This window comes from Meriones unguiculatus, chromosome 6 (genome assembly GCF_030254825.1).
Source record: "Meriones unguiculatus strain TT.TT164.6M chromosome 6, Bangor_MerUng_6.1, whole genome shotgun sequence".
Classification (NCBI taxonomy): domain Eukaryota; kingdom Metazoa; phylum Chordata; class Mammalia; order Rodentia; family Muridae; genus Meriones; species Meriones unguiculatus.
The window spans coordinates 61,909,794-61,981,882 of record NC_083354.1 but is presented as its reverse complement, the minus strand read 5'-3'; the positions used below and the strand labels follow the sequence as shown (position 1 = coordinate 61,981,882).

At 41.0% G+C, this 72,089-nt stretch overlaps 1 pseudogene; it reads right to left on the bottom strand.

The window, feature by feature from the left end:
• Positions 1-12,590: 12,590 nt before the first annotated feature.
• Positions 12,591-65,680, bottom strand: LOC132654513 (baculoviral IAP repeat-containing protein 1a-like; annotated as a pseudogene).
• Between the last annotated feature and the right edge of the window lie 6,409 nt (positions 65,681-72,089).

Below are 72,089 nucleotides of genomic sequence, written 5' to 3'. Positions count from 1 at the left end.
GTTGCATATAGAAGAATATTTATTAACTTTGGAAGGCTGCTATTTTTCCCCTTTATTTTTATTTTATGGGGATGGGTGGTTTTGACTGCATTTATGTCTATGCCCTACTTGCATGTTTGGTGCCTGCTGAGGTCAGAAGAGTGTACTGGATCCCCTGGGTCTGGAGTCATACTGAGAGACCAAAGACTTAAAAATCAGTGGCTGGTATTTTAAAGTTTAAAGCACAAGCCTGAACTAAGGCCAGCTAGGTGGAGACATGTCTAGCCACCTGAGGGAATGAACTAACCTTGCTGCATTCTTGCCCCACCCATTAGTTATACAGTTGCTAGGAAACTGGCCCATATGACCAGGCCAGAACTGTTGTGGTCTTGGTGCCTAAAATGGACCAATCATTTCAAAAGTCAATTTCCCTTACCCAATCATGTAATGCCAAAGCATGTAAGTCCCTGCTTGCAGTTTTGCCCTTTAAAAACATTGTTCCTCTAGACCATGGGGTTGCATTCCTCTCTTGTTTATGGAGGAAGTTCAAATCCCGTGTTCGAACACATTTACAATAATAATAATATAAAAAAACCTCATGTATTTACAGTGGAGTCTATTCCTGGTCTTTTGGGGTCTCAAGAATAGGGCAAAACAATAGATGGTTGAGAACTATTTGGGTGCTACCTTGGTCCTCTACGAAAACAAGTGTTCTTGACACCTGAGCCATCTCTCTAGCCCAGGAATGGTAATTTTTTTAAAATCTGCATTCTTATCACCAAACTCTCTCCTTTCCACCCGGGAACCCACCACTCCCATGCATTCTTGCATGATGATTAATTTCACATTCTTTTCTGGCCATGCCCAACTGCCTTGTTTATCTGCTAGGCCAAAATGCCGTCTGCCGTTTTGAGGCTACCCTCTTTCTCACTCCTATGATCTCTCCTGATTCCCACCTTCTCCTAATCCTAGTCGTCTCACAGATTCCCATCCCAGACTGCCCTATTCCAACTCTACCAGAGATTGGTGACCATAAAGTATGGGACATTTCTACACCAGTAGTTGCTACTCACCAGTCCCCATCCGCCTTTAGAACCTCTCTTCCTTCCCCTCCAAACCCCAGTTTCCCATTGGGGAAACTCACTGCCATGGCCGGCCTTAGGCCTATCATTACCTGCTTGCCTTCTCAGGGACTTCCAATCCCTCCTGAGTCACCTTATAACACTCCCGTTCTCTCAGTGATTAAGCCTTTTGGAGTGTGCCACTTAGTACAGGCCCTCCACCTTATTCACCAGGCAGTTATCCCTACTCAACCCATAGTCACTAACCCTTACACTCTGTTCTCTAACATTCCTCCTACATCCTCTCACTTTACTGCCCTGGATATAAAGAATACCTTCCTTACTGTGCCCCTATACCCTGACTCATATTTTCTCTTTGCCTTCACCTGGGAGGACCCTGATACATGGACTACAAGATAGCTCACATAGACATTTCTTCCTTGGGGCTTTGAGGATAGCCCACATTTTTTTTTTGTACAAGGCCTGGCCTCTCCTCCATAGATCTTCATCCCAGCGCATTCCTTTGTTATGTAGATGATATTTTACTCTGCAGTCCTTCCTTGTCTTTCTCTCAGAGAAACACTGCTACACTATTAAAATATCTTGGTTCCCTAGGTTACCGTGTCTCTCCTTCTAAAGATAAGTTGTGCTCTCTCTCTCTCTCTCTCTCTCTCTCTCTCTCTCTCTCTCACTTAGGCATCCAACTCAGTTCGGAGTGGAAGACTCTCACATCTGACTGGGTGCGGCTTCTGAAAGATCTACAGCTACCAACTACAGTGGACCAGATTCCTTCATTTTGAAACCTGGTGGGGTTCTTCAGACACTGCATGGCCAATTTTGCTATTATAGCTAAGCCACTGTACCAGGCAGCCAGAAAGACCTCCCAGGGCCCCTCACCTACCCAGCCCTTGTCTTCCCTCACTTCTTTTTACTGTGGCATGTGCTCTTATTGGACCTTGCCCTGGCATTCCCAGACTCCAACCAACTCTACCACCTCTTAACTGATGAGAGAGTGCGAGTGAACACAGGTGTTTTAGTTCAACTGGATGGGCCCTCCATCCAGCAGTACCTTCTTGTCAAAACAGCTAGCTCTTGTTATGTCCAGTTAACAAGATACCCAAAGACCACCAGGAATCAACTCCACTGCAAATACATGAGGGTTTATTTAATACAAGCTCTGGGCCCTGGTCTCAGCAACCTCCCTGGTGAATAGGAGCAGTGGGGGGGCTGTCTAGGGGAACAATGTTTTTAAAGGGAAAAACTACAAGCAGAGAGTTTCATGCCATGGTGTTACATCATTGGGTAAGGAAAATTGACCTTTCAAATGATTGGTTTACTTTAGGAGCCAAGATCAGAAATGGTTCTGGCCTGGCCATCTGGGCTGGTTTCCTAGCAACTGTATCTCTAGTGGTCAGGAAAAGAATGTGGTCAAGTTAGTTCCTCCCAGCAGGTGGCTGGACATGTCTCTACCTGGCTGACCTTTGTTCAGGCTTGTGCTTTAAACTTTAAACCAATACCCAAAATTCTTTTGTCTCTCAATCCCATGGTATGTGGATGGCAGCTGTGTCTGAGAGCCCTGATATCGGCAATGGAACTCACCCAGGAAACTCTCCATCACCATGTTTCAGCCTATCACGGTATACTCCTCCCATTGCCTCTCAGACCCTTTGAGTCATTCCTCTCTCTCCCTTCTTAGGCCCTCACAGATTCAAGCCTTCTGCCTGCTCTTTCTAGAAAACCCCCACATTACCCTAATCTCCAGTCCTGCCCTAAACCCTGAAACCTTCTGACCCATTCCCCACCACCAGGCATGTGGACTCAACTACTCTGGGGTTTCAGTACCATCATTTTCCAGCAAGAAATATGAACTCAGTGCTCACATACCCAAACAGGTCAGTATGTTTGGTTGGCATCTCCAGTTGCCCTCCCCTCCCCCACATAATCTGCTAAACCCCAATTCCTCTGTCCAACCCTGCCCCTTTTGAGAAAAGCCTCCACATTCCTGGCATTCCTGAGGACTGCCCCAATTACCTCACCTGGAGCCACCAGTCCCCCAAGTCCAGCAGGTGCAGAAACATCATCTTCCTTTGGGCCTACATTCCTTAAAAACCCCACCCGCCATAGTCAGGGTGTAGCTTCATTTGGCTGCACTCACCCAGGAGCTTCAGTTCCCAAATAAACCTGCTCTTTCTATACTTTTAATCAGGCTTGGATTTGCTTATTTTGTTGGTGGAGATAACCCATGAGATGTTGTAAAATTCCTAATTCGGTTCAAATAATTTTAAACACCCCCTGCAGAATAGCAAAAGCTGCAGAAGAAGTTCGGTGAGCCTTCATGTGTCATAAGCACATAAACTGCATTAGGAAGAACATGCTTGGGATAGAAAAAAACATTCACTCTAGGTCAGGTCCAGAGATGAGATCAGGTCTTGGTATGCACCATGATAAAAATAGCCATGAACAAAGTATGTATGGTTTTATTATGAGTATAAAATTAAGAACAGATAATTTTTCTATACAAGACTTTAAGAATGACACATGACAAATCACCTGTTTCTTGGTAAAAACCTTGTTAACCTACAACATAAAGGAACTATTGCTTTGAATTTATAATGAACTTGTGGAGCTAAGAGAAAGATGAAAAATGTTTTGTCAGACATTAGTCTTAATAAAAGAACCTGTAAACAGTAATTCTGCCGTAACTCCTTAAATCCTCTTAACCTATGGCATAAAAAGCTTTTGCTCTGAGCTAACAACCAACTTGTAGTGTGAAGGAGAGCTAAAAAATGTTTAGTTAGATATGAGTCTTAATGGAACAACATGTAATCAATAATCCTGCTCTAACTCTTTCTTGAGTAATGACTTTCTGTTTTTCTGACAACTGCTTTCATGGGCATGAAGTAATTTTTATTCTGACATAGAGAATTTTGCTTTAGAGGGTATAAGAGGAACCAAGAAATAATAAACAGTGGTTGGAACCTGCTTGGTGGAGCTCTCTCTTTAGAGTGTGCTCCACCCACCCAGCATGTGCATGTAGATGTGTATGTATGTAAAGTTGTGAAAGTTGAAGCTTTGCTCCATCCACCATCGACCAAAAAAGTAAAGTTGTTGGAGCCTGCTTTGCTTCATCTACCAAGTGTTTGTGTGAATGCGTGATTCCTTCCTTCCCCTTTTTTCTTTCTCACCAGTCCCAGATAATTAAGTTTTGTATCCTCAGAGAAAAGTCTGTTGAATGACTAAGCACTGACTCTACACAAACCTTCCCAGTCTCCCTGGCTTGTCAAAGCTAGTCTTTCACAAGATATTAGACCCCAGAGAGCTTCTCTACCTCAGCTAGTTCCCAAGGAAGTGAGACAGAGAACTGTTGGATTTATAAAAGCTTTAAAGCACAGTAATGGAGTAGATATCAACTCTGTAAGGTATTTTTCTATTTCCCAGTTGCGTGCCCCAAGTTACTTGCCATAATTGTTCCTGCCTGGGATGCTTTTTTTCTATCATGCCAGCCCTCATGGACACATGCTTATGGTCCATACTGCCCCATGGCGACTTCCTTCTTTCCAGATTCCTCTCCTGCCTCAAGGTCCCATCTGACCCTCAGCCCTGGAACCTGAGCTATGACTACTTCTCTTCTGCTCAGTTACAGGCTTCTAGCTATTTTTATTAAACAACCAACTTTAAATTGGGGAGCAAGGTTTACACAACATCAAATAGTGTATGTAAGTATGTGTTTGTCTGGTTAGAAATCAGACAATCTTGGGGGCGAGTATTTAGCATTTGAATTCTACTTAGAACTTATATCTTTTTGAAAACATTTTCTAAATTCTAAACAACTTTATTGTTGAATATTAATATTTATTATAGATTTGCCTTTTAGTAAAGCAGCAGTTATTTCTAAACCTGCTGTATACCCTAATCACCACACAGAGACTAGGATATATTTAATTAACCTAGAGCACAGTGCTGGGTAATAGTTACTCCATACTAAACCTCCAAGCCTGCATACTTTCCTACCATTCAGATTTCACCCATTTTACTTGCTTTTTAGTCATATCTTAGGTCCAGTTTATCTCCCCTCATGGTTCAAAGTCCTGTCCTGCCAATCTCTCTCCTCTCCTCCCACTCCCTTCCTTCTCTTCCCTCTGGACCCGGATGTCCCACCCTATTCTCTCCACTGCACAGCATTGGCTGGTTGTTTTATTGACAATACAGAGAACAAATGGTGACATGTTTACAAAAACTTGAGACAGGTGATACTTAGAATAAACATCACAAACACTGTCAGGATTGGAACCAGATAGTGGGGTAGAGAAACCAGCATTTGAATGAACAATGAATAAATTTTATACATTCCACAAGAATATTATACCAACACAACTTAATTATGAGACTAAGCTATTTAGTCTTCAACCCCATCAGAGATCTGAGTTTGATTATTTCCTGGCATCTACTCCTCTTGGGTGTGTTTGCTTTATTTATTTGTTTGTTTATATTCTAGAGCATTTAGGAATGCTTTTAAATTGTTGGTATGAGAACTCTCCAATTTCTTTTATGAAGGTGCTTAGTGTTATAAATTATGCCCTTAGCACTGATTTCATTGTGTCCTATATGTTTGCATATAGTGTACCTTCATTTTCTTTGAAGTCTAAAAAGTCTTTAATTTCTTTTTTTTTCTCTCCTGACCCAGTGGTCATTGAGTAGAGAGTTGTTCAATTCCCATGAGTTTGTAGGTTTCCTTGTGTTTTTGTTGTTGTTGAAATCCAGCTTTAATTCATGGTGTTTGATAAGATAAAAGGTGTTATTTTATTTTTCTTGTCTGATGAGGCTTGCTTTGTGACAGAGTATATGGTCAGTTTTAGAGATTGTTCTATGGGGTGCTGAGAAGAATGTATATTCTTTTGTGTTTGTAGATACCTGTTAGGTCCATTTGGTTCATGATGTCTCTTCGTTTCATTATTTCTCTGTTTAGTTTCTGGCTCAAAGATCTGTCCATTGGTGAGAGTAGGGTGTTGAAGTCTCCCACTAGTAATGTGTGGTTTAAGCTTTAGTAATGTTTCTTTTACAAATGTGGGTGCTCTTTAGTTTGGGGTATAGATGTTCAGAACTGAGACATTATCTTGGTAAATTTTTCCTTTGACAAGTATGAAGTTTTTGTCTCTGTCTCTTTTGATTAATTTTTGTTGAAAGTCTATTTTATTAGATACTAGAATGACTACTCCAGATTGCTTCTTGGGCTCATTTTCTTGAAAAACCTTTTTTGCAGCCCTTTACTCTAAGATAATATTTGTCTGTTGCTGAGTTGTATTTCTTCTATGCAGCAGAATAATGGATCTTGTTTTTGCATCTATTCTGTTAGCCTTCATCTTTTTATTGGGGAATTGAGTCCACTGATGTTGAGAGATATTACTGATCAATGATTGTTAATCCCTCTTATATTTCATGTCTGTGGTGGGATTTTGTGCGTGTGGGGTGTGTGTGTGGGGGGGTGTTTGTTCTGCTGTGATGTTATTTATTTCCTGTGTTTTCCTGTGTGTAGTTAGCCTCCTTGGGTTAAAAATTTCTTTCTACTATCTTCTGTAAGGCTTGATTTGTGAATAGATATTGTTTACATTTGATTTTGTTGTGGGCCATCTATGATGATTTTGCTGGATATAGTAGTAGGGCTGACATTTGTGGTCTTTTAGTGTCTGTAAGAAATCTACCCAAGCCCTTCTTGCTTTTACAGTTTCTGTTGAGAAGTCAGGTGTAATTCTGATAGGAAACTGTGGTTTTCCCTTAAAGCCTTCAGAAGGGCTTTGTTAACAGTGAGAATGAGAATCTGTAAAAGACATAATCACCATGAAAATGATGTAATGGTTTGAGTAAGAATGGCCTTCATAGGCTTATATTTTTGAATACTTGATCCCCATTTGTCAGAACTGTTTGGGAAGGATCAGAAGGCATGGTCTTGCTGGAGGAGATTCATCATGTGAGGGAATGCTTTGAGGCCTCAAAAACCCACAGTATTCACATTTAGTTCTTTCTGCCTGGTGCTTGGGGCTGAAGATATCTAGAAACCTGAGCTCTCTAACGAGAGCTTGTGATCCAGCAGCATGCCTTCCTGCCTGTTTCCATGATTCCTGCTATGACAGCCATGGACTCTAACCCTTTGGAGACATACATTCCAAGTTAAAGCCTTTCTCTTACGAGTTGCCTTGGTCATGGTGTTTGTATCAGAAATTGAAAAGTGACTAAGACTGGAAGGAGAAGGAGCCTCTGCAGAGAGTCTTCATTTGCAGACCAAATCCATGAGCAGTCTTCCTGAGGAGTCTCTGGCCAAATCCCAGCACAAAGAAACGATCTGAGTTTTATAACCTTTCAGGGTGTCAGGAAGCTTCACACCACATGATTTTGTTCAGCACAGGGTATGTGACAAGGAGCATGAAGAGCTACTTTTCATCTTTTCATAAATTGAAAACGGCCAAATCATAACATGGATTGCTTCTTAAATCTGTCCCATAGACCACTGCAACAGGGTGTGGCCTGACAAGGAGTATGATGTGTGTGCATGTGTGTGTTTATATGCTGTGTTTTCTCTGTGTTAGCAAGCCACTAATTACAATGGGGGCTTAACCTCAATGGCCTTTTCCTAATCACCTTCCAAAATATCAGGTAAAACCTGGTTGTGGAAGCAGCTGCTTGACAAAACATCTCTAAATTACCAGTCTACAATTTGCATTGCTTCTTCCAATATGTCTGCCTGCCTTGTTTCTTACTGTGACTCCATCTTTTTCCATTAATTCAACCCTAGTCAATGCAACCAGGAAGATTACCAGGGATGGGGGGCTTGGGGAAAAGGAAATGGCTCAGAAAAACTACTCTGGAGAAAACATTTATCTTGGCTGTAAAGGCAGTGGACCCTGAATTAACTGAACAAGAAATTGAATCCATAGAGGCCTTTTACTCTAATTGTTCCCAGAAAAATGTTCCTCAGCTCATGGATAGCAAATGATATCAGGAATTGGTTGAGTTCCCGCTCAAACCCTAGATTGCTGCAGTCAGAAAGGTGTTAGACCCTAGAGAAACTAAAACTAGTGTCTAGATTTATACTGATGATTAGTTTATGAGGAAGGGGCTAGAAACCCTCTGAATGATCACTTCTATTACAAAAGACATTTATAAAGAGCTCAGAAGGAACTTGCTCACCTACAAACAACAGTTGGGAATTAAGAATAGCCTAGTGTGTCTGGCACCCCTTTGTTCTTATGCTGCTTAGTATAACCACAGGTTCTGCCCAGATGACCTACAACATTGAGGGCTGGATGGGAGAAGCATTGAGCTAGTGATTAAATATGCTTGCTTGCAATGTAATCACTGTAGCATATATGAAGAATACAGCTTGCTGCATTCTGAGTTCTTGGCTGCAATCACTGTACTGTGTATGTTGAGTACAACCTGCTAAACTCTGCTTATTCTCATCTGTAAGTCTTGGGGGAAAGGCCAGTATTCTGGGGAAAGAAAAAAAGGACTCTGATCATGTATAAAAATATATAAGGAAATGATTTAACAATAACAGACTGGGATTGACTCTCTGTTCCAAGGAGAGAAGAAAAAAGAGAGGATAAGTAGACACCAGAGAGACTGCCCCCCAAGAACAGACTCTTGAAATGAGTCATTCATCAGCTTGTACCTGCCCCTGTGTGTGATTTTTCTCTCATACCAATCCAGTCCTCCCTATCTTGAGACCTTCCACTGGCTGAGGCTGGTACCAGAAGGCCCACCTCTAAACACAATACATTAAGTTCCCACTCCTAGACTCTCAGAATGGCATCACATGTCAACACATGAAGCTGTGGGGAATACAAACTATATCTGAACATAGCAAGAGAGATCTTTCTAGGAAAAGGAGAAGACAGCTACGAAGACCTTTGGATAAGAATGTTTATGGAATAGTCAGGGAGCATCAAGGAAACCAGTGTAGTCAGAGTAAGAGAAGAAATTAAGGAGGCAGATATGGGGAGGTCAAGGTCCAGGCCACTGGAGAGTTAGCTGCATTTACTTTAAGCGGGAGTCCAGTGAAGAATGGCGAGGCAGAGGGAGAACATGATTTGACTTCCAGGAGGAGCCTCTGACAGCGCGCCACCAGTTTCAAAACAGGAAGCAGGCTAACCAGGTAGAATCTGTGGGGTGTTTTGTTTGGTTAGTTGGTTGTTGAGACAGGATCTCACTATGTAGCCTTGGCTAGCTTGGAGCTCACTCTTTAGGCTGGCTTCACAGAGAGATGCCTGCTTTGCCTTCTGGGGCCTGTATTAAGGTGTGAGGCACCATGGGTGACTAGATCAAATGGAATTTCCAACATCTATCAGTGGGTTACACACTGACTATGAAAATGAAGATAAGGATAACTCCATGGGTTTCACTAAGCAACTGTAGGAGTGTAGTGTCACCCTCCCTGCCCCTGGAGATCGTTGGCAGTTATTGGTCAGAGGCAATGGACTGTGAGTTCAAAGCCCCTCAATTATGGATGCAAATGATGACTTCTGGGCCCAGCTGCCGGGACCAGCTTCTGGAAGACAGATCAATTTTATTCGGGGTGAACAAGGGCTATATAAAACTTTGGAGAAGGGATTGAGGTACCCAGAGTGGTTATAAATCCCTGAGTGGAGGACTCGGAGTAGAGGATGTGGAAATCCCAAGTTCCTGATCAGACAAGAGGAAGCCAGCTAACAAAGAGTGTTCTCTATTGTGGGCTTTCAGGTTGTGGTGAACTGCAACCTTAGCAGCAGAGGTTTCAGACAGTCAAGTGGGAGTTTGGGGAGATGAAAGCCTTCAGAAAGAGTACTTTAGTGCAGGTGCTGAGACCCATAAACAAACTTTGGGCAGAGTGCAAGGAATCTTGGGAAAGAAGAGGGAGATAGTAAGACCTGGAGAGGACAGGATCTCCACAAGGAGAGCAATAGAACCAAAATATCTGGGCTTAGGGGTCTTTTCTGAAACTGATACTCCAAGGACCATTCATGGAGATAACCTAGAACTCCTGCACAGATGTAGCCCGTGGCAGCTAATAAGGGGATAGTCTCTGACATGAACTCAGTAGCTGGCTCCTTGACCACCTCCCCCAGATTGGGGAGGAGCCTTGCCAGGTCACAGAGGAGGACAATGCACCCAGTTCTGATGAGATCAGATAAGCTAGGGTCAAATGGAAGGGGAGGAGGATCTCCCTTATCCATGGACTTGGAGAGGGGCATAGGAGGAGATGAAGGAGGAAGGGCAGGATTGGGAGGAGAGGAGGGAGGGGACTACAGCTGGGGTACAATGTGAATAAACCTTAATTAATACAAAATATGAAATTTAATTAAAAAAGAGTACTTTGCTGAAGGGGAGTTAGCTTTGGAGATGTGATATTTCAATGCCTTTTGGAGGTATATCTATAGTCTCAGGCTAGAGCTGGAGATGGAGGAGGTGGTGTAGACCTGGAACTCAAAGCCATTGAGCTGGATGAGGTGGTCCAGGAAGTGTACTTAACAGAGACAAAGTCAGGAGAACTCAGCCCCTACTTCCCTCACCACACATGTGGTCAGAGAGGAGAAACAGCAGGAGCTTGAGCTGCAGCTCTCTGAGGAGGAGTGATGCCTCAGGGAAGGTGGAGCAGGTACTTCCTGAGGCTAGTGATGGGCCCCACTGGAGTTACCAGTAATGAAGTGGAATAAGGTACAAAAGGCCAATTAGTAATTACAGATTTATTGATTTCTTTAGTTAAAGCACTGCCAGTCCACCTCATTGTCAAGCATAACTACACCTTGCTACCTGGAAAAGAGTGACCTGTCATTTCTGTCTACTCACTGGATTCTGTTATAACATTTAAACATTTCTGACAAAAAAGTATTACATGTCAAATCAGATAATAAAATATTTAATGTCTGATCCTATAGAGACAGGGTGTCTCTGAGTTTCAGGTAAGCTTGGTCTACAGAGTGAGTCTAAAAACAGCCATGAGTACACAGAGAAACCCTGTCTCAAAAGAAACAGAGAGGGAGAACAGGAAGAGAAATAGAGAGAGAGAGACTGTCTTGGAACCAAACATGGGTCCTTTGTAAAAGTAACAAGTGTTCTTAACAATCTCTTATCAAGTGTTCTTAACATCTCTCAAGGTCCTGAATCTTTATTTTAAACATAAAAATAACAAAGAGAACTGTAAGATAAAGAATAATACAGAAAGGAGTAGAGTGGAAAGTAAGAATACTTTCTTACTCAACTTTACAGATATAATCAAAGATTTAATAAAATCTGTTTGGAAATCTATTTCCTCCAGATTTATTGAGGTATAAATTGATCGATTAAAAGTATATATTTATGTTAAGCCAACATAAGTATCAAGGTAAGATTTTTATATACATGTGGAATACTAAATGAATGTCAAAGCCAAGTTAATATATCCCTGAGTCCTTAATATTTCTACAAATATGATTTTAACAATTTTAGTCCCCAAGAGGCAGAGGCAAGCAGATCTCTGTGAGTTCCAGGTAGGCCTGATCCACACATTCAGTTACAGGCTATCAAAGGCTACCTAGTGAGAACCTGTCTCGAAACAACAAAATGGAAAAACAAAGGAAACCTTAAGGCCATTACAGCACATGCAAACTTTTCAAAAGCCTCTGGAAGAAAAGCAGTTTTCTCTAAGCCCATTTCCCCCCTCACATTGGCAATGAATGAGAGATGACAGCAAGCATGGCCACACCAAGGCTGGCGAACATACAAAAGCCCTGCAAAGACTAAGCATCTCCTGGAAAGTCAGCTGCATCCTGTGGTAAAGTCGACTCATGATTCATCATGTGTGAGACTGATGCAATACTAAACCGTCAGTTTCTTACCTACATCAAATACTCCTTCCATGTTCTGGCTTTTATACACTGATGTTCTTTTCCCCAGCCCCTTCCTGTTGACCTTGGCAATGGAGGGTTCTCTACATGAACTTGACAAAAGCTGTAATCTTTAGACAGGAGGACCATACCAGGACTGCCAAGGCACTGCTCATCATAGCTGCTAAGTTTAGTGAGGAACAAGCAGGCTTCTAGAAAAGTATCAGCAGCCTACACCTTTAATAAATATTATTTCATATGATGGTTAGTTATGCTTTTAATTTTTTTAACTTTTAGTAACTACACTTTATTCACTTTGTATCCCCCCATAAACCTCTCCCTCCTCTCCTCTAATCCCACCTTCCCTCACCCTTCTTCAAACACGCCCCTCCCCAAGTCCACTGATAGGGTAGTTCCCCCTCTCTTCCCTTCTGATCCTAGTCTATTAGGTCTCATCAGGAATGGCTGCATTGTCATCTTGTGTGGCCTGGTAAGGCTGCTTCCTGCTCAGGGGTAGGTGATCAAAGAGCAGGCCAATTAGTTAAGACAAGATCTTGCTATATAACACAGGCTGCTCTGAACTTCTTGATGCTCCCACTTCAGTCTCCTAAATGCTGAAAGGTAAGAGAAGTACCACCTTGCTTAGCTACAGTAAAATGTTTTAGGAAATCAGATATTTAAAACTGTCGGTAGCCTTCAGCTGCATCCTTCACTTCTAAATGACAGGAGAGAATGGCAGTACCCATTTCCAGAAGATAGTCAAGCGTTTGCACTGAGGGTGTCTTTCCTTCATAGCATTCATCACTTTCATGTCGTCTTCATCCAGGAGCCAGCTGAACATCTCGAGCCAGATGAGGCTGGGCAGTCTCATCACACACTGACTCAGAGCCTTGACAGTGGTGGCCTGAACTTGGATGCATTCTGAGAGATGCCTGCAGATGTTCATCTCTTGCAAGTTTGGCAGGTTATCGAGAGCTTGAAAGAAATGTCTGTATCCTTCCTGTATAATCTTGTGATTCACTGAAAGATCTAAGTTCTCAAGTTTCTGGAAGCCTCCACTGGTTGCTACCTTGGCTAGAAAACAAAACATTTAAAAAAGAGAATCACGAGGCTGTCAGTAATCGTGACGAGTTATTGGTACTACTCCCAACCCTGACAATGAAAGTAGGAAATGGTCAACATGATGTTTTAGAGGTCATTCTTTGAAAGCACCAAACAGCAGCTTTGCAGATAGGGAACGACCTCGCCAAACTGCAAAGGGGAAACAGAAATCAGGAGAAAGTGCCTAGACAGGTAAAAAATAAGCAAACAAAAACAATGATCTATCTGAAAGATCTTACAGCTCTACATGTGCTTTGCACTTAGCTTGAAGGTATAAAAGAAAATGAGAGCCATAAGGAAGGTAGACAAATTGGCAGAGAGATCAATAGATTGAATGACTGACTGATTGATGGAATGACTGTTTGACTCTTGTGGTGCTTTGGGCATGACCTCAGGGCTTCACACAATCTAAATGAGCACTGCTGAGTACATCTCCAGTTTCACACCTGGAGATTTAAACACACCCTCTGGAAGTAATTATGGTGTAAATAATGGAATCTATCTCATATGGAATCATGCCCTTAGCTCCTCTTTTAAGGGTTAATCATGTGGGTCAGGTCAGGGACCTGGCTAGGAGACCACCCTTAGGAAGATGAGTTCACCTTAAGATAATATGATTTTTGTCAGAATTTCTGAGCCCTAGTGCAGTATCCATTAGCCAAGTGGGATCTGTCTGGCTTCTGAGGTGCATCTCAGAAAGGTAAACCATTTCTTTTTTGTCTCATGTCTTTCTTTCAGATGCTGGTCAATCTGAAAGATGTTCCTCAACTCATCAACTAAAGTGGTGCAGGATATTTGATCCCATTATGAACCCCATAATTGTGAACTGTAAAACCCTGTTTCTTATCTCGTTTGGTTGAGCTGAGATTAGCAGGCCTGACCCACACCCCCGAAAAGTTACCTTTGGGCATAACAAGCCCTATCACACACTTTTAGTCCAAGAATGTTTTATTGTGAACAGGTGATTATGGTATGGTTTACCCAGCCCTAGCACACACCCTTAAGAGCTTTCTGTACACCAAATTTAATAAAGTTAAACTTAGATCAAGAGTCAGAGCAATAAACAAGCTGATAGTGATTAAAGAATAGGAGGGACTTTGCATTGAGGGGTATTTAAGACAGTGTGGAGACATAGAAAAGAGCTATTACCTCAAGCTCTGGCTTTAGCTTAGGCTTCAGCTCCTCAGCTCCATGGCTTTGGGGCTTTGAACTAGGAAGCCCTCAGCCTTGGGATTTTTGGCCTTTCCTTCCTGAGCTGTCACTTGAGCTAGTAAGCCTTTTGGGTTTTTTCCATCCAGACCTGAGCTGAGAAAGAATGTCAGCTGGGTCCTTTCTCTGCCTCTCTGAGCTAGTAGGTTTTCATCCTGGCATCTGGTTCCTCAGTCTTTATTGGTAAAATTTATTGGTAAATTTTTTTTTTTGTAACAACAATAAAGCCTTGGATTTCATTACCCATGAGAATCATCAGAGTACCCAAACTACAAGGGATTGACAATATCTACTAGGGAAAGAATGTGAACCAGCCTCTGGTGAGGGTAAAAGCTACCACAACACCCTGGAGACTTTTGCTCCTGTTTCTTTGTTTGTGCTCAGTCTCATGTGACACAACCTGGCCTTGAACTTGCTATTTAGACAAGGAACCCTTGAACCTCCTCAAGTGTAGACTTACAAGCATGTACCACATCTAAGCAAAAAACATGGTTTAATCAATATATGTGAGGTATCTCAGAAATTCCATCCCCAGAAATACCCAAACATGTATATTTTACACGAATGCTCTTAGAAGCACTTCTCAGTAACCAGCTACTAGAAACAACTTAAGTGCCCATTGAATAGACACACGGAGGTCACATGTGTTCAAATAATGAACAGACACACAGCAGTGAATACAATGCGCTATGGTCATATGTATTATTCTGAAATAAGGTACAAACACAATTTTTGGTGAAAAAAGACAAAGTATTGCCTATCTTATAGAATTCCCTTATAGAAAAGTCTAGCTGTAAATAAAGCTACGGTGAGAGAGAGCAGTGCAGTGGTCATTTGTGTATGGAAGTGGAGGGCGCTGTTGGAGAATGGATACAACTTGGTCTTTCGGGCACTGGGGAAGCTCTGTGCCCTAACCTGGTTCATTGCCACACTGACTTAGATGGCAAATGTTTCAGTAACATGTACAGGAAAACGGATGCAGCTCTATATTTCAACTTGCTACAACTTGTTTACATATTGCCAGTATCCAGTTGACCAAAAGGGGATAATTTTCAAAAGGGCATGAGAAGCAGCAGCATGATAGTGCAAATGAGGAATGCTTTGGAAGTCTTTCTCAGGTCTAGTCATTTGAAGCAGGTAGCACCAGGGGCACCACTGCTTGCACACAGGGTGAAACCTTTTCTCTGAGGTAAGCTCACCAATTTCCACCAAACTGTCATCATCCAAGGTCTGGTGAAAAGCAAGAACTCGGAGACACTGAAGCTGCAGACACTGCTGGACAATCAGTCTGGCTACTTGGTGAATCCCATCCCCAGTGGGAAGAAGCAGTTCCTCAAGGTTCCTGAGAGAACCCAGAGCCAGTGCTGTGGGAGACACAACAAAGCCATCCTCTGTTGCTGTTCCACCATGAACAGCTGTGACCTAGACATTCTGCACTCTAGGAGGCCCCACCTAACAGAGGCCCTCCTCATTACTGCCCTCTCAAAGAAGAAGACAAAAGGGGTCAGTGCTCCAGGATATTTGATCACACTGTGAATTCCGGGCTTGTGTTGTTTATCAAAATATCCTGTTTCTAGTTGTGGTCGGGCTCAGCCTTAGCACACACCTTTAATCCAAGAATTTGCTTGAACAGGATTAAATAAAGTCAACAAAAGTTCAAGAGGTGGAGCAAGCAACCAGTTGATAGGGAGTGAATGTAGAAAAAAAAATAGAGAGTAAGAGAAAGTCAGAAGGATGGATAAAGAAACACATGGGAGGTAGAAGGGTAAGACATTGAGTTTTGAGGGTTTTTGAGATGGTGTTGGGAAAGAGAGTTTCCCTTTGTTACATAGGTTGAGTAGGAAGGTCAGCTGAATGCTTTCTCTGCTTCTGTCATACAGCAGCCTTTTTAAATTTTTTTACCCAAGCATCTTGCTCCTGAATCGTTATTGGTGCAACTGAGTGATTGAAATTTGTTTCAAAATTTATATATATATATATTGCTTCAACACATGGCACAAACACATGAACAGAGAAATTATGCCAGTGCAGACAAACTGAGAAGCTGTAAGATTTGGTAAGTCACCTGGAAATTCTCCAAGAAGTTAAGATGGGAAATACCATAATACAAGGTGCTAGGACCCTGCATAATCCTGCTTTAAATGGCTTTAAAACAGCAGCAGTAAATGAAAAGATAAACAACTTGACTGAGATTGACATAATTCAGATTATAGTTACACCAGCCTAGCAATTTTTATTTTATCCTTAATAGCCATAGTAGATTTTTGTACCCTCTCAAAGGAAAAAAAGAAAACTTAGAGATATAGGGAAAATAAAAATATCAAAAGTGGACTGATAGGATACAAGCCTTAGAAGAAAAATTAGAGATACTTATAAATAAAAATGAGAACAACACTCAGACAAAGACAGAGACATTTAGATAAGAACTTACTGTGATGAAACTTACTGCATGATGAAACTGAAGAGGGGCAGCTTAAGGTTATTAGAAAACCAACCTTAGATTATACAGTAACTATACAAAAGATGATAGACACCCCCAATGTTCTGAGGAAGTTAAATGGAATCTTATAGGCTTATTGAATTTGAGATTGAAAGAAGTAATCATTTTATTTGGTATGCATTCACCCTATGTATTGGTAACTTAGAACAGAGTTATCCTTTGTCTGGAAAGATTTGGCAACAGCAATATTGGAAGCCAGTTCTTAGTTACAATGGCAAACATGGTAGAAAGAGGAAGCTAGGACTATAGAACAATAATATAAGACTAGAAGTATTAATATTTCCCAGGATCCATTGCTAAGTAAAGGTCAATATGATGAGTTACGTTGCTTAGCAGCTTTAAACATTTGGTACAAAGTTGAAGAATCAGGATTTTACTAAAATCTACAAAGACCAAAATATGCCTATATTGACCCTTTTGCAAAGATTGACTTCAGCTGTGAATAAAATAGTATCAGATGCACAAGTCAGACAAATTTTGATTGAATTTTTGGCTGTTGAAATGCTAATTCAGAGACAGGTGGTGTTGGTACTTGTCTCTAATCCTAGCAGTCAGGAGGCTGAGGCAGGTGGATCTGTGAGTATGAAGCCACCCTGATCTGCAGAGTGAGTTCCAGACAGCCATGGCTATACAGAGAAATCCTTTCTCAAAAAAACCAAAACAGAAAAAATGCTAATTCAGAATGCAAAAGTGTGAGCAGTCCTTTTAAGCAGGATTGTCACCAATAGATGAATGGACCAGAAATATGGCTGATATTGGATCTCATGTTTATAATGCTGCTCTCATATCAGAAGTAATTTCTAACAGTCTTAAGAACAATCAAAATGTGAGATGTTTTAATTGTGGTAAGCCAGGTCATTTTTAAAGGGATCGTAGACAAATCATTCTTAGAAACTATGGGGGTGTTTTTTCCCTAGAAATTATTGAAAAGGAAGGCCTCAGAAACTCTTTTTTTTAAGGTTTTTTTTATATATTTTTTTATTATCATTTAATTAATTTATTTATTTTTTCAATGCAGTTTATTCAGGAACCTTGAACAATCTTCTGACCCTGGGGAAAGCCAGCCCACAGCTTAAATAGCCTCTGGGTAGCCAACCCAGGCATGCCACGTGGGCAATGCAGATAGGTCCACATACATGGAAGCAAGTCAGATCCTCAGCCTTAGCCAAATGTGGAATTGTTCGTGACAGAGAGCACATTGCCTATCTTATAGAATTCCCTTATAGAAAAGTCTAGCTGTAAATAAAGCTATGGTGAGAGAGAGCAGTGCAGTGGTCATTTGTGTATGGAAGTGGAGGGCGCTGTTGGAGAATGGATACAACGTGGGCTTTCGGGCACTGGGGAAGCTCTGTACCCTATCCTGGTTAATTGCCACACTGACTTAGATGGCAAATGTTTCAGTAACATGGACAGGAAAACGGATGCAGCTCTATATTTCAACATTCTACAACTTGTTTAAATATTGCCAGTATCCAGTTGACCAAAAGGGGATACGGCCAGGTATCTGAAGTAACAAGTGTGGAGACAAAGATTTTACCGGGGTGTGGTGCAGTAGCAGAACACTGCTCTGGTGTATGTGAAGTACTGAGTTCAATTCCCAGCACTGGGAAAACAAACCACAGCCTGAACACTTCTCTACCTCCCCACCCTTACCCCTTTACCTTGACCACCTCTAAAGAAAAAAAAAAAAAAAAAGAAAAGGGAGAGCACTGACCTTCCCACTTAGACCAAGATAAATCTAAATTTTCAAAAGGGCATGAGAAGCAGCAGCATGATAGTGCAAATGAGGAATGCTTTGGAAGCCTTTCTCAGGTCTAGACATTTGTAGCAGGTAGCTCCAGGGGCACTACTGCTTGCACACAGGGTGAAACCTTTTCTCTGAGGTAAGCTCACCATTTTCCAGCAAACTGTCATCATCCAAGGTCTAGTGAAAAGCAAGTACTCAGAGACACTGAAGCTGCAGACACTGCTGGACAATCAGTCTGGCTACTTGGTGAATCCCGTCCCCAGTGGGAAGAAGCAGTTCCTCCAGGTTCCTGAGAGAACCCAGAGCCAGTGCTGTGGGAGATACAACAAAGCCATCCTCTGTTGCTGTTCCACCATGAGCAGCTGTGACCTAGACATTCTCCACACATGCCCATGACTCCACACATCCTCCATGTACTTTAACCCATCTCTCTATTGCCTACAACACCTATCGCCCTGCAAACAAATGTTATGCTGTGTTCTTCTGGGAATATTGAAGAGGGAGAAGAGTCTGTATGTGTTTGGTACAGACACAATGTTTAAAAATTCAGCCTGGGGCTTCTGGAATGTGCCCATACTTTAGCACACTAACTCATCTATCCAGTCTAACAGAGGCTGTCCTCATCACTGCCCTCTCAAAGAAGAAGAGAAAAGGGGTCAGTGCTCCAGGATATTTGATCACACTGTGAATCCCGGGCTTGTGTTGTTTATCAAAATATCCTGTTTCTAGTTGTGGTGGGGCTCAGCCTTAGCACACACCTTTAATCCAAGAATTTGCTTGAACAGGATTAAATAAAGTCAACAAAAGTGGTGGTTTTGGTACAAGTCTCTAATCCTAGCAGTCAGGAAGCTAAGGCAGGTGGATCTGTAAGTATTAAGCCAGCCTGATCTGCAGAGTGAGTTCCAGATAGCCATGGCTACACAGAGAAATCCTTTCTCAAAAAAACCAAAACAGAAAAAATGCTAATTCAGAATGCAAAAGTGTGAGCAGTCCTTTTAAGCAGGATTGTCACCAATAGATGAATGGACCAGAAATATGGCTGATATTGGATCTCATGTTTATAATGCTGCTCTCATATCAGAAGTAATTTCTAACAGTCTTAAGAACAATCAAAATGTGAGATGTTTTAATTGTGGTAAGCCAGGTCATTTTTAAAGGGATCGTAGACAAATCATTCTTAGAAACTATGGGGGTGTTTTTTCCCTAGAAATTATTGAAACGGAAGGCCTCTCAGCTTTGTGGAGTATGCAAAAGGTGTGGCAAAGGACGGCACCGGACTAATGAAGATCAACAAGTGACAAGCATTGAGGAGGGGGAATGGGAGAGGTGAGACTGAAGTTCCCACAACAACAGTTGCATTTTAATCCTAGAGTACTGAATGACTGTGCACAGGAGCATCTGAAGTCAAAGTTTTACAGTTCTTTCCAAATGACGTGGTTTCAAAGCATTGTCCAGAAAACTCAATCTCTCTCAGTTTCTTGCAGGAAGCATGCGCAGCCATGAGAGACTCACAATTCAACAGGAAATTACATTTCAGATGGAAGACATGAAGATTTGGAGAGTTCTGAATTAATTTAACTACAAAAGATGAAGGATTTTCAGAAATTAGAGAAGGCCACGAATTTCTTCCAGAATTTGACCCTCAATACATCAGTTCCAGCTACAGTGATTAAACAGGCAGTGACTGGGGGCCCAGTGCCCCTATGACACAGTGGCACAGTATCTAGAAGTCAGACTACATTCATTGGGGTTATGCTCAGTTTCTGTAGCTGACTAGTGGGCAGATGACCCGGGGCAAGTTCTGGACCCCCTCTGGAAACAGAGAACTGAAAAAGAAAATTATTTCTGTTCACTATATTTCACCCCCAGTGTCAGCATCCTGATGTCTCTATGTTTGCACCCTTTACTGACACAATAGGAATTCTGTGCAAAGTAACATAAAAAAAGAGAACAAGTCTGAAACACAACTTTAAAAACATGTAAACCTATTTATTTTGTCTATGTGTATGTGGTGTGTGGAGATCATCCATGTGCCAAGCACATTTTGGGAGGTCAGGGGAAAACTGGGAGAATTTGATGTTTCCTTTCACCATACAGATCTATGGGACTAAAGCCAACAGGACTGACTTAAGCACATTTACCTTCAACTTGGAAAATGTTTTGTTTGCTTGCTTTGGTTTCTTTTCAGACAGGGTCTCATATTGTATCTCCGACTAGCTTGGAAATAACTTCATTTACAGGGAGAGGCTGGCTTTGATGTGATAGTCTCCCTGTCTAAGCCTTCCAAATGCTGGGACTATAGGCAGGAGCCTCCATACTCTAGTGACTTTTTGACATGCAAATCTGCCATGTCAGTTCCTAGCTTACATCTCCTTAGTGTTCAGTGCTTTAAAAATTAAGGATCTGATGGTGATTTTGTCATTTTGCTAAATGGCATGTTGTAGAAAGATGGCTGCACAGCTGTCTGTCAACAAGGGGCTGGGATGAAGAGAAATGGAGAAAAGGTTCTAACTGCTTCTTGGCTATTCAAGCCAACTCAAAAGCCATGTACTCCCTTTGTAAACTTTGTGTACATTGTAAACCCACAAGGCCCCAGGCCTACAAGCAATAAAATTGTCTCAATCCCTGATCTCATCCCAACAATCAGGCCACAGAATCCCTCCACTCCTAGACCTCCCTGGAAAGCTCTGCCCCTCCAACCTCACACCATGCAACCCTACATAAACTCTGTGTTCCACCCAATTCTCTGCTGCTTCTTGCTTGAGAAGAAGCAACCACCTCCCCAAGTCTTCCCTCCCAATAAATCTCTTGTGCAAGGTTTGTTATGTGGTGTGGCTTTGTGGTATTCCTTGGCTCTGGACTGCCAGGATATCTTCTGGAGTGCACCGAAACCCTTTTGGCTGAGCAGAACTTTTGCTGGGGAAACCTCCCCTGCAGAAGCAGAGCTATTACACTTGCACTGGGGAAACTCTCCAGGCAGCTGGAGCAGAACTCCTGTAGGGGAAGCCTTTCCCTTCCGAGCTGCAACATCTACACTGCTCCCAGTCAGATTCCTTCGCCCTCAGTATACAGATCTGCACTTGCCACTCAGACAGCAAAAGAAGAGGACTCCACACACTGCTTTGCAGAGGAAACTTTAGGAGTGTAAAGCTCAGGCTCTGCAGTCAAACCTTCTGTTTGGAGACACATTTCCTTAGCCCTGAGCCATCGCTGACCTCATTTCCCCAGCTGACAATCAGCAATAATCATCAAACCTTCTCTCACACAGGGGCTGTGAAGACTGAGTCAGTGGTTGTGAAGGGCTGAGAACAGTTCCCCACATGTTAAAGATATGGGTAACCAATAAATCTCTGCTCTCTTAAGGAGGAAGAGTGCTGTTCCCATACCTTCCCATGTAGGAACATTTCACACTGTGAAGCCCAGGAAAGGTTTAACTAATGATGATTTAACAGTTCTAACAATTACTAGCCAAGTAGCTTTTCCAGCTGAGACATGAGCTGGAGATCCAAGCACCATCTTTACCTAGTCTGGAGAGGTCAGACTCCGTGGAAGTTTGGATGGATAACTTCTCCATGTGGTGGAGGTTTGGGAACTCTCCAGGAAGGAATGAAAGCACATCTGCTTTGCCATGTAGTCTCACAGACAGTTCTTTCAGGCCCAGGAACTTGTCCAAATTTGCAAAGAGCTGATCTGGAAAGCAGCACATAGTTCCCATCACTCAAGGTCCCCCGTGGAGGTTCTAAGCTGTGCTGTCATCTTTAGCCATTTTAATGCTTTCAGGATGAAATTCTGAGACTTCCTAACATCTGTGTAGGAAGCACAGCCATGAAGATACTGCCATCTGCTACATCTGCTGATTAGATACTACAGGGGAAGCTCTGTGCTGGTCTCTAGACTCACAAAATATATAAAATTTTCCCCAACCAACAAACAGCATGGGAAACAACTGGTTTTGCACATGCAAACGATTATAGTTGAATTCTTACCTCCAACTTACATAAAAATGTAACTCAGATCCTCTCCACCAACCGGATCCTGTGCATCTTCTTCCAAAGTCTGTCCAGGTAATTCTCACACCCTCCTCTCTCATCCATCCCCAAACTGCCTAGATCTAGTTTGGATCCCACATCCAGTACCTGCGTCTAGTCCAGCTACCTCTGCCTGTGTCACTGCCAAACTGTAGAATTCTTTCACAATCCACCCTGCCTTCCTTTCCATCCCCAACCTTCAGCCACATCCTACACAATCTTCTCCAGGGTCTAAGTGGGTGAGTTTTCCTGATGCTCCCCACCTCCTATCCTCCCCAACCCCCACAAGCTTGGACTAAAATGCATATCTTGCATATCAGCTCAGGCTCCGGTGTCCACCTGAGCCATATCCAACTTGTAGGCCCAATCCAACCCTCACAATCATAAAACTGATGGAATGACAAAGAAAATCTAGGATTTGAAAATAAAATTCAATAAAGATAGAAATACTAAGGAGTCAATCTAAATATATATATAATTGAAAAACCCAATAACTGAACTAAAAAACTCAAAGGACAGACTTACAAGTAGAATGAATCAAGCAGATGATTCAGTATGAGGACTTGAAGATAAAGTACATGAAATAAGCAAAGAATATGCGGGGAGGGAACACAGCAAAGAAATATATAGGAGATGTAGGACACCAAGAAAACACCCAACTTTCGAATTTGAGAAATAGACAAGGGAGAAAAAGCCCAGGTCAATGACATAGACCAGCTCTCCAACAACATCATAGAAGAAAACTTGCCCAGATTAAGAAAAGACATACCCATACAGAAGATACAGGAAGCACAGAGAACACCAAATAGAAAAATCCTGAAAAGAAACTCTTCATGGCATATTTTTTTACTTTCAATAATTTAATTACTAACTACACTTTAATGCTGATGTCTTTTTTTAACCTTTCAACTATTGTTGTTTCTTTTCTTTTTTATTTATTATAATTTATTCAATTTGCATCCTAGCTATAGCCCCTCCTTTATCCCCTCCCCATCTGACCATCCCTCCCTTTTCTCCTCCCATGCCCATCTCCCAGCCCACAGATAGGAGAGGTCCTACTCTAGTTCCATCTGACCCTAGCCTAACAGGTCTCATCAGGACTGGCTGCATTGTCTTCCTCTGTGGCCTGGCAAGGTTGCACCCTCTCAGGGGAAGGTGATCAGAGAGCCAGCCACTGAATTCATGACAGTCCCTCTTCTCTTTACTAGATACCCCACTTGGAGACTGAGCTGCCATAGGCTACATCTGTGCAGAGGTTCTAGGTTATCTCCATAAGTGGTCCTTGGTTGGAGTATCAGTCTCAGAAAAGACCCCTGTGTCCAGAATTCATGGTTCTGTTGCTCTCTTTGTGGAGCTCCTGATTCCTCCAAGTCCTTCTCGCCATTCTTTAATAAGATTCCCTTCATTCTGCTTCATGGCATATTTTAATGAAAACATTAAGTATACAAAAAATTTGAAAACATCAGGAGAAGAAACACAAGTCACACATACAGGAACACCCATCAGAATAACAACTGATTTCTCAATGGAAACACTGAATGCCAGAAAAGTCTGTGTCACTGCATATCAAATTCTAAAAAACCACAACAGACAATCTAGATTAATACTGATAGTAAAACTATCTTCCATACTTGATTGGGGGGAAAATTCTATGATATAAATAGCCTACGAAAACTATATCCAAAAAACCAACCTAAAGAAATTAAGGGAGACATTATTTCAGACTGAAGAGAGGGGTGAACTGAGCTAAGAGATGAAGAAAGAATTTTGAAGGTATGATTAATAAAGTACAAAGTACCACTGAGAGCACAAACAACACCAGAAATCAACAACGCATCACTACAAGCAACATATGCTCTTCAATAATACCTTCAAATATTAATGGTCCCAATTCTCCAATCAAATGATTCAGGCTGGCTGAATGAATCAAGAAATAAAATCATGTCAGGCAGTAGTAGCACAACCTTTAATTCCTGCACTGAGGAGTCAGAGGCAGGTGGATCTCTGTGAATGAGGCTAGCCTGTTCTACAGAGCAGGTTCTAAGATAACCAAGGCCAAACAAAGAAGCCCTGTCTCTAAAAACATCATCATCATCTAGAAACATAATAATAATAATAATAATATTATATAATAATAATATTATTATTATATTATTATAATAATATTATTATTATTACGAGCAACATATCTTAGATTTAAAGATAGGCACTTACTAACTCCCCCCTCTCTCTTATGATTCCCTGCACTGTGACCAAGTTTTGGTTATGAGTCTCAGCATCTGCTCTGAAACACTGCTAGGTAGAGTCTTTCAGAGACCCTCTGTGGTAGGCTCCTATCCTGTTTCTTGTTTTCTCCTACATCCAATGTCCATCCCATTTGTCTTTCTAAGTAAGGATTCACCAACTTACCCTGGTTCCTCTTTCTTGTTTATCTTCTATAGGTGTATAGATTTCAGTATGTTTATCCTATCTTATAGGTCTATATAAGTGAGTATATACCATGTGTGTCCTTCTGCTTTTGGGATACCTCACTTAGGATGGTCATTTCTGGTCCCACCATTTGCCTGCAAATTTTATGATTTCCTCATTTTTAATTACTGAGTAGTATTCCATTGTGTAAAAGTACCACAATTTCTGTATCCATTCCTCAACTGTGGGACATCTAGGTTGTTTCCAGGTTCTGGCTATTACAATTAAAGCTGCTATGAACATGGTTGAGCAAATGTCCTTGTTTTGTACTTGAGCATTTTTTGGATATATGCCTAGGAGTGGTATAGCTGGATCTTGAGGAATCACTATTCCTAAATGTCTGAGAGGACAGGAGCTCCACAAGGACCAAATATATCAGGGAACAGGGGTATTTTATGAGACTGTTTCTCCAGCCAAGGATCATGTATAGAAATGACCTAGAACCCCTCCTTAGATATAGCCCATATTAGCTCAGTATCCAAATGTGTACCTCAGTAAGGGGAAGAAGAACTATTTCTGACATGAACTCAATGGCTGGCTCTTTGACATCCCCCTCCCCCAAGGGAGGAGCGACTTGCTAGGCCACAGAAGAGGACATTGCAGCCAGTCCTGAAGAGACCTGATAAGCTAGGGGCAGATGGAAGGGGAGGAGGTCCTCCCCTATCAGTTGACTTGGAAATGGGCAGGGAGGAGATGAGGAAGGGATGGCAGGATTGGGAGGGAATGAGGGATGGGGCTATGGCTGGGATACAAAGCAAATAACCTGTGATTAATATAAAAAATAAAAATTATTGTAAAAAAAGAATAAAGCTTCTATGAATATTAAAAAAATAAATAAAGATAGGCACTTATATAGAGTAATGAATAGACAAAATACTCCAATTAAATGACACTAGGAGTCAAGTAGGCATTGTTATGCTAATATCTGACAAGATAAACTTTAAACAAAAATGATGTAGAAGAAATGAGGAAATATACTTCACTGTAATCAGAAAATAGCTAACCAAAACACATTATTATTATAAACATATATTCACCAAATTCTGGTGCATCCAATTGTATAAAAAGTGTACTACTGGAATTAAAGACACACACTAACAGCAACGCATTGGTATTAGCTGATTTCAATACCATAGTTTCTCCAATAGAATAAAAAATAAGCATAAAAATATCAAATAAAATTGACATCATCTATGAAATGTACTTAACAGATGCCTATAGAATATTTTACCCAAACACCAAAGAATATACAGTCTACTAAGCTACGCACACAAGCTTCTCTAAAATAGATCATATTCTGGGACATAAAACAAATGTGTACAAATTCTGAAAGATTTAAATAACTCAGTGTATCCTGTATGACCATAATATAATAAAACTTAAAATCAACTCCGAACACATCTCTAGGAAATACACAAACTTATGGAGATTAAACACATTACTGAATGATGAATGGGTCAAAGAACAAATCAAACAGAAATGAAAAAGTTTTCCTATAACTAAATAAATACAACACAACACAAAAACCTGGAGACACATTAAAAATAATCCTACATGACAATTTTATAGCTCTAAGTACTACATTAAAAAAAAACATAAAGTAGAGATCAATGACTTAATAGTACAACTCAAACATTTGGAAAAATAAAGAGAAACCAAACCCAGATCCAGTTAATGGCAAGAAATATTAAAACTCAAAGTGGAAATTAATGAACTAAAATAAAACAACACCAGGAATCAACAAGTAAGAATTGTGGCTTTTTTGAGAAGATAAACAAGATTGACAGGCCCTTGGCCCAACTAAACAAGTGAGGTAACCCAAACCTGGAAAGACAACTGTCACCTGAGGTTCCTGGCTCAAAATCTCATATATGAGTATATAATCTGGAGTAATAGCATAAGACAGGGGGGAAAGGCCATTGTGAGGAGAGAAATACCAACAGAGGGGAAATCGCAGGGTTCAAGCAATGTAAAAGAGTAAATAGGAAAAACAGGGGAATTTAAACACAGAGGAGAGGAAGGAGACAAATAGAGAAGGAGGATGGAGGGACTATTAACTATCTACTTAAAAATACCTATGATACATTTAAGTAATATATAAATATGTGCTTATAGACATACATACATATATAAATACCATACAAATATACATAATTTAAATGAAAATTTCCCATCGGCGCCGACAATGCTCCTCCCAAATGCCCTAGGTTATCTAACAAAAATCCTGACACCAGGCATGAGAAGCCCTCTTTTTGTGTTGTCAGTCAGGATTGTCTAAGAAGCTCCCAAAATATTAAAGACTATTTCTGATGGCATTGTTTGCCTTCCAGAGGTGGAAGATATATCTCTATTGCTGAAGAGACCATGCACTTCAGACACAGGACCTTAAGATGTGAGCTGGAACTGACCTGAGAGCCTCCTCCCTGAGGACTAGCTCTTGTTGCACCCGAAGGCAGCATGCAAGCTTCCAAGGGAGGGAAGCAACCAATTCTTCACAGCTATGATATCTATGAACCACAGCAATGACCAGCGTGACACAATACTTCTAACGGTGTAATAGTGGCGTTTATACCTTAATGGTAACCAACCATCTCTAATTGGACATAAGGTCCACTCAACAAGAGGGAAGACATGACTGGTACTGGAAACCTAGCCAAGTTCTCAGGGCTTGCAAAGCTTGGATGCTGAAGAACAACCTCCAAATACCACTGTACTAAACCAGCATAATCCCTAAGTACATTCTCCATATCTGTCCTTGTGCCCACAGACTATTTCTACCCTCATCAAAGAAACTTCTCTTTGCAACAGAGGAAGACTATTACAGAAAACTGAAACTGATCAAAATTAAGAATTGTGATGCCTAGTCCCAACTGACACATCTACAACGTGACTGGTTGGCCTAAGGCTCAGAGATCACTGTGGGAAAAAGAATAGGGAATATTCTAAGAGCCAGAGGAATACCAAGTTTTACTGAGGTTCTTTCTTCTGGAAATGTCAGAGAATCTACACCCATGAAGACTCACTAAGAAAGTTTCCTAAACATGACCTGAACAAGATTCACACCAATGGACATGCTAACATGGACAGGCTGAAGCTCATGAAGCCTCAACCACGAGGAAGAATGTCAGGCAACTAAGGATGCTAAGACAGGGATTAATACTCTTCCCAGAGAAAGAGCACACCAAATGGTTATACAATGACAAATGGTCAGCACTCTGTGTGTGTGCAACATTGTATGGACTGATATGGATGCAAATATATATACATATGTGTGTGTGTGCAACATTGTATGGACTGAGCAGGTTGTATATGTGTGTGTGTGTGTGTGTGTGTATGTATGTGTGTATAAAATGTCTAAAGAAAAAGGTCATAAATTCGATTGAGAGCAAGGGGAGTTCATGGTAGAGGTTGAAGCAAAGAAGAGGAAGGGAGGAAAATATAATTGTTTTACACACACATATATGTGTATACATATATTCCAAAATATATAAATACACCTGAATGGTTTGTCCAATGTTACTTGTGTGTGTGTGTTTCTGCCTTCTGTTCAATAAAAAAGCTATTAGTTAATGCCAAGGTATTTATTCCACTACTGTAAACTTAGGGTAATAGTGACCTGTTGGTTATTTTCTTAGTTCATAGGCATATTTTTTTTCTTTTGTATTCTATGTCATAGTTAAGAATCCATTTTCAAATCTAAGGTCTTAAAGATTACCTGTTATGGTTTCATTCTTGAACTGTCATTGATCTACTTTGAGCTATATTTTTTATCCTATCTCTCTTATCTTTAATTTTTAAAACTTTTTTGAGATTAAAATAAAATTACATTATTTCTCACCTTTCATTTTCTTTTTACACTCCCTTCCATCTATCCCTCCACCTACATTTTTCTCATTTCTCTTATTTTGAGACAGGATCTCAAGTTCCGAGTCTGACTTTAATTTAGTATGTAGCCGAGGCTGCCCATGAATTTCTTCTGCACATATGTGTGTATATATATATTCCAAAATATATAAATACACCTGAATGGTTTGTCCAATGTTACGTGTGTGTGTGTGTGTGTGTGTGTGTTTCTGCCTTCTGTTTAATAAAAATGCTATTAGTTAATGCCAAGGTATTTATTCCACTACTGTAAACTTAGGGTAATAGTGACCTGTTGGTTGTTTTCTTAGTTCAAAGGCATATTTTTTTTCTTTTTTGTTCTATGTCATAGTTAAGGATCCATTTTCAAATCTAAGGTCTTAAAAATTACCTGTTATGGTTTCATTCTTGAACTGTCATTGATCTACTTTGAGCTATATTTTTTATCCTATCTCTCTTATCTTTAATTTTTAAAACTTTTTTGAGATTAAAATAAAATTACATACTCCAACCAAGGACTATTCATAGAGATAACCCAGAAACCCTGCACAGATGTAGCCCAGGGCAGTTCAGAGTGCAATTGGGTTACATAGTAATGTGAAGAGGGACTGCCTCTGACATAATCTGATTGGCCTCTCCTTTGATCACCTCCCCCTGTGGGGGAGCAGCCTTATCAGGCCATAGTAGAGGACAGTGCAGCCACTTTTGATGTGAATGGATGGACTAAGATCAGAAAGGAGAGGAGAACCTCCCCTATCAGTGGACTTGGGGAGTGGCATACATGCAAAGGGAGGAGGGAGGGTGGGATTGGGAGGGGAGGAGGGAGGGACTTATGGGGGGATGCAGAATGAATAAAGTGTAATTGATGAAAAATTTAAAATAAAGGGAAAATTAATAATAATAAAGTGAAGAAAATGGGAAAAAATAAAATTACATTATTTCTCACCTTTCATTTTCTTTTTACACTCCCTTCCATCTATCCCTCCATCTACATTTTTCTCATTTCTCTTATTTTAAGACAGGATCTTAAGTTCCCTGACCTCAAATTTGGTATGTAGCCGAGGCTGCCCATGAATTTCTTCTGCCACCACCTACCATGTATTGAGAATACAAACAAGAACAACCTTGCTCAGTTTGCACAGTGCTGGGAATTCAACCCAAGATATATGGATGTTTATGTTATACAATGCATGTTTATGGCATATCAACATTCTACCAGCTAAACTACATTCTTATCCTGCTTTGTCTACCTGTTGCATGAGAGTCAATCAGCTCTTTTGGAATCTGTGAGTGGATATTTTTCATCACATTAAAATTTATTTTCAAGGATGAGATATATAGAAGCAGAACTATCCAGCACACAGGGAGATTAAATCTAACCTGCGCAAGCAAAGACACTATCTATAAACCAAAACCAAAACCAGGAGGCACATTTTTAAAAACCAGGAAAAAGTTGTATTTAATGTTTACCTAAAAATGCATATATAATATATGTAAGTATAGGTGTACATATCAACATAACTGAAGTGAAGTTATGCCACTGGAGGTGAAAATGCCATGAAAAAATAAAGTTCAAGTGCAAGTTATAAAAATTTCTCTTCGCATTGTGATCAGGAGATCCGCCCCTCCACATAGGCTTTTGCTGTTTCCTTTGGTTGCCTCACAGAATTTGATGACAGCATCCTATTACTCAAGACACCACATACTTCAAGCTCAAGACATGAAAGAATCTAGAACTGTCCTTGGAAGCCTCTTCCCTAAAGACTCTCTCTTTCTCTCTCTCTCTCTCTCTCTCTCTCTCTCTCTCTCTCTCTCTCTCTCTCTCTTTTCTCATTGAACTTGTTTTAATGGGTCTCAAAATTCTGTGACAGATTTTTGGTCAAGTTGTGTCCATTAAAAAGTACTGATTTTGAAAACTAATAACTTAAAACTGCCACATACACACAAAAGTACAGGAAACATTCTTCTTTTCTTCTGAAGGTTTTACGATGTATTGTTATCATTAACCAGTCTTTTACTATTAAACTTAAATGGCCAATTGAGACAAACAGTTCTGAGACCATTCTTTCACCACTGATTAAGACAAAGAAAACAAACAAACAAGATTAACTCTCACAGTACCCTAAGGTGCTATGAAAGCTGTCAAGGGAGAAAAGCAATTCACCGTCTTACCCAGCCACAAAGCCTATGAACCATAACAATGACCAGCATGGATGGTATATCCTATGGTATATTAATGGCTTTTTCTATCTTGGAGGTAACCAACACCTACCCAATAAAATGTAAAGGCTGCTCAGTAATAGGAAATTCATTCCTGCTACCATAAACCTAGCTAACTTCCTGTGGCTGGTAAGGTCATGGACTCTGAAAGACAGCATACTCTTGCCATTTGCTAAACAAGTGTAATTTCTACCTGCATTCTGAATACTTATCCTTATATCCACAGATAAGTGTAGCTGTCGAACTGCATCAAAGAAATAAAATAGCCTCTTCTTTCTTTTTCTTTTTCTTTTCCTTTTATTTGTATGTGTGTGTGTGTGTGTGTGTGCGTGTGTGTGGTTTTTGGAGACAGGGTTTCAATGCATAGCCCTGGCTGTCCTGGAACTCACTCTGTGGACCAGACTGTCTCAGATTCATAGAACTTTCTCTGCCTCTGCCTCCCAAGTGTTGGGATTAAAGGTGTATGCCACCATCACATGTCAAATTAGCTTCTTTTTCACAAAAGATAGAGATTATAACAGAAGTCCACAACTGGACAAAATCTAGAGAACAAGTGACGATGTGGAGCCCACCCCAATTGATATATATAAGACTGCTCTTATACCCAAGGCTCAGGGAACATGGTAGGAGAGGGGACAGGAAATTTGTAAGAGCCAGAGGATCAGAATATCTGCTACAAGATAGTGAGTTCCATACATATGACTAGAAAGCTACACCATAAAATCTCAACAATGTGGTTGCCTAAGCAAGGCCTATACAATGACAACACCAGTTAAAAACAATATGGGTAGTCCCACCCCTAGATGAAGAGCTATGTGTGCTTAGTGGACACTGAGGGGGGGACTCAGCATCTCCACAGACAATGCCCAGCAGGTTATCCAATCCCAAGCAGTCAGCCCTGAACACATACGTATACAAGCAACACTAAGAGACTCAGCAGTTTGTATTCATATATGTGTTTATATATACAGATATGTAGACTAGGTTGACAGGGAACTGGGGAACAATAGTAGGTGTTGGAGGGAAGAGAGCATGGCATAGAAAGTATGTAAATATAGCACTCATGTATGACATTGTCAAAAATATAATCAAATAAATGTCAGTAAAAACAATAAAACAGGCAAACAAAATAAACAGAGAGATAAAAAGAAGGAAGGAAAAAAGAAATAAAAAGGAAAAAGAAAGATTGAAAGCTCATGAGGCCTCAACCCTACACAAAGAACTATAAAAACCTAAGGGATGCTAATGATGGGAAAAACAGTCTTCCCAGGGAAGAGCATGCCAGTTGGTTATGTACTAACAAATGGTCAGCTCTTAAGTCATATATACAAGTAGTAGTATTCAGACTGAGCCGGTATTTAAGTATTGAGAAATGTATACACATAATTAGTATACAAGTATATTAGAAATATATATACACGCATGTATGTATATATGTCAATATCAATATCAACAACTAATTTTAAAAACATGCCATGAATCTGAAAGAGAGCAAGGACGGGTATATGGAAAGGCTTGAATGGAAGATAGGAAAAAAGGACATGATATATTTTATAGTTTCAAAAGTAATTCTTAAAAAGAAAAAGGACAGGGCTGGAGAAATGGCTCAGTGGTTAAGAGTGCTTTCTGCTCTTCCAAAGGACCAGGGTTCAATTCCCAACACCCATATGGCAGTTCACAGCTATTTGTGATGACAATTTCAAGGGATCTGACATCATCACATCAAATGCACATAAAATAAAAATTAAATAAATTATTAAAAAGAATACAAAAGTCTTTAAAAAAGTTAAAAAAAAGAAAAAGGACAATACAGACAGAGCAAAGAATACTTGAGCATATAGCATGCTGCTAAAAAAATTCAAAATTCTGCTACTAACAAAAACAAAATTTAAAAATTAAATATTTGCCATGGTATAAAGACTGAGAAATAACTGAATGAAAGATAGCAAAGTCTAGGAGCTGAAAAGATGGCTTGGAAACTAAGAGCTCCTGTTGTTCTGCAGAGGACCACAGTTAGGTTCCCAACACCCACATTAGGCAGCTGAAACAACCTGTAACCACAGCTCCAAAAAGATCTGACACTCTCTTCTTACCTCTGAGGGCAACTAAACATACAAGCACAGGAAAACAGACAATTAAATAAACATATTTTAAAAGACATCATTGTAAAGTCTATTCTGAAAACTATCAAACAGCGCTTAGCAGAAGACATAAATATTATTTATGCAGAATAAATGTCTTCTGTGGAGAAGCCATTTCTTCCTCTGGGCAGCGAGAGTGCAGAAGGTTCTCCAGCATCATCTGACACACAATGCCCCATTAACCAACAACAAGCTACTCAAGCACCCTTCTGAGGACCTTGAGAGACGAAACTATGGTGGCAATATTTTCCTAGTGTTCTCTGAGTTATTGAAACCCATTCTAGGATTCAGGACCTTATACACTGCCTCAAACAGTGAGAGTATTCAGATCTCTCCTATCGAGGCACATCCATGGCTTGTGTCTGAGAAGTTTCACTCATCTAACACTAAGAATGAGAAACCACAGAGTCAGCCAGACTGCTTGTGAAAGCACAGGGATACCTGGTAACTGGTTTGTCCCTGAGACCTCAAGAGACTGCAGGGCAGGCAGGGTGAGAAGCAGCTCCTGTTCTGCTGTGCTGAGCTCCAGCCTGCACATGGAACACTTGGTGACAGAGGTCTTATTCAGCTCCAGAGCTGGGTGGTTGCTTTCAAGAAAGCCATTGCTGTTGGACAAGCAGAGCTCAATATTCTGTGAAGCTGAGAAGACTTCCATTAGGACCCGGAGCAATGCTTGGTCTGCTGGGCCCATGTCAGCCACTGCAACTTGCAACCTAGGGATCTTGTGTGGCTTGGGTGAGAGTTTCCAATTGCCAGAATTTATTTTGGGTAGATGGCTGCGTTGGTTATTCAGATTATTGATAAAACTGTAAACGGTCTCTTGATTTTTAGCTAAAATTTCTGCCCATTCCTTCATATGTTCAAAGGCAGATGCATAGTCCTCATCTATAGTTGGTGGCTGTAATGTTTCATAACACTTTTCATGACTGAATAACCTACATTACGTGACATTTTATTTCCATTCATGGAGACTTTTATACTCGCCAACAGTAATAGGCTTTCTGGGTGGTCCCTAAAGTACTGGGAATTCAATACATTTAAAGCCAGTGTTCTCCCTCGAAGGAATTGCAAAATCAATGGAGAACATGCAGAAACTGTGTTGCTTTCATAAGCAAAGTTTAGAGCAAGTCTCTTTAGAGCAGACTCTTTGCCTCTTGAAACCACTGGGCTTCCCTCAGAGCCAAGCCTGTGGAGAGAAGGGAGGTAGAGGAAGATGTACCTTCACACCTCTTTGATTGCTTTGCTTGTCTGCTAAGAGTCGATTAGGACTCTTCTCTCCTTCCCATGACCCCCATCCATACCCTAAGACTCTCTCATGTTTTCATAGCATCAGTGTGGGGTACTATGTCTATTCCTCTCATTTGACAGGGACTTGGATATCCTGGCACCCTAATTTCCCTTTAGGATCTCAGGAGACCAGCCTGCTGCATGATGCCTTAACACTGGTTGCTTTGGATCTGGCATGAGGACTGCTGTCTCTAGTCCTGCATCCACTCTCAAGATGCCACAGGAGTGCTCTCTCACCCACAGCTCCCTTCACCTCAGTGCTTTCCTCTAGGCGCTCCTTGGACAAGTATAAACACACTCTCCTGTCCAAAGCCCACGTACAAATACACAGAATCCCATGTGCTTTCAAGTTCTTACCGGCTTGGTGGGATGAACTGGGTCCTCGTGATTGCTTTCACTTGTGATTTCCTTGAAAGGGAAATATTTTATTAAATTAAAATTTGCATGATAGTGAGACATTATGTTATCATTGAGAACCCAATGTCTTCTAGACTTCACTCTGTTTGTGGCATGTATCTTACCAACTGAACAATGTTTCTAGCCCTTGCAATATCATTTTGAAATTCACAAATACTGTACACATATCACTTCAACCCAGAGTTGATTATCTTTTCAGTTTTCACCCTTTTCTCTTCATTTTTTTTTCCGATTTGTTTGCTGTCAGTTTTTTTGTTTTGTTTTGTTTTTAGAGTTGGGGTTTTATTTTATAATCCAGGCTTATCTTGAACTCATAGCCATCTCCTTGCCTCAGCTTCCAGAATGCTATATTGTAAACATGAGCCATGATTCCCAGCTTTGCTTTTGCTTTGTGAGAAGGCAATCATAGCACACCTACCAAACAACTGCAGCGCGCAGCAGTTGAATTCGTAGTTGTGTCTTCTGTTGCAAAAATAGATTTCCTGATTTACTATTTGGCATTTGGTTTGGTTCACAAAGCACATTCATGGGCCACAAATATGTCTCAGTCCTAGAGTGCTTGCCTAGAACAAAAGGGTCTTGGTTTAAATACAAGAAACAACATCAAAAGGCAAATCAGCTGGACATGGGTGCAGACATTTGGAACCATAGCAATTTTAAGGCCAAGGCAGAGATCAGAAGTTCCAGGTCAGGTTTGGCTACACAGAAAATTCAAGATCAGCCTAAGCTGCAAATCTGAAAATCTGTCTCAAGGAAAAGTCCAACTAAGGAAAATGACACATTTGTTTAAGGTTCAAAAGTTCTAGCAGAAAGTCTAGCCTACTGCCATGCAAGAAAAGGGAAGATGGACAGTTTAGTCTATATTTTATCAAGTCAAAGTCTAAAAGGGTCTCAAGCATCTGAATCTTCTGGGAGAAGGGCTCACTGTTCACTGTGAAGCCCCATCTATTGCTATCATGTGGCATCTGCTTCTTAGACTCTCGTGGACTCTATCTAACTATGATACATTTACAGTTGACAATCACAGCTCAACCCAACAATGATGTGTTGCTGAGTCAGAGAAGGGGCAGGGCTCATTACCATGGCTTCCAGAAGTGCATGGTGGCTCTCAAGGGCTGGAATCACTTCTGCAGAGGACTTCAAGTTTTGAAGAAATACACAACTATGCAAAGAAGATAAAAGTCATGAAATGGTTCCATGCAGTTAAGTGTTTGTATTAGCTTTGTGGAGAACATGAAGATTCAGGACCAGGAGTGAAACAGAAAGTGAACATTTTCAGTGACTCTGTCAGTCTTGCATCCTGTATAACCTTCAGTCTGTGGGTTCCATTAACAATGCATGTGGTTTGTAAAGTAATGGTGAGGATATTGGGGGAGTGTGTTGGGGTTAGAACAGAGTTAGTTCCTGTCCATGAAACCAGCTAAAATAATCAGAAAGAATAGAAAATAGTGACACAGCACTGTGGGTGCATTGCTCGCTGGATGCTAACAGGTTCAGAGAGAGACCCTGCTTCATGGGAACAAGAGGTTGACATAAAGGAGAGGAGACTTCCTGTCTCCCTTTGGCCATATGTAGAACACACATTGCACACACAAACAAACATTACCTAAGTGAAAAAGGTAAAAATAAATAAAAATTCACACAGTAAAATATGAGCAAACTCTATAGAGTCATGGAAAAAGAACAACAAAGGACATTAAAAGATACTAAACAAAGTGTATAATTAAGAATTTAGTTAACAATAATTTTTAACTATATCAACTCTTGTCAAACTATCAGAAACAAACCCACAAGATCCAAGTGTTCCAACTACATCAAATTTATGTTAAGTATAAAAACATAGATATCACACAAATAAAATTTTAAGGTAGATATCCAGAGCTGAGAGATGGCACAGTTGGCAAATGCTTGCTGGGCAAACATGGAGACTGGGCTCAGAGCTCCAGCACCTGTGTAATAGTGAGGCAATAGGGACAGTGTAATCTTAGTGCCAGAGAAGGAGAGACAGAAAGACCGTAGGGGCTCACTAACCAGCCAGTAAGTCTCATTGGCCAGCTCCAGGCTTAATGAGAGACCTGTCTCACAAAATAAGTTGGACAGAACTACAGACATATTTCTGAATACACAGAACATGTTGCTTTCAGGATAGAGAGGAGCTGACTCAGAATTTCCTCCCTGCTGTCTCCCTGTCACAGTACTGGAAGAGGTTTTTCAGTCTGCTGAGGGAGGAAGGCCACCTGCATTCTACAACATCACCATTATGTCAGACAAGATGAGGCCAACTTGAAGAGTGGCCTGAATCTTTGCAGATAACCGACTGCTTTTGAATTGGACTTGAGGCTGCTTCACAGATGCTCTAAATCTGGTCAAGCTGGGTGTGGTGGTGCAGGCCTGTAAATCTCAGCACTTGGGTCTCAAAGACAGGTGGATCTCTGGGTTAATGGCCAGACTGATTTACATAGCAAAGACAGAACAGAAAGGGCAACAAAGTGAGACCCTATTTCAAAAAGGCAAAAAGAAAGAAAACAAAAACCTAAATTAAATCTGGTCAAAAGCACATGGCCCAGAAACTCTCTAAAGGTCTTAGCAGGGAAGGGTCTAGGAATGCTATCTGGCTTAATGGACATCCTGTCAAAATTCCTTCTAAATATTTATGTTCCTATGCAACGAATGCTCCTGCTTTGATCCTTGGCTATGTAAGCTTCTCACTGTAGTAAAGAGAATAATTGGTTATTGAGTGTTCAGCCATACATGAGACATCTATGTCAACCTCACACCAAGGCTCTGGGAGCATCTGATGGCACAGCCATATCCATTGGAAACAGCAAAAGTCATGAAGCCTGCACAGCTGTTTGACAGGGCTCTAGCAAAGAAGAGCCAAATGCTGCAATCATTTTCATTCTTTCCCTCTTTTGTAGGTTTTTAGGATCTATGCGTTTTATTTGGAGGGGGATCCTTTCTGCATTATGATTTTTTTCTCTCTTTTTCCAAGAAAATTATGTCTGAGTTATTTCCTTTTATGAAAAATAACATTATCTGGCCACTGTTTTGAAGGTTTCCTTATGCTTTGGAGATCACTGAGCACAGATTAGCATGTAAGCTAGAAATTATTTCATGAAGCCGTTACTACAGGAATCTTTTGTGTATATCTGCCCTTAAGCAAACTCAAACAGTATAATTGGTACAGGGGAAACAAAGACAGCTGACAAGCTCTGACTGGCCAGAAAACCAGGTAACAGATTCAAGGCCTCCCTTTACAATACGCTTAGAACTCTCTGAAAATTTAGTTTAAAGATAGGGGGTCATACAGGGTACACCCCTGGAGGAAGAGAACTGATTAAATAAGACAGATTGAGTGAAATAACTTGTTCCTACTTTATAGTGTAGATGATGACACAAGTAGTAAAAGGAGTTGTGTATTAATATTTGTTCTTCATTAAAAAGAAAGTTCAGGTGTTTTCTGTTTGTCTGGAGTGCCTTAAATCTACAAATACCACCAGCCTAGAAGCAGGATGTTATATAAGAAATGTGTTTGCTTTGGATAAGACAATCTTTAGATTCTGTAACTTGGAGTTATAAGGCTTATAATAAAGATAAATTGGCTCTGTTTATATTTTCTAATCATGACTGAAGCTGTAACACTTCCTAATGAAAAATCAAACAAATCTTCTGTACTTCTTGGACATGTTAGTCTGTCATTAGTCTATCTTTGTTCTCTGAAACCTGTGTAATAAAGAAGCAATCTCATTGCTAGTCAATCAGAACTGCAAAATTCCCCTGAGCACCTCTCCTGACTCACTCCTCTCTCCCTCACCAATTATCTCCTCTGCACACCACTCTCTGTTGCTCTCGTTCATCCATAAGCCCTGATCAAAGTGGCAGAGCTTTCTGAGCCACGGTTTGGAAGACTTTTCTTTTTTAAAAAGTATTTTATTCTTTGGAAATCACAGATGTGTGTACAATGTTTGTGGATTATATCAACCCCCACTGCCTTTCTTCAGTTTCCCCAGACTCCTCCTAAAGTCAGGTCGCCTCCCAGCTTCATATCCTCTTTTAACTGAATTCAATTAGTCCTGCTCATGGGTGACTGGACCTGGGGCCATCCAGCAGAGCTCAGGAAACCTCAAGGCCCAAGGCTGAACAAGTGTCAACAGCTCACTTCCTACAGGTGGGGCTTGGCTTGGCTGGATTTGGGGCAGGCTTGTATGGATAGGCAACCACAGCAACTGTGAGTTCCTGAGGGAAGGACCCTGCTGTGCACAAAACAAGACAAACCCAAGCTGTCCTCTACAGCCTCTGGCTCTTCTGACATCTTGGGCCCCTCTTCTGCAATGGCCCTTGAGTTTGGGAGGAGGAAGTGTTCCCTCAGGAATGAGCACACCCTGTCACACACTGTCTCCACTTTGACCTTGTTGTAAGTCTCTGGAATTCTGTTCTTGTTAAGGTCTGAATTTATGTTCATTCCAGACTGCCATTAGCAACTGAGAGCCCTGGGGTGTCCCAGAGAGACACTTGGAAGAAAGGATATGGTCATCGTTTCCAATTGTAAGTTTACATCTTGCTGTTGTCTATCTAAACAAAAGCTGGGGCTAAAGAGATGGCTCAGTGTTCAAGAGCTCTGGCTGCCCTTCCAGAAAGCCAGAGCTCAATTCCCAGCACCCACATGGCAGCTCACAACTGTCTATAACTCCTGCTCCATGGGATTTGACTTCCTCACACATGCAGACAAAACACCAATGTATAAAATAAAAATGAATAAGGTAAAACAAAACAAAACTTGGATGTGGTGGAACATGGGAACATGCCTGTCATCCAGCACTTTGGAGGGGGAGGCGGCAGGATAAGAGTTTAAGGCCATCCTCCCTAAACACTGAGTTTGAGGCCATCCCGGGTTATCTGGCACTCTGTCTCAAACACCCCTCTACCAGCTGACCAGCCCCCCAACAAACATAGCAGGCAAGCCAATCAATTATGGTAGCACATGGCTGTGCATCATGAGAGTAAGGCAAGAAGATGTGAGTTCAAGGGAAATCTGAGCTATACTGCAAATCAAGATCAGCTACACAGTACATTTTTTTTTTCTGAAACAGGTTTTCTCTGTGTAGCCCTGGATTCCTGGGACTCACTCTGTAGACATAGTAGGGTTCTATCTTAAACTATGTGAGCGCTGGAGCAGTAGTTCAGTGGCAAAGTGCTGTTTCTCACTCATGACATTCTGGATTCAACCTTCTGTCCCCTTCCACACACACACAACAGATATAGAACTAAAATAAAAAGAAACAACAAACAACTGCAGAAGAACAGGCAAAGTTGAAGTTTCATGTAGATGTGTGTGTGCTTTTGTTTGGTAAAAGGACTGTGAACTGAAAATCAGGACTGTGTTTGCCCCTGGATGAGGAGGGCAGCATCCTCAGGACAAGAGAGTGGCAAGGTGGCCTCTGAGGCATTGAGAGACCTTGACTTCTTGACTTTAGCGCTCAGCTCCTAGGCTTTATTGTTATTGTCCTTTCAACCAGATACGTAAGTACAGTAGATACGCATTACATATCCTAGTTTTAATTATAATAAAACAAAGTTTGTTGATAGATTCTAGAACAAGTTTTAAGTACAACCAAAATGTCTCCCAACTTGCCACACAGCGTTTAAGAAGAAGACCCTGACATTCTCAACTATTTTCTACATACTCCTAAAGAAAAAAGGAAAAAAATGAGGCCTGAAAATGTCTCAGTGGGAGAACAGTCACTACTCCTGTGGAGGACTCAGGCTTGCTTCCCAAAACCCATATCAGGCAGTTCACAGCCTCCTGTAACTCAGTTCTAGGATATTTGATGCCCTCGTTCTGACCTCTGTGGGTACCAGGCATGCAAGCAGTGAACATATATACATGCAGACAAAACACCCAAAAATCAAATACTTTAAAAAGTAAGTAAGAGAAAAAGAAAAAAGTGACCACTGATGTCACTCATCTTCTAACTGCAAAATGAAATGGATTATCTATCTTTGTATTTATTTATTTATTTATGGCAAGGATAATTCTTGCTATATATCCCTGGGCTGCCACAAAATATATGATTTTAGAAGGAAGAGAACTAAGAAGAGCTATAGAGAGATAAGAGAATGTAATGGGAGGATGGTGGTGAGCATGACTGTAGTAAACTGTAATATATATAACATATGTAAAACATAATGTATATATATATATGCAATGTTATTGTGTGTATTAATGCACACTAAGAAAACATTTTAAGGAATATTTTAAGTGATTCAGATACTATTAGCATCCTATTTCAAGACCAGATGGTTATTTAAACCATTACATTTAAATGTTGATAATTAAACTTAAATCAATTTAGAGCACTTTTATGTATATGTTGGATGGAAAGAAAACACACTGGTGGAACTGAACACAGACTGCAGAGGCACCAAGAGTTGCAGATTTTCCTGCCTTCCAAGGGAAACCGGATCAAAAGACTCTTATTTCTTAATAACAAGTGCTGGATTTTAAGACAGATCAACTTTAGGGTAATCCATATCAAAGCATTTAATATAAAACCAAACGAGGTTTTTCTTCATTCAGCTTCCTGAGAGCTAGGACTTCATGTGTCAACCACCTTGCCCAGAAATACCCACTTTTCAATCTGCGCATATTGATATTTATCTTTGAAAAATCTAATTACTACACAATAACAAATTTCATTTTGCAAGTGGACCTTTCTATGGTTTTCTTATGTAGAAGAGGAATAAAAATACATTTGAAGACTGAAAGAAAAGGGGTGAGAGTAGCTCTATTGTAAAGTGATTGCCAGGCATGCTCAAACCAGTGCTTCTACCACCAACACTGGAAAAAGAAAACCACTGGGGAAATCTTAGACATTAGAAATAGAAAACTGTAAAGCATTCTAAAAGGAGGTGAAAAGAAAAACTAGTTTGCACTCATAAGAATCAGAAGGACCTAGAAGTGGCAGACATGATGTGGCCTCTGCAGTGGGCTTAGGTGGCTGAGGCAGGAGGATCATGAGATCCAGTCCTACTAGACAGAATTGTTATGACAATTTGTGCTACACAGATCCTGTTTTTAAAAGTGTATACATAGATCCAACAAAAACTATGATCTTACTATAATGAGAAAAAAAGCTAGACAGGGAGAGTGTCAAGGAGGGAAAGGAATGAAGATAGAAGAATGAGCCCTTCACAGTAGGAACCAAAGAGTGAGCAGACACTACCCACAGATAACAAACCTGGATAGTGAGGGAATAACAGAGGAAGTGAGTTCAAAGTCAAGAGAGGAAGTGAGTTCAAAGTCAAGAGAATTCACTTTGTTCACTTTGGGAAAAACTTGGTGTGGTCTGCTAATGGGTCGTCACCTTCTTCCCACTTCTCCATACATCCTCCACAGGAAAAACACCGGACAAGATCCTTTTTGCCTAGGAAAAGGAGATGGGGTCAGCTCAACAGCACATACACCTGTCAACTCACAAATTTGACTCCAGATTTCACTAGTGAAATCCTGCTTGCTCCTCCAGTTGGATTATGTGGCAATACCATGCACATGAGGCAAGAGTTCACACAGGACTCTTGGTCCTTCCGTGGTCTGGTCAGCAACAGTCAGCAACAGTCACTGAAGGTTCCTGTGCACCGTGTGCTTTGATGAAACCTCTCCCAAACCATCATCCTGAAAGATTTGCCATCAGGATCTGGAGTAGGAGCTCCGTGAGAGCAGAGATTTCTGTCTGTTCTGGACAATGATGACTTATGGGACATTCATAGACATAGGCAACCAACAAGCAATTGCTTACTGAGTAAATCAGAAGAATATACTTGTAGCTGGGGCAGGATGGAAGAGCAAACTTAGAAGCCTCTATGCAAGGCAGGTTATGAAGAATCCCTGTCTCTCCACACATTATTGCCAGCTCTACTCCTCTAGAAATAGGAGCACATCATCCGTGACACTCAGGCAAGGCTGGCAAGAGAAGACAATTCGTTAAGACCAGGTGGTGAGTTTAGTGCCAGTGGAATAGGCCTGTCAGATGAAGTGACCTCAGGATCCCCAAGCTCAGAGGCTGAGCACCAAGGGAACTATAGAAAACTGAAGGTCTTATGAAGCCCCAAAGAGATCTATGACAAACAAAAATAGAGAAAAGTGCAATTCCAGGATTAGATATGTGGCAGACACAAAATTCTGAGTCAAATGCTAAAGAGATGCTCAGCATGAAGAGCACTGGCTGCTCTTGCAAAGGAGTCAGGTTTGTTTCCAGCACCACATGCTGGCACACGGCAACTATACCTCCAGTTCCAGGATCCAACACCCTGTCTAGCCTCTGAGGGCACCAGGCAGACATGTGGCACCCATACTTACATTCAGGCAACACTCACACACAAACGTACAAATAAGGGGGAAAAACCTGACTGACCTGTGTAGAAAAGGCCTGCTTTGACAAGAGCTTCAACAGCCACAGGTGACTTGTGGGGCCAGTCCTTAAAAGTGTCCTTCCTCAAGTCTTCATTAGCAAAGACGCTGTCATTGCAGTAAGCTTGGGGAAAAGATGTGGGTGAGAAGATCAGCTTTGATAACAAAGTTCAAGTTAGGTGTGTGTATAGGTGGAATGATGTCATAATCTGTGCTTGTGTCAGAATAATTGAGGGTGGTTAGAAGAGCGGGAAGAAATAAGAGGTACAAGAAAGACCATGTTAGAACTGCTGGAGCAGAGTGGCAAACACTGGAGTATTCCATTCATTCTATTAATTTCTGTGCATGGTCCCTCTGTTAAAGTGTAACTTAAGACTATCCTTTGGTCATCTAGAATCAGGATACAACAAAATCAAGACAGGATTCCAGTTTTCAGGTCAGTGTGAAGATTTGAGAAAGGTCATTTCTCCTGTGGCTTTCTTAAAAGCAGTCATTTTGATGGCATGCTCTTTGAGATCACCACACTCATCCTGGCTCTGGGCCACTGGTCTTCTCCACACTGTGAAGACTTGAAAATTACACTGTCCCCACCTTGGTCTGACAAGTTTCTCAAGATGAAAGCCTGCTGTGTTCACACATAATCCTAGATTCCTCCCTTTTTTTTTTTCCTTTTGCTTTAAGTATTTCTTTGGCATTTAGAATATTACACTTTAATTTAAACAGAAAAATATTTTTAGATTCTAAAACTTTTTATTTTATTGACTTTTGACTTCTGTTAAGCCACAATGTCATAGCAAATAAATTTTACTCTTTTTCAACAATGTATCCTATGTATATATTTTTTAAAATTTTATTAATTACATTTTATTCACTTTGTATTCCCCCCTTGAACCCCACCCTCCTCCCCTCCCAATCCCATCTTCCCTCCCCCTTTTCATGCCCCACTCATGCCCTTCCCCAAGTCTACTGATAGGGGAGGTCTTCCTCTCCTTCCTTCTGATCCTAGTGTATCATATCTCATCAGGAGTGGCTGCATTGTCTTCCTCTGTGGCCTGGAAAGGATGCTCCCCACTCAAGGGTAGGTGATCAAAGAGCACCTACTAAAATCTGCACACCTAAAGAAACTAATCAAGAGAGAGGACTCTGGCTATAATGCTCAATCTCCATCCCGAAAGGCAAAGAGGATGGATATCAGAAAAAGAAGAAAACAGAAAACAAGTTAGGGGCCTGCCACAAAGGGCCTCTGAAAGGCTCTGCCCTGGGGACTATCAAAGCAGATGCTGAGACTTATGGCCAACTGTTGGGCAGAGTGCAAACAATCTTATGAAAGAAGTGGGAAATAGTAAGATCTGGAGAGGACAGGAACTCCACGAGGAGAGCAACAGAACCAAAAAATCTGAGCACAGGGGTCTTCCCTGTGACTCATACTCCAACCAAGTACCATGCATGGAGATAACCTAGAACCCCTGCACAGATGTAGCCCATGGCAGTTCAGTGTCCAAGTGGGTTCCATAGTAATGGGAACAGGGACTGCCTCTGACATGAACTGATTGGCCTGCTCTACTGTTTTTCTTAGTTCTCACAAGTATGTTTCTCTGGTTGGAGCAGGCTGGCACTTGTGTCTTTCTTTGGCTTCCTTCTTTATCTGATCATTTCCTTCACCTATATTAGGAAGCTGTCTCAGGACTTAGAGTTCTGTGTATGTTCATGTATGTGCAGGTATACGTGCAGGTATATTGTTCAGATATCTGTGGAAGTCAGTGGACAACCTTCAGTGTGTCTCCCTTGTTGTGAGGGGCTTTCACTTCCCTGGTGTGGTTGAAGAACCCCAGGATTCCATCTTTCCCTGCTTCCCCAGCAGTGAGATTACAAATGCACAACAGTAACACCTGGCTTTGTCACATGGTTTCTGGAGACAGAATGCAAAGCCTTATGTTTGCAAGGAAAGCACCCTGCATTTACTGCCCATCCCTGACCCTTAGAGTTCCTAAGCAGATAAATACTTTCAGTCATTCTCTTCCTGCTCATGACTTGCTTCTTTAATAAAAAAGAGCATGCTGTGTAACACTGTAGATTCTTCCAGTTTTGCTGTGGTAGAATTCATGATCACACCTTTTTGACAGCCCATTCCCCATGGTGACAATATCACTTATTTTGTAGGCTCTTGCATATGTGGCCAAAGAAACAGCTCTGCGTTCAAAGACCAAGAGAATAAACATTGTCTGCATCTTCTTTTTCCGTTTGTGTTTGTTATTTAGCAAGTTACTGGAATACAGTGTTTCCAGAGAGAAGGATGCCATCTCTCTCTCTCTCTCTCTCTCTCTCTCTCTCTCTCTCTCGGTATATGTGTGTGTGTCTGTGTGTGTGTGTGTATGTGTGTGTACTCACTTGATTATGAATGTGTGTTGAGTGTTTTGCCTACACTAAGCATATATGTATACCACAGGTTGGCTGGGGCCCCAGGTGGACAGAGAGGATGTTACATCCCCTCGAGATGAAGTTAGAAATTGTTGTAAGCGACTACCTTGGAGACACTTTGAACTGAAACTGAGTCCTTGGCAAGAACAACAAATACTCATAACATCTGAGGCGTCCCTTCACCCTCATGCTCACTTGGTGAAGGAGGCACAATGGTTTGCCATGTAGGCTAAGCTAAGCTATCCTTAAACTCATCATATTTCTGCCTCAGCTTTTTTAGTGCTGGGATTACAGGCATGGACCTCTATACTTGGCAGTAACCTCATTCAGCTTATACTGGCCTCTAACCTGTTATCATAGTCCTATCTGGCTATGGATACCTCATTCCACCTTCCAAGAACAGGAAATACAGGGAGAAGCACACTCATGTGACCATAGAATTCTTACTCTATTACGACTGTTTTCACCTGTCCACTACCCCATGTTCCCATGTCTCTGACCTCTGCTGGGACTGAACTCAGAACCTGTCCTACTTGCTGTATGGATGCCCTACAACTGAGCTAGATTCCTAACGTTAAGGTTTTGTTTTCCTTTGGATGTTGGCATGAAACATAAGGACCTTGTTCATTCTAGGCAAGTGAGTAATATCCTTAAGCCTGTCACATCATTTTAATGTGAATATTCCTTAATTTCTTAACAGCACACTATGTCACTTAAGAATGTTTTGGGGGACTGGAAATGTAGCTCAGTTGGTAGCATGCTCTCGTAGCTTTCAGGAAGTCCTCAGTTCCATCACCAGCACCCAAGAAGCTCTGTCTCAGCACTCAGCAGGAGAAACAAAAGTTCAAAATTCATTTGCATTTGAGGCCAGCCTGGAACAGGAGAGATACTCAAAAATGCTTCCAAAACATGTTATCCAAAATGTTAGCTGTTTTAAAGAAGCATCCATGACAGCGCCCACCCTTCCACACTTAGCTGTGTTTACCTATGCTAAGCAGTGAGCCAGTTCATGGCTCCATGTTACAGATGCTTGCTGCTGAGCCCCCCAAAAATTTTAATTAATCCCTGGAACCCTCATGGCAGAAGGAGAGAAGCAACTCCTATGTTGTCTTCTGGCTTCTGACCTTCACATGGACCCACACATACACATATACATTATGGAAATAACTGAGTGTAAATTGGGTTTTATTTTCCTTTGTTTTAGAGACAGATTTTCTTTGTGTAGACTTGTCTGTCCTGGACATGCTTTGTAGACCAGCCAGGTTTCAAACTCAAAGATCCACCAGCCTCTGCCTCCCTGAGTGCTGGGATTACAGGCATGTGCCACAGTGCTTGGCTGGGTGTAAATTTTTAAAAACTTTACTTTTAAGGATTCACTTATTTTTAGTTTTGATGTAGGTGTTCTGTCTGTGTGTTTGGCTGTACCACATGTGTGCAGTAGCCAAGGAGGTCAGAGGACAGTATTGGATCCTCTGGAACTACACTTGCAGAGTTGTCAGCTACTACAGGGTGCTGGGAACATAACCCAAGTCCTTCCCAGGAGCACAAGTACATCAACCTTTCAGCCTTCTCTCCCAGCCATAAAGTAAAAAAAGAAAAAAAAAAAACACCAAACAAACCAAAGTCATTCCATGATGGAGAAATCACTTATAAAACTATTTATTGAAGAAAGTTTATGAGGGCTGAAGAGATGGCTCAGTGGTTAAAAGCATTTTCTACTCTTTTAGGGGACCTGAGTTCAGTTCCCAGCACCGACATCAGAGAGCTCACAAATGCCTGTTACTCCACCTCGAAGGGATCTGATGCCCTTGTCTGGCTTCCAAAAGCACCTGTATATGTGCAGCGTGTGCACACAGAAAGAGACAGACAGAGAGACAAAGAGACAGAGACCGATATATATATATATATATATATATATATATATATATAGAGAGAGAGAGAGAGAGAGAGAGAGAGAGAGAGAGAGATTGAGAGAGAAACACCAAAAGGAAGAATCAAACAAAGACTTTGGAATGTGCCTGAGGTTTTACCTGATACCATAGGTAATTCTCTTCTGACCCAGGAATTCACAAAATATTCTCCCTGAGGAAAAGAAATTCAGGTTACTGCCTGATTGGCTGTCTTACAAGATATACATCTATCTGTGGCCTGCAACTTAAGTTCTTCCCAAACTGAAGTGAATTTTCATTCCAGCAGCAGAATTTGAGCAAAGCAGCCCTTTAATTTTGGTTTGATTTCTATTGATCTTGTAAACTTTTATGCAGTGCCAAACATCAGTGAAATGGAAGCTTCTCAGGGTCACTCTTACCACAGACCCTGCTCAACCACAGAACTGCAGTTACACACAGAGATGTATTTGGACTCATGAAGAACTGAGACACAGGAAGGGAGCTATGCTCTCCAACCATGCAGCTCTCCCTCTGAGAAAACTGCACCCCAACTGTCAGCCCATGCCCTCTGCAGAGGCTACCTCTCAGTCAGTCAGACAATACAGTCTCCTTTGGCTTCAGTTTAAGATGGGTTCCCACTGCTTGCCACTAGGAAGTCCTTACTAATTTAAGGGTGTAAATAACCAGTTTCAGGAGCCACCTTTGAGTGCCCTGCCTCTGCCATGTCAGAAGATTGAGTCAGACATCCAGATGGAGGCAGCAGGAGATAGCTAGAGTAGTGAGTGGCCTCACTCAGAGGGAAGATGAAGGAGGCAGCAGAAGCAACCCAAAGCCAGCCTGGAAACTGTCTAAGTGGTTCCAGCTTCACAAGACAAGAATTTTGTTTCCTCTGTGCAGAGAAGAGGCAGGACAAGACAAGAGAAAGGAAGAAAAACATAGAGTATTTGGGAAAACAAACAAACAAACAAACAAAAATGAACATCACCCTGATGAATCACATATTATTAGGTAACAAACATATGCTATTAGAAATGGCCCTTGTAAATTACCATTACATGAACAAATCCCTCGTAGCTTTAAATATACTGGGCATTTTCCTGTGATGATTTCTTACTTTGAAGAAATTCACATCTATAATTAAAAATATAATTAAAATATACTCTGAGTTCCCGGAGCTGTACCATTTCATCGGACCCGCACCAATCTGAAGCCCTAAAGACCAGCACAGATCAGAGAGTAGCAGGGGAAACCTCCCCCACCCTTCCCCATCTACTGGCCTGCCAGAGCCTGCCAGCAATAGTGTTGAGGTCAGCCCAGAGTGCTTGAGCTCCACTTCCCTGTGAGCCCTAAACCTCAGTTTACCGGGCCTGTGTCATTTCCCAGGAACCACTCCAATCTGTGGCCTTGGAGATCAGCATTGATCAGAGAGCAGCATTGAGGATCAGGGAGTAGCAGACCTGCATGGATCAGGGAGGAGTAGGAAAACCAGAAGACTGAGGCCATCTGAGACCAAGATTTCCACCTATAACTCCAGAGACCTGCTACCATCAGAGACCACCAGGCCTGCTAATACCAAAGTCAACCAAATGACTAAGAATCAGTGCAAGAACACAAGCAACAAATCCCAGGGCCACGTGACATCACCCAAACCCAACTATCCTACCACAGCAAGTCCTGGGGATATTATCACACCAGAAGCACAAGAAAGCAATCTTAAATCTGAGGTTGTGAAAACAAATGATTAAGGCCTTAAAAGAAGTAAATAAATCCCTCAAAGAAATTCAGGAAAATACAATCAAACAGGTAAAGGAATTGAATAAATCCCTCAAAGAAACACAGAAAAAAAAAAAAACAGACAAATGGGAGAAAGAAAAGAATAAAATTGTTCAAGACCTAAAAAGGTAAATAGAAGCCATAAATAAAACACAATCTGAGGCAATCCTGAAGATGGAAAACCTAGGGAAGAGAACAGAAACTACAGACAAAAGCATCACCAACAGAATACAAGAGATGGAAGAGAGAATCTCACCTGTAGAAGATACTATTGAAGAAATCAATTCATGAGCCAAAGAAAATGTTAAATATAAAACATTCCTGAAACAAAACATCTGTGAAATCTCAGACAATAGCAAAAGTCCAACCCTAAGAATAATAGAAATTGAAGGAGAAGACTCCAAGCTCCCTGGCCCAGAAAATATTTTCAACAAAATCATAGAAGAAAACTTCCCCAACCTAAAGAAAGAGGTGCCTATAAATATACAAGCCTGCAGAACACCAAATAGACTGGACCAGAAAAAAAAATCTCCCATCACATAATAATCAAAACAGTAAATGTACAGAACAAAATAGAATATTGAAAGCTGAAAGGGAAAAGGGCCAAGTCACATAAAAAGGCAGACCTATTCTGACTTCTCACCAGAAACTCTAAAAGCAAGAAGGGCTTGAGCAGCTATCTTACAGACACTAAGACACCACATATGTCAGCTGTGACTAATATGTCCAGCAAAACGTTAATCACCATAAAGGGAGAAAGCAAGATATTCTATGACAAAAACAAATTTAAACAATACCTAACCACAAACCCAGCCCTACAGAAGGAAAACTACAGAGGGAAAACTGCAACCTCAGCAGGCTAATCACACCCAGATAAACACAGAAAACAAATAACCCCACAACAATAAACCAAAACAGGGAAGGGGCACACACACACACACACACACACACACACACACAGCACCACAAACACCACCACCACAAAAGCCACCACCACCATCAAAATAATGGGAATCAACAACCAGTGGTCATCAATCTCTCTCAACACCAATGGCCTCAACTCCCTGTTAAACACACACACACTCACACACACACGCTAACAGAATGGATGTGTAAACAGGACCCATCATTCAGTTGCTAACAAGAAACACATCTCAGCAACAATGATAGACATTACCTCAGAATAAAGGGCTGGAAAAAGGTTTTCCAAATGGTCACAGAAGCAAGCTGGAGTGGCTATTCTAATATCTAACAAAATACACTTTCATCCAAAATTAATTAAAAGAGATGAGAAAGGGCACTTCATATTCATCCAAGAAAAAATCAACCAAGATTATATTTCATTTCTGAACATATATGGCCAAAATGCAAGAGCACCCACAGTCATAAAAGAAACATTACTAAAGCTTAAATCACACGTTGAACCCCACACGTTAACAGTGGGAGGACTTCAACCCATCTCTCTCACCAAAGACAAATCATTGAGACAGCAACTAAACAGAGAAATAATGAAGCTAATTGACGTTATGAGTCAATTGGACTTAACAGAGATCCACAGAACATTTCACTCAAACACAAAAGAATATGCCTTCTCTCAGGACCTCTTGGAATCTTCTTCAAAACTGTCCACATACTCAAATACAAAGCAAGTCTCAACAAATATAAGAAAATTGAAATGACAACTTGTATTCTATCAGACTACCATGGATTAAAGCTAGACTTCAACAATAACAGAAACAACAGAATGCCTAAAAACTCATGGAAATTGAATAACTTTCTAGCTAATGACTACTGGGTCATGGAGGAAATAAAGAAATTAAAAGCTTTCCAGAATTCAATGAAAATGAAAGCACAACATACATAAACTTATGGGACACAATGAAAGAAGTACTAAGAGGAAAGTTCATAGTACTATGTGCCTTCATAAACAAATGTAGAGAGCTTATACTAGCAACTTAATAGTTCACTTGAAGGCTCTATAAAAATGGAAACAAATACACCCAAGAGGAGTAGACATCAGGAAATAATCCAACTCAGGGATGAAATCAATATCCTAGAAACAAAGAGAACAATAAAGAAAATCAACAAAACCAAGAGCTGATTCTTTGAGAAAAATCAACAAAACCAAGAACTGATTCTTTGAGAAAATCAACAAAACCAAGAGCTGATTCTTTGAGAAAATCAACAAATTAGACAAACCCATAGCCAAACTAACTAAAAGACAGAGGGAGAGTATCCAAATTAATAAAATCAGAAATGAAAAAGGGGATATAACAATACATACTGAGGAAATCCAAAGAATCAATAGATCATACATCTAAAACTGTATGCCACAAAATTAAAAATAAAACTCTATAAATAGAGATGTTCTACACTGCAAAGACCATTTGATAAAACCTCTCAAACTATTGGACTTTATACATCACTAATACGGTCAGGAAAAATACTTGCAAACACAAGACCTGAGTAGGTCCCAACCCGATGGAAACCCAGCACTGAGCAGGGAAGTGGACACAAGTTCCCACCCTAACCAAGAAGCTATTTCCACTGGAACCTACTGATGAGGGAACAATCAGTCTCCAGTGGAGTGTCACTGGGTATAACCACACACTTCAGGGCAGGCCTATGCCCAGGAATACTTGCCAACACAAAACACACTTTTTTTTTTAGTCATACTAGTTTTTTGATTGTTATGATTTTCTTGTGAAGAGGGGCATTTTGAAACACAGAGAGAAAGAACACAAGTTGGCTGAGTAGGGAAGTGGGGAGGATGTGGGAGGAGTTGGAGGAGGGGGAAAATCATGATCAAAACATATTGTATTAAAAAAGATTTTAACTCACCCCAAACCTTTTTCATGAGAATTACAAGTGTTCTGATAGAATTATTTTTATTTATATTAAGGAAAATACATATATTTACTTAAAATTCAGTCTTAAGATTACTTTATTTTTATTTTATATTGAGGGATTCCTATGTTGCCCAGACTGGTGATAAATTCCTTGCTTAAAGCAATCTCCTGCCTCTGTCTCAGGAGCATTGTAAGCACACAATAGAGCACATTTTTTTCTTAAACTAAACATTCAGAACAGGCAGTTGAGCCTCGTTCCCACAGTCAGATCACAGTGACAGTAAAGGGAACAATATGAAAATTAGTTGTAGCATATTTCACCTACTAAAGAAAACTGTCATGATAATTTTTAAAATAGCAGATATTAATCTATTGGTTTTGATTTTTATAACATATGTTGAATATCATCTTGAAATGTACTCCTTTTCCCATACAAACCAAGCTGCTTTTAAGACTGAACAATGTTTCTCTAACTGACACTAGCCTTCCTAGCAGTGTGGTAAGGAGGAGACTCAGAGCTCTTTTGTTAATGGGGATGAGATCAGCCTTGCCTTGCTGCTTTTAACAGCATGAGGAGATGAACTCTACATAGCTCCAGGACTTCCATTCGGTTTCTGTGGCATCCATGGATCCTGGCTCCATTTTTCAACTTTCCATGCATTGCCCTATGCCTAAATGTACCCCATGTGGCACAGAGCCATGACTTGATGTTATCAATTCTTTTTAAAATGAACTTGCTTTTAAAATATTTCAATAACTCTTTCTCTTTTGAGATAGGATTTTATATGGCACAGACTCATTTTAGGCTCTCTGGAACAAAAACCTTGAATTCCTGCTCCTCTTGTCTGTCACTCACAAGACCTGGGATCACTGACATGTGCTGTCCTTCCCACCTCAACATTACTTTCTTAAATGCTATTTTTAAAACAATTGCAGGGACTGGAGAGATGGCTCAGAAGTTAAGAATATTGGCTGTTCTTCCAAAGGTCCTGAGTTCAATTCCCAGCAAACACATGGTGGCTCATAACCATCTATAGTGAGATCTGGTGCCCCCTTCTGGTGTGCAGGTGTACATGCAGGCAGAATACTGTAAAATAATAAATTAATCTTTAAAAACTATTGTGATAGCTGGGCATGATGATGCAAATTGCAATCTCAACACTTGGAAATCAAAGGAGCACGGTGAGTTTGATGTCAGTTTGGGATACAGAGTGAGTCCATGTTTTAAAACTTAAAACTATACTAAAACCAGCTCACATTTATTATTCAGTTTTAAAAAAAATGTAAGAAAATATTCAGATATTTTACCAAAATTTCATAAAAGAAGTGATCAGGCCAGTGTTTAAAACTGAAGTCTCAGAAGCTTAGGATAAAGAACACAACAGGAAATTTGGAGACTGAGTTCTGATGTCAGCCCTGTGCTCATGCTGACAGACATATGGAAGGTACATCAGTCATTGCATGTGATGCATGGTAGGTTTTACAAGACCTACAGGCTATATGTTATTATCTGCATTTTACACTCAAGGCTCTATGAAAGTCAGTGCCTCAGTTCAGGACTGCACGTCAAGCGGCCTGCACATGCAAGTTTGCCTCGCTCCAGCACTGTCTGGTCCTTCTTGTGTGAGCAGGCTGAAAAAATCAGACTAACTTTGTAACCTATGTTTTTTTTAATTGCCTTATAACTTATATTTTCAAATTTTAGGCCCATATTAATTAAAGCCTCTTAGTGCTCTCCAGAGAGCTGAGAAATGTAAAAATTCCTGACATCAGCCATCTGTGAGGGCAGAGATAAGGAAGAAAACAAGCAGAGATCCCTACTAAATGGAGAGTAAATCACCGGCTGGTGCCTGTAAAATGAGCTTTGTTTGGAAACCGAGATGATTTAATCATTCTCCCACTTTTAACTGTAGCTATGTCTCATATGGCAGGAAATTCCAAACTGACTTGAAGATCAGATATTTACAACAGGGTTGACCCAACCTAAGGGTGACCAGAACTAACCAAATATTTTAAAAGTTAAACACCTCATCCAATCCCGAATCTCCAAGATAGCAACCCCAGGAGATTCACACCTTTTGTCTTTTAAAAACCTAAGATCATTGTCTCCAGGTGCCACTCCTAGCTGACCAGCAGGGGTGACCACATTGTGCAGTGGTCAAGATGAACCTCTTTCGATTTTGCATCGATGGATGATTACTTTCCTGAATTCTCTTCATACCTTCTTATATTTAGGCTCATGCTGGGCCTAACAAGGCCTTACTCCTTCCAGCTGTGGGCCAGTGGCTGGACCGTCTCCTCTTCCTGTGTAGGTCATGTTCACTCTGCTGTGTCAGAGAAGCAACCAAAGACCACTGGAGGAAGCTCTAGTTAGAGCTGATCACATGGGAATGGTGTGGCTGGAAGGTGTCCAGAGTGTAGCCAGCAACACTAAACCCAGGGCCCTAAGCTGGGCCAGAGCTGCTTTAGGAGCCCAGGAGCAGCAGTGGGGCCCCTGTCTGAGGCTGAACTGCAGCAGGTACATCTGCAGGGTACAAGCTCAACTCCTAAGGAGATGGTGACATTCTATGATTTGCTAATCAGGGCCCATTGTTCCTATGACTATATCATTGATTTCCAGGAACCATTTCTTCCTCAGCTACTGTTTTCACCTCTTTTTCCTTTCCTCTGTGTCCCCTCTTCCCTTTAAACCTCCTCTAACTTTCTTTTAGGCTACCTTTTCAATAATTTAAGTGAAGCAAGTACAATGTGAAGTTTTCTTGCCACCTCACAGCTCAACAAACCCAAGCCCAAGATCATCTATTTAATTTACATCATCATTTCATAGCTTTTTCTATACATTTGTGAACATGTTGCGATATAATTTAAGAATTTTTTTGGTTTGGTTAGTTTTGGGTTTTTTTGTTTTTGTTTTTGTTTTGTTTTTTTGTGACAGAGTTTCTCTGTGTAGCCTTGGCTGTCCTAGACTCACTTTATAGACCAGAAACCAGGCTGCCCTTGAGCTCATAGAGATCCATATGCCCTTTGGCCTCCCAGGTGCTAGTTTTAGAAATTTTAAAGACTGTTCACCCTAAAAGAATTGTGCCTATTTATGTTTCCATTTACAAATAATCCTAGATAGCCTTTCATTTCTGTGAGCATGGTTGCCTGTGTGCAAGGTGTCTGGTAAATACTTGCCTAGTTGGTTTGTGTGTGATCTAGCATCTACCCAGTAACTCTCCTATACACGGTATGAGCTACAACTATTTGGAAAAAAAATATCCCAGTCACGGTGGTGTGTACCCACAATCCTATCATGTCAGAGGTTGAAGCAGAAAGATGAGCAAGTTGAGGCCAGCCTGGAATATATAATGAGGCCCATCAATAAAATAAAACAAAAGCCCTTTCGAGTCAAGCACCATTCACTGACATTACAGAAAAACACACAAATAAATAAATAAATAAATAAATAGGAACATTCAGCCAAGTATAAAGTGCAGGAAATTATACAGAGCAGCTTAAGTGATTTCTTTTAAGAAATAATTGAAAAGGTGAAAGGTGAGGAAAATGGATTTATAATTCTGGGCTGGAAAAACAGCTAAGAGGGCAGCTGTGCTTGCTACTAAGCCTGATGATTTGAGTGTGATACCCGGGGCCGCTCCGTTAGGCCATCTTCTGACCTCCACACACATCCTAGCAGAAGAACAACACCCCCATTCTCACAGCCCCAGAAGTGCACTTTTTTATTTTAAAAACAAACACACAAACAAAACTGTAACAGAGGGAGGGAGATGAGCATTTGAATGCTGATTCATGTATTTGACATTAGGCACTTATGCCATCTTTTCCTAGAAGACTTAAGGATACTGTGGTTCCATCTCACATGCTATAATACTAACAGATGCTTTATGTGGTCCCTGGAACTCACTTTGAAGTAGCCTGGTTCTTGTTATTCCATAGAAAACATTGGCAGGCAGTGGAGGAGGAGATTGTTACTGACCAGGTGCTGACAAGTGCTTATTATAGTGATCTTTTCATTTCCATGAGATGTTCCATAATCAAAGCTTGAAAACCAGTGAAAGAAGTAAATCTTTGTTGGCAGAAACAAATAAATAAAAGCAAAGAAATGACAAAACCAGTACTAAACAGATCACTAAATTTAATTAAAATATGTTTTTTTCTAAGCGGGGAGCTAAAGACCACTGCAATACCAAAATCCTTGAATCTCTGAAGCAAAACATCTTTTCTCTTGTGGCATGAGGATGTGGATGACCTAGACATCTGGCCCTCTTGCCTTTCAGCAGAGTGTGGCTATGAACTCCTGATTCTCCACTCTTCATCTTCCTACTGCTGGGATTACAGGTATGTGCCACTGCATCCAGCAAGCATTTTTATTTGGTGCATATTCCACACATGTGAATCCACTTGTAATGCCTTAAATATTCTGACTTTCTTTGTTTTATACACCAATTCTACCCCTGTACAGACTAACACATTTATTAGTTGGGATAAGTCACGGGGCTATTGCCTGACAGACATTGTCTTAGTATTTGGGTTACTGAGTAGGTAGGTTAGTAGGGATAATGGCACAGTACGGGCTTGAGGGTCTGCAGTTTGAAGCCCAGTGTGTATGTAAAGGTGGGGTATAGTCACACACTTCTTCAACCTTCTCCCTGGGTCAACAGAGACAGGCAGGTCCTAGACACTCCCTGGCCAGCTAGTAAGCCAATCTGTGAGTTCTGGTTCAGTGATCCCTGTCTAAAGATAGAGAGAGAGTGATAGGGAAAGCATGCTAGGTCAACCTGTGCCCACAAAAGTGAACATACACACACAGCAAACCAAACCAAAAATATGTTTCAAATGAAAGCAAAATTACTTTAAGGTCGATCCAGGATAGCAGCACACCGTATCAGAGAGGCAGAGGATCTGAAACTCTGAATTTGGTGAGTAGAGGGGCAACTGAAGCCAGAAAATCAACATTGAGGCTTCCAGAATGAGCAGGGACATCACATGAGCTGAGACCATTTAGATTCAGGTCACAGGTGGACTTCTCTGGGGATGGAGAGTGGCGAACATTCACTTCCCCATTTAGGGGCTCCCTCCTCTTCAGTGGAGCTGGCCCAAAGAGACTCCAGAGACCCTTAGCAGAGAACTCACTCCCTGGGGACTGAGACAGCAGAGGCAGGGCTCCTAGCTCCTTAGCCACAGCTGCCAGCTCTACCAGCCTTCTGATTCCCAGATCCACAGTACCATCCTTCTGAGTCCCAGGTATGCAGGTGACCATACCAACTCCACAGGTCCTACCAGCCAGTGACTGTAAGGGCCATCCAATCCCTCAGTGGTGACAGGTGGCTGTACACCCACCAAAGTTGCCAGACCAGCAAAACCACCCAGTTACAACAGGCACTGGGCCACACAGGTCTGTGGACTACTGTTGTGGCCCCCCCAGGACTTCCCAGCAGGCACCTGGACCAGCCTCCCAGTTTAGCTGCTGCAGCTGGACTTCCAAGTTCAGCAGCTACAGCACCAATGAGCTGAAGGAGCTGAAGGAGCTCCTACCCCCGCATTGACAGAGCAGGTCTCTAACATCCTGTCAGTCAAGGCACACTTCCACACACATGCCCATGCACACACACACTCACACACCCACCTACATTTGTCCTTCCATGCCCATAAATCTTTCTACCTTAGGTACAGCTGAAGCACCAATGCACACTCTCAAACCAATGGACCTCTCTCATCTTCCTGAGGAATTCTCTAGACACCAGAGAAAGATGGTACCACTCTGAAATGAAGAATCCAGGAACAAACAGTGACAGTTACAGATAAGCAGATGGCTAGAGGTTGGCAAAAGAACACATCCAACAAAATCCAGGACATCATGGTGTCATCAGCAACCCCAAAAATCTATGGATACTCCAATTCATTGGAAACACAGGAAAATGATTTTAAAGCTTTGCTTATCCAGTTATTAGAGGCACATAAAGAGGAAACAAACAAATCTCTCAAAGAAACTGAAACATGGGTGGAAGCAAATAAAGAGGAAATGAACAAAGCTCTCAAAGAAACATAGGCAAATATAGCCAAACAAGTAGAGGCACAATTAGTGGCATATAGAGAGGAAAACAACAACAAAATAAAAAAAAACAGAGACTATCATAGAGACATAGGAATCCACATTCAAGCAGATGAAGGAAATGATGCATGAAAACAGAATTAGAAGCAATAAAGAAAACACAGAGAAAACCCTGGAGCTGGAGAACTTAGAGAAAAGATCAGGAAACACAAAGGTAACTATCAAAAATAGAAAACAAGAGATGGAAGAGAGAATCTCTGGTGCTGAAGACACACTTGCAGAAATTGAAACTTTTCTCAAAGAAAAAGTAAAATCGGAGAAGTCCCAAACACAAACATCAAAGAAATCAAGGACACCACAAAAAGGCGAATTCAAAGAATAATAGAAATAGACAAAAAAGAACATACCAGGCTCCAAGGTCCAGAAAATATCTTCAAGAAAATCATAGAAGAAAAATTTCCCAAATTAAAGAGATGTCCGTAAATATATAAGAGGCCTACAGAACACCAAATAGACTAGACCAGAAAAGAAACTCCTCACGTCACATCATAGTCAGAACACTAAATCTACAGAACAAAGAAAATATATTAAAAGCAGCAAGAGAAAAAGGCCAAGTAACATATAAAGGCAGACCTATCAGAAACACACAAGACTTCTTATCAGAAACTATGAAAGCCAGAAAGACCTGGGCAGATGTCATGCAGACCTTATGTGACCACAGTTGCCAACCCAGACTACTATACCCAGCAAAGTTTTCAATCAAAATAGATGGCGAAAACAAACTATTCCATAACAAAACAAAATTTAAGCAATATCTACATAGGAAACCAGCCCTACAGAAGATACTAGAAGGAAAACTCCAATCCAATGAAAACACTACAACCAATTAAACATAGGATACAGATAATTTTCCAACAAAATTAAAAAAAAAAAAACAAGCAGTGAATCACAGTAAGACCACCAACTCCATAATAAATGGAACTAACAGTCATTGGTCACTATTATCCATCAACATCAGTGGGCTCAAATCTTCAATAAAAAGACACAGACTAACAGGATGGTTGCAGAAACAGGATACAACCTTCTGCTGCATCCAAGAAACACACCTCTGCAACAGAGATAAACACTACCTCAGAGTAAAGGACTAGAAAAATGTTTTTCAAGCAAATGGACCCAAAAAAAAACAAGCTGGAGTAGCTATCCTAATATCTAATAAAATAGACTTTCAACCAAAATTAATCAAAAAGATGAGGAGGGGCACTTCATTTTCATCAAAGGAAAATTCCACCAGGAGGACTTCACAATTTTGAACATCTATGCCCCAAATATAAGAACACCTACATTTGTAAATGAAACATTACTAAAGCTGAAATCACTCATCCATCCCAACGCCTTAATAGTGGGAGACTTCAACACTCCACTCTCATCAAGGGACAGATCATCCAGACAGAAGGTAAACAGGAAAATAAGGGCACTTACAGAGCTCCTAAATCAAATGGACCTAATAGATGTCTACAGAACTTTTCACCCAAATTCAAAAGAGTATACCTTCTTTAAACACCTCATGGAACCTTCTCCAAAATAGACCATATATTTGGTCACAAAGCAAGCCTCAGCAGATACAAGAAGATTGAAATAATCCCTTGTATTCTATCTGATCAACATGGTCTAAATCTGGACCTCAACAACAACAGAAATAGCAAAAAGTCTACACATAAATGAAAACTGAACAACTTGCTACTCAAAGACAGCTGGATCAGGGAAGAAATAAAGAAAGAAATTAAAGACTTCCTAGAATTCAATGAAAATGAAGGTACAACTTACCCAAACTTATGGGACACAACAAAAGCAGCGCTGAGAGGAAAGCTCATAGCACTAAGTGCCTGCAAGAAGAAATTTGAAACATCCTATACAAGCAACCTAATAGCTCACTTGAAAGCCCTAGGAAAAAAAGAAGCAAACACAACAGAGGAGTAGACAGCTGGAAATATACAAGCTCAGGTCAGAAATCAATCAATTAGAAACAAATAAAACAATTCAAAGAAGCAATGGAAGCAAGAGCTGATTCTTTAAGAAAATCAACAAGATGGACAAGCCCTTAGCCAAACTAACTAAAAGGCAAAGAGAACCTAAAAGAGGGACATAACAACAGGCACTGAAGAAATCCAAACAATCATTAGGTCTGACTACAAAAGCTATATGCAACAAAATTTGAAAATCTAAATGAAATGGACAATTTTCTTGATAGATTGCACTTACCAAAGATAAATAGAGATCAGGCAGAAAAGTTGAAAAGTCCTATCCCCAGGGAAATAGAAGCAGTCATCAATAGTCTCCCTTCCCCCCTCCCAAAAAAAAAAAAAACATGGCCAGATGTTTTCAGTGCAGAATTCTACCAGACCTTCAGGGAAGAGCTAACTCCAGTTCTCTTTAAACTATTTGACAAAATAGAAACAGAAGGAACATTACCAAACTCATTCTATGAAGCCACAGTCACCTTGATACCTAAACTACACAAAGACCCAACAAAAAAAGATAACTTCAGACCTATCTCTCTTGTGAACATTGATGTAAAACTACTCAATAAAATACTTGCAAGCAGAATCCAAGAACACATAAAATATACCAACCACCATCACCAAATAGGCTTCATCGCAGGCATGCAAGTGTAGTTCAACATAAAGAAATCCATCAATGTAATCCATCACATAAACAAACTCATGCAGAAAAGCCACATGATCTTCTCATTAGATTCCAAAAAAGCATTTGACAAAATCCAAAACCCGTTCATGATTGAAGTCTTGGAGAGACCAGGGATACAAGATACATACTTAAACATAGTAAAGGCAATTTAGAGCAAGCCTATAGCCAACATCAAACTAAAGAGAGAGAAACTTAAATCAATTCCACTGAAATCAGGGACAAGGCAAGGCTACCCATTCTCCCCATATCTCTTCAACACTGTACTTGAAGTCCTAGCTACAGCAATATGAAAACTAAAGGAGATCAAGGGAATACAAATCAGAAAGGAAGAAGTCAAATGTCACTATTCACAGATGATATGATAGTACACATGAGTGTCCCCAAAAATTCAACCAGAGAACTCCTTCAGCTGATAAACACATTCAGCAAAGTGGCTAAATACAAAATTAACTCAAAAACTCTTAAGCCCTCCTGTATACCAAAGATAAAAGGGCCGAGAAAGAAACTAGGGAAACAACATCCTTCATGACAGCCACTAAAAACATAAAGTACGTCGGTGTGATTCTAACCAAGCAAGTGAAAGACCTGTTTGAAAAAAAACTTCAAGTCTCTAAAGAAAGAAATTGAAGAGGATATCAGAAGATGGCAAGATCTCCCATGCTCATGGATCAGTAGGATTAACATGGTGAAAATGACCATCCTACCAAAAGCAATATACAGATTCAATGCAATTCCCATCAAAATACCAACACGATTCTTAACAGAGTGTGAAAGAAAAATTCTCAATTTCATATGGAAAAACAAAAAACCCAGAATCTCCAACATGATCCTGTACAACAACAAATCATCTAGAAGTATCTCCTTGGCTGATCTCAAGCTGCACTACAGAGCAATAGTAATAAAAACTGCATGCATTGGCATAGAAACAGAATGGTGGATCAATGGAACTGAAGAGAAGACCCAGAAATAAATCCACACACCTATGGATACTTGATTTTTGACAAAGAAGCCAAAACCATTCACTGGAAAAAAAAGACAGCATCTTCAACAAATAGTGCTGGTCCAACTGGATGTCTACATGCAGAAAAATGAAAATAGATCCATATTTATCAGCCTGCTCAAAACTAAAGGGCAAGTGGATCAAAGATCTCAACATAAAACCAGACACACTAAATCTGTTAGAAGATAAAGTGGGGAAGAGCCTAGAACTCATTCATACAGGAGACAACTTCCTGAACAAAACATCAACAGCACAGGCTCTAAGAGCAAAAAAAATCAATAAATGGGACCTCATGAAACTAAAAAGCTTCTGTAGAGCAAAGGACACTGTCATCAGAACAAAACGACAGCCTACAGACTGGGAATGGATCTTCACCAACCCTATATCTGGACTAATATCCAGAATATATAAAGAAATAAAGAAGTTAAAAAGCAACAAATCAAGTAAACAAAAAGGAGCTAAAGAGAGAATTCTCTGTAGAGGACTATAGAATGGCAGAGAAACACCAAATTAACACTCAACATCCTTAGCCATCAGGGAGATGCAAATCAAAATGACCCTGAGATTTCACCTTACACCCATCAGAATAGCTAAGATCAAAATCTCAAGTGACAACACATGCTAGAGAGGTTGTGGGGAAAGGGGAACCCTCCTCCATTGCTGGTGGAAATGTATCTTGTACAACCACTTAGGAAATCAGTCTGGTGTTTTCTCAGACAATTAGGAATAGTGCTTCCTCAAGATACAGCTATACCACTCCTAGGCATATATCTAAAATATGCTCAAGTCAACCATGTTTGTAGCAGTTTTATTCATAATAGCCGGAACCTAGAAACAACCCAGATGTCCCTCAACGGAGGAATTGATACAGAAATTGTGGTATATTTACACAATGGAATACTACTCAGTAATTAAAAACAAAAAAATCATGAAATTTCCAGGAAAAAAGTGAGATCTAGAAAAGATCATCCTGAGTGAGGTATCCCAGAAGCAAAAAGACACAGACAGTATATACTCACTTATAAGTGGATACTAAGCCTATAGTATAAACATACTAAAATCTGTACACCTAAAGAAGCTAAACAAGAAAGAGGACACAGGATAAAATGATCACTCCTCACTTAGAAAGACAAATGGGATGGACATTGGAAGTAGGAGAAAACAAGAAACAGGATGGGAGCCTACCATAGAGGATCTCTAGCCCATAGCATCCAAGTGGGTTTTTCTAGTAAGGAGAACAGGGACTGTCTCTGACATGAACTCAGTGGCTGGCTCTTTGACCCTTCCCACCCCTTGAGGGAGGAGCAGCCTTTCTAGGTCACAGAGGAGGACATTGCAACCAGTCCTGATGAGACCTGATAAGCTAGGGTCAGATGGAAGGGGAAGATGACCTCCCCTATCATGGACTTAGAGAGGGGCAGGGAGGAAAGGAAGGAGGGAGAGTGAGATTCGGAGGGAATGATGAAGGGGGCTACAGTGGGGATACAAAGTAAATAAACTGTAATTAATATAAAAACTAAAAATTAGACAAAGAAAGGCTAAAAAAAAAAAGAAAAGTAGTGGTTACAAGGTTGATTAAAAAAAAACTAAGAATGTATTAAAAATATCCTTTGTGGATCAAGCCAATAAAATCACTCAATAATCCAGCAAACAGAAAAAAAGAAAAAAAAAAAACTTCAAAAATAGAAGAAAAAGCTAAGTTCGTGTGATTCAAACTTATCACTATGTGACCACTTAAAAAGTTCTGGGGTGTCACAACAGTGTGATGCAGCCATGATCATTCAGGCCTTTACAGCCATTGAAGCAGGACATTCTCCCCAAGCATGGTTGGATACCATAAAAAGCTAAAATGATACGCTCAGGATGCGAGGCTAAGCACTGCACTCAGGGTCAGCCGCTTTGGACCCAGAGAAGAGCATGTCTGATTGCATGCGGGTTGATGCCCCAGGTCCCGCCTCTGAGAAAAAGGTATCGGACTGGTCTGATGCTCTTTGGGTGGATGACACCTAAATGAACATCAGTACAAAGTCCCAATTTATTTCTAATATCAGAGATCAGACCTCTACTCTTGCCTGATGCGTCTAAAACAAAAAGGGGGAACTGTAGAGAGCTGCGTAATGCTATGCCTTAAAGATGGAGCTGGTTTCCGCCTTCCACCTTCCCGATGGTGAGTGCTCTCTGTCATGAACAACTCCACATTTGGCTAAGGCCGAGGATCTGGCTTGCTTCCATGTATGTGGACCTATCTGCATTGCCCCCGTGGCACGCCTGGGTTGGCTACCCAGAGGCTATTTAAGCTGTGGGCTGGCTTTCCCTGGGGTCCGAAGATTGTTCAATGTTCCTGAATAAACTGCATTGAAAAAAAAAAAAAAAAGTTCTGGGGTGATCCCATATAGGATAGGAGGAAGATCAGAACTCAAGGGAATACCCCAACAATGTGGCTCTTTTATCTCTAGTTTTATTTTGCTCTGAAAAACATTAAAAATTTTAATCATGAAATACGATCCACTTACTTGGGGAACCACTTGGCATACTCCTTCCAGGGATCGTCTCCTTCTTCCCAGTTTCCCAGGCATCCACCGCAGGAGAAGCACTGCACAGTGTCCCTTTCACCTACAGATGCAGGGAAGGCATGGCACCAGGTGTGTCTTGAAGTTGATCATACTGAACCAGAGCAACACAGACCCCAGCATTCTTGCTCTTACATGTCCCCTCTGGCTGAATCCCTGGCCACATCCCACTGCCCTAAATGACCCACTCCTGTGTCTGGACCTCCCATCCCAGCCTTGGCCATCCTCCATAGACACAGCCCAGGGCTTTGGAGGTCCTACTAGGTGATCTAGCACTCAGCTACACACTCAGTCCACTGCCGGTACTCTTAAGGTATATATGTACAGAAAAGTAACATTTTACTTTATACACACACACGTGTGTGTGCATGTGTGTGTACATATACATACATATCTATAGCAAACCAATGCTTCATTAAATGTGCACTAAAGCAAAAGCAAAGTTATTAAAGTTGAAATGTAATGAAATACACATTATGTCTAATGTAATACAGTTCACCAACAATTGTTGATTAGCAAAATACTGCCCACAAAATGGAAAATAACCCTTAACCACCACAGAAAACCTCACAAAATGGGACCCAGTTAGTTACCTGTAAAGACAAAGCCGGCTGCGGAGAGTCCACGTGGTGAGGTCCCATGGGCATAAAACGGCCACTTCTCAAAGGACTCCAGCCTGGCCTCCTCTTCTTGGTACTGTGCTTTGCCGCCTCTCAGCGTCTTCTCTGGACTCTTCACCCTTATGTCATACTTGCCAATGTTACCGACATCTTTGCCCAACAGGAACTCACATTCTGGACGAAATTTCTGGTGGATTTCGATGGGAAATTTCCTGAGGCTGGTGTGAAAGAGGATTAAGCTACAGCAAAAGCATTGCACCCCAGGTTTCACCTCAGTAATGTAAAACCCAGCAGCTGCCATGTCCTGAGGCGTCCATGAGCTATATGGGTCATAGGTCACAAAAGTCTTTAATCTCCTGGCTTCACTGCGCATCTGTGAGTTAAAACCTTTCTTCATATTCATTCGTGCTTTATGCTCTTCTTCATCTTGGCTCTTGGCCAGCTGCACTGCATCCACACCGAGAAGAGCAGAGAGCTCGTGGAGATGATCATAATCAAACTCAGTAACTGGCTCCTCAGAGGCCTCCCCGTGCTCCGCCATCTTCTAAAAGAGAAAGGAAAACAGATAATGGCGATAGCAATGCTTTGCTATAAAGAACATGAATTTAGGTCCCATGAGGTGGCTCAGAGGGTAAAAACACTTGCAGCTAATCCCAGGATGGTGAAGGAAGAGAACTGACACCCACAAGTTGTCGTCTGACTTCCACATGGACATGGGGATACACACACTCATGCCCCTGCCCCATATGTCAAAACAAAGGGACTAAGAAGAAATAATTGCTGTGTCGACTTGTGTCTCAAGCAAGTGGACTAGGCCATGAGGACCAGCTATGAACAAGACAAATAGGCCTGTTTCCATCCATAAAGGCTCCCCCCACCTTTTGTTTCTTTGTTTGTTATTCTGAGATAGAATTATGCTATGTATTCCATGTTGGTCTACAACTTGTGGCCAAGGCAGGCACCACAGAAAGGTGTTTACCCTGGGACCCTCTTTGGTTTGGGTTGTGCACATCTCCCTCTTGTAGTAACCTACATATACCAAGGACACCCTGCCACTTTCATTGGGCCACTTTCTGGGCTTTGGATTTTTTTCTTTCCTCTTTTGGACACTAGGTGTAGGCAGTCTCTAGTCAGGTATGGCACCAGTGCATTAGGAAGGGAGAATGGACAGGCTGATCTCACCTGCTCACTGGTTTGAAGTGCATATGCAGGAAAGTAAAACTACTTTCTCAAGTTTATGGAGAGTTCCCTATTGAGCATCTTATCTTTTGCATAACTACATATGCATATGAAGAAAGTCAGATGTGTTCTGTGAAGGACATGCTCAGGGATTAAAGGCTTGGTTAAATTCAGCCTGTCAGACAAAACAAAGAACCTGTCTCCTTTCTTGTAACTCGACCCCTCATTTCCTCAACCCCATGAGTGAAAGCCCAAGCAATAATCAGGGTGTGTCAGAACTCTCATTCACACAGCCATTTGTCCATCTTGACAGTGTATCCTGCTCTAATCTGTAGCTTCACTTTGCTCCAGATGAACTTATTTGCTTCTTTTGAAAATCTTAGAGCCTTTGTTTTCAGTTGTTTGAATTAAAGGCCAAGAGCTTAAAAACAGACAGACCACATCAGCCTATAGGATGCTACACAGTTTGTATCACCAAGACCTGTTCCAAATGTGAATAATGGCCCCATTGTTGTGATGTGGGCACATATTTGCCATGCATGTTAGAGAAAAATATACACGGAATTCCATAGCCTCGTAGAGAAAATGTGGTAAAATTACCCTATTCTTTAAAACCCTTCTCTTCTGTTCACTTTTCAGAGGTAGTGCTCTGCGTGTAAGCTGTGTTAGGTCCACAGTGGCCCCTACAGTGGTAGTGCCAATAACCATGTCCTGTCTCAGGCAGGACTCTGGCCAGGGAAACAGAAGTTTTTTGAGTAAACCAGAGGGTAAATTCAGCATCCCTCAGGAACCTCAAAGGCACCTTTCTGTTTACCAGGAAAATCACCACTTCCTTTATCCAGCTGTCCCTAACAGTCACCTGGGGCACAGACATCTAGTTCCTGTTAACCAAACAGCAAAAGCCTGCACTAACTCCCAGGCTGTTTTGAGCTACACCTCTCCTCCCTATTCCCTTAAGATTGACATGGCTTTTTCTGCGCCACTGTTCCCTGGCCTTCAAGTGAACACCTGGCATTTTAATTTCCTAAACATACTTTTTTTACCCATGGGTGGTCCAGTTCAGTGGTTTTACTCACCCTTGCTTACAAACTCCAGATACAGGGGAGGATTCCACTGAGCTTCCCAAGATCTTATACCTCTTTACAGTGGGTTGTATGAAGCACAGGGATGCTTACAGGCAAGGAGATAGTTTATTAAAGGAGACATTCTAATCAGCTAAGAATGCTGCCTGGACTGTGACCCAGACCCAAGAGAGGAAAGGGACAGCTCTGCATGAAACTTCACACAATATTTGCCTCTCCCAGTGTTCTCACAAAGCTAGCTCTTCTTCAGCATGCTCCTTTGGTTGAAATGAAGCCCAGGTCAGGAAGGACTTCCAGTCTTCCACTGTCACTGTCTTTCGTATTAATCTCTGGAACCTCCTCCTCTATACTAGTCCCTATTCTATTATTATATTAGTAGAACATAATTATTATTATAGTTGCTACAGTATTTATCTTATCAATTATTTTTCTCTAAGTTAAAATGTTGCATTGTCCCATTAGCCTATATAGATATAGACAAGGACATACAAAGACATAGACATAGATACAGACATTGAGACAGAGACATAGATATGGACATAGACAGAGACATAGACATAGATATAGACAGACATAGACATATACATAAATGTACATATACTTGCAATGTACTGGGGTGGCTGTTAGGGATCGAGCCTGGGTCCTCAATTTTGCCTAACAGACTTGAACTAACCAAACCCTTAGTCCCTTCAGTAGTCCAAGGTGGGTGTTAAGCACTGAGCCCAGGACCTTTTGTATACTAGGAAAGTACCCCACCTCTGAGCTGCCTCAGCCAGCACAGCCATGGGCAGTACAGGGACATAGCAGGGAAATAGTAGACAGAGACACAAGTCTCTGGGTTTCCTGCAAGAGAAAACCGTTTTTATTTTCCCACTGTGTATTTATTGGTTTGATATCTACTAGAGACAGCCCTGCAGTCAAGGCTTGAGCAAACAGGATTCCTATCTGAGTTCTATATGAGAACTTAGATAAGATTAGAATGTTACAGATAATGTCATTTGCCAGTCATCCAGCCAAGAGACCATTCCACAGGGAATCTGACTCACCAGAAGATATGCTAAGTTGGGAGGCATAATTATTTCCTCAGAGGATAATGTTTGTACTTACAGAGCTTTCACCCCTCAGCACTGCTAAACCTGCCCAATTTTCTTAGTTCTAACAGGGAAACTGTAGCTTAGGGGGTCCAGGGTTACAAACACTGGATGCTCTTCCAGAGGACCTGGGTTCCATTCCCAGCAAACCCTAGCACCCTCTTCTGGCTTGGCACCAGATCTAGCACCCTCTTCTGGCACCAGGCATGTACCTTGGTTGCATAGACATGCATGCAAACAAAACACACCTACATCCAAAATAAATGATGAACAAATAAAATTCCTTAAGTCTGTAACTTTTCCCTTTTTCCTATTTCTTTCTTTTTTTCTTTCTTTTCTTTTCTTTCTTTCTTTCTTTCTTTCTTTCTTTCTTTCTTTCTTTCTTTCTTTCTTTCTTTCTTTCTTTCTTTCTTTTTATACTGACCAAAAGCCTAAGCATGGGCTCCTGACACACTAGACTCCATTTCTTTTAAGACCTCCACTCCCAACCCACACATTGCTTGTTGAACTCCACTGCTGAATTTGCCTGTGTCCTTGGGTCCTAACTCAAAGGCATAACTTTCTCTCCTCTTCTCCATGTCTCTCCTTCTGGAAGCTGCTGTGATTTATACCTCGCCTGCCTCATCGTTTTTCTCTCAAACTCTAATAAAATGATCCCTGAGCTTCCTTCTGATCTCAACTTTTTTTTTTTTAAATTAACAAGACCAAAAACCTAAGAAGGGAATCTTGATTTCCCCCTAATAGGTTGTGTGTGAGTGTTTGTGATTTGTGAGTGTGGGCTCCCCAGGCCACAGTGTGTCTATGAGGCTGGTTTTTCCCTCCACAGTGGAACCCAGGGATTGAATTCAGGCTTGCAAGGCAATCTCTTTTATCTGCACTGCTTTGGGCTTTCGTTGCTTGTATGTTGTTTAGTTCATTGACTTCTGAATGGCTAATCACTCCCCTACAATGGAGCATTTATGCCACTGCCATTTTCTCTTCATAAACAAAGATGGGTTCAAGATGCTAAAAACAAAACCTTTCCTCAAGTTTAAACATTTTCTCAGAGTAAATTCCTGAAATAAGAATTGCTGAGTCAAACACATGTATCCTCTTAAGGGTTTGGGTGTCTGTCAGGCACTGGCTTTGCTAATAGACATCTGGGCTCCTTTTACCTTCAGTAAGGTCAGGGTCCTGCTTCTTCTCAGGTGGTTTCCTGAAATGGGGATTCATATATCAGAATTCCATGTCTCTCTGTAAAAGAAATTAAAGTCTGCTTACAAACCAAAAACTGATTTCCCAAGGGAAAAGCCTGGTCAGGCATCTCAACGACATCCAAGTCCAGCACCCCAGTGGTCATCCTGGGGGACAGGCATGGCCTCCACTCGTTGTCATAAGTAAGTGAAACTGAGCTTGTGTGGTTCCATCATAATCTGTTGGTCAGTGGCTATTTCAAGTTCCCAAAGAACCTCCTGTTCTTCAAAGCCACATATAAAGTTAACTCCAAACACTCACCCAAGCCAACCCTTTCAAAAACTTTGAAAATAGAGGTTTGCAAAAAATTTCAAACATGATATTTGATTTCTCCAGCAATCAAGAAACAAAGCCCATTTTTGGTCTATCTAATCTCCATCTTGTATCTAGTAAAATAATTCTGAAAATTGGGGTTTTTTTTAGAGTAACCCAAATAAAAATATTTCCCATTTGTTAAGTCCTGTTTATCTCAGCTAACCAGGCCTCCCTCCCCCCACTGGTTAGCTGATGAACTGGGATTTTCAGTTCAACCTGATTCCTTCCTGCAATGAGGCTATGCTTCCCAGTTGAATCAAATGGACACTTTTCATCAACAGTTTGTAGCAGTAAGCAAGAGGGTTTCCACTGCCTCTGGAATAGCCAGTGTGGTGGTACACACCCCAAGTGCCATCAATCAGGAGCAAAAGCCTGGATTCAGGCTATTCTGGTCTATTGAGCGAGTTCCAGGACAGCCAGAGCAAAAAACTCCCTTCTCCCAAAAGAGAATAATAAACAAATAAATGAATATCCTCTGAGAGCATCTTAAATCCTCTCCTCTTGCAAGGCTTAATTTTTACTTTTTTGTTAAAATAGGGTTAATAATAATGAAAGCATTTTCCAGCTGCTTAGAGCACCAGTGTCCCCAAGCTTATGACACTCTTGATATATAGTCTTGGCTAGCCTTGAACTTGTTCTTGCTCTCCCAATTCCTAGATAACTTAATGAATTCTTTGTATTACATTTGGAAAGTATGTGTGTGAGAGTGCATATCAGGTCTCTCTTTCTTCCAGGTGAATCCCAGGGAACAAACTCATGTTATCAGGCTTCCACAGAGGTACCTTTACTTGCTGAGCTATCTAGACAATATGTTCTTAAAAACCCTATCAGTTCAGAATGAAGCAAGTAGAAGGTTACACTTTAGTACATCCACTATCGTCTACAATTCATTTGCTGTATCATCAACTTTATCACACCCCATAAGAGAATTTTAAATAATTCATAATGGTTATCAAATATACTGTGTCTTCAATGAAGGCTGCATCTCTTGACATTCCCCAGAGAGCCTATAGGTTTCAACCTGTGGGCTTCGAACCCTTGTGGTCAAAGGTCCCTTTCACAGGGGTTGCCTAAGACCATCAGAAAACACAGATATTTACATTAAGATTCATACAGTAGTAATGTTGGACTTGTGAAGTAGCAACGAAGATAACTTTATGCCTGGGTCACCACAGGAGGAGCTGTTTAAAGGGTCTCAGCATTAAGAAAGTTGAGAACCACTACAATAGAGTGTTTCAAAGTAGATATGTAAGTAGGCCTCAGTGATTCAAATGTTTCTATCCAGCACCTGCAAACAGCCAAAAAGTAGATATTCATGAACTTTCTTTCCTCAGAGCTGGGATCAGGGGTAGGTTCTCCATTCAGACACCTTATCATCCTTTCTAGTAGTTCAGGTAAGACACAATCATGCAGTTTATCACATAAATTCCTACTTTCAAGCATTTTCACTGTTAATATTACAATGTTATTGGGACACAATGCACACATTATACGTTCTCCTCTTTGCAATGCAGATAATAGATTTTAGGACATTCACAGACTGGTACAATCAGTGATTTTCAAACAACTTACCACTCCCAAAAGAAAGAACTGTATCTGTTAGTACTCGATGGCTTTCCATTTCTCCTCAATCTCCTTAGCCCTACAAAACTTCTAATTCACTCTATTTTCAGTTTTCCAGGAAAAGGTAATGCAGACATTCAATTATTTGAAAACAGCAACATGAGAAAAACACCATGTTTCTCCTTGCACAAGCCACAGTCCTTGGGCAGAAACAAAGATCCCGACTTTCACCTCAGTGGATATCAGTGCTCATGTAGCTGCACACTGAGCCTCCACATGGCATTTCCTATGTGACCAACTAATTTTGTATCCACACAGTTATGTTGATGAACTCATGGCCTGAAATGCTGGGGTGTGACTGATTCTGAGAAATACTCAACAGCTGTCTGGAGTAAGGAGTACCCATGCTTTAGCACCACCTGCTTGGGATGGTGTGGGCTGGCAATAGCATCAGGAAGATGCTGAGTCTTTCCTTTTCTTATCCCAC